At 53.1% G+C, this 70,532-nt stretch overlaps 2 protein-coding genes across 3 annotated transcripts in view; one reads left to right on the plus strand and one right to left on the minus strand.

Annotated features, from left to right (window-relative positions):
• The first annotated feature begins 4,822 nt into the window (after positions 1-4,822).
• Positions 4,823-47,059, plus strand: PPP2R2C (protein phosphatase 2 regulatory subunit Bgamma). Its single transcript, XM_064286236.1, has 7 exons — positions 4,823-5,282; positions 5,665-5,777; positions 8,734-8,911; positions 26,072-26,236; positions 37,495-37,664; positions 42,250-42,341; positions 43,657-47,059. Exons 1-7 carry the CDS (start codon positions 4,946-4,948, stop codon positions 43,946-43,948), a joined length of 1,347 nt encoding a protein of 448 aa, XP_064142306.1. The 5' UTR covers positions 4,823-4,945; the 3' UTR covers positions 43,949-47,059.
• Positions 47,060-64,812: 17,753 nt separating this feature from the next.
• WFS1 (wolframin ER transmembrane glycoprotein) overlaps positions 64,813-70,532 on the minus strand; it is a 25,754-nt gene continuing 20,034 nt past the window's right edge. For both annotated transcript variants that reach the window (XM_064286238.1, XM_064286237.1), the window contains 2 exons: positions 70,134-70,288; positions 64,813-67,486 (listed from right to left, as the gene is read on the minus strand). In XM_064286238.1, the coding sequence (XP_064142308.1) occupies positions 65,678-67,486; positions 70,134-70,288 (1,964 nt within the window). In that variant the 3' untranslated portion in view covers positions 64,813-65,677. The remainder of the gene's footprint in view (positions 67,487-70,133; positions 70,289-70,532) is intronic.

Raw genomic sequence — 70,532 nt, forward strand, 5'->3', positions numbered from 1 at the left:
AGGGTTGTTTTGTCTCAGTGGCTCTGGTCTAGCAGGGCTGGGTTGGGTTTGAGGAGCTCAGATTTGACTCTACCTTACCCAGGTCAGCAGGTGAGAGCACCCCATCTGCTTCCTGGAGGAAGGGAAGGAAGAGAGAACATAGTGGGGAGCCTCGGGGGTCTCTGTCCAGCAGCCTATGGGGAGGGAACAGGGGGGATCCGTCAGCTGGGCGCTGGGCAGGGAACGCTGCTGAACCCCCAGGGATGGGGTGCTCAGGGCAGGGTCACTCAGGGAGGGGGCCGCCCGGAGATGGGGTGCCCAGGGAGGGGGCACTCAGGGAGGGGGTCACCCAGGGATGGGGCACCCAGGGAGGGAGCCACCCAGGGATGGGGTGCCCAGGGATAGGATGCCCAGGGAGGGGGCCACCCAAGGATGGGGTGCCCAGGGAGGGGGTGCCCAGGGACAGGGCCCCTGGGGAGGGGGTGCCCAGGGAAGGAGCCACCCAGGGGTGGGGTGCCCAGAGATGAGGTGCCCTAGGAGGGGACGGGATGGGGTGCCCAGGGAGGGGGCCACACAGGGATGGGGTCCCCAGGGATGGGGTATGCAGGCGCAGTCTCTCTGATGTCCCTAAGTGCTGTCAGATGGGCAGCCCTGGGTCCTCACACCAACCCTCCTGTCTCTCACCCCCACAGCTGACATCATCTCCACCGTTGAGTTCAACCACACCGGGGAGCTGCTGGCCACGGGCGACAAGGGCGGCCGGGTTGTCATCTTTCAGCGAGAGCCAGAGGTGAGCCAGGGTTTGGGGGCGGGGGCTGTGGTCTGCTCGACCCACGAGAATCGTGCTCCTTGGGGGTGCTCCCTGGCTGCCTTTCCCACGATTGGAGCTGGCGGAGGATATACTGGGCCCTGGAGCCGGGAACGGGACCGGGTCAGCACTGGGTCCCTGCCCACAGCCCCCATACCCCACAGATGCTTGCTGCCTGCTGATGTGTGTCGCGCTCTTTCTGGACACCAGGGGCAGAGATGAGGCCGAGATGCTTCTGATAACAGGGCAGGAGCTGGGCCAGGAAGGGAGAGCTAGAGGCTTCAACTCTGTCCAGCTTTGAGTTGAGGTTTCTGCCTAGCCCTGGACCTGGCCCAGCGGGACTGGCTGTCTTCCAGGGTCTGGGTGAGGGGGTGCCATTCTTACAACACCGAGAGAGGGTTGGGATGAATGGCCCCATTTATTGAGCACCTACCACCAGACCCCGTGTGTGCTGCAGAGGCCCCTTTCTCTCTTCACTGCCCATCTTGGGGTTGGGGTTTACCTCATTTCACAGACACAGAGATGGGTGGGCAGCACACCAGGCACCAGGCAGTCACCCACCCTGCCTCAGAGGGGTCCTGGCGCCCATCAGTGTGGGCCTGAGATGAGACGCTGAAGAAGGAAGGGTGTGAACCCCAGAAGGGGTGAGGGAGAAGAGGGGAAGGAATTAGAGGGAAGGCACAAAGGAGGGAGAGGAGGAGGAGGGAAGGAGTAGGAGGGTGTCAAAGACAGGAGGATGAGGAGGGGGAGGAGGGAAGAGGGAAAGAAGGTGGAGGGAGGGGGAGGGGAGGAGGGGAGACTGCAGTAGCGTCCTCTTCTCCTCCAGATCCCCCTCCCCCCTGCAGCTGATGCTCTTGAGGGCTGGCTCTCCCCGTGTTGCTCACAGAACCCTGTGGCTTCAGTTGGGTGCTACAATTACTCCCCTTTTCCAGATGAGGAGCTGGGACAGAGACTGGCTAAAGAGCTCAGAGCCCGGAGTCAGCTGCCTCCAGCTGAGTAGGGGGCTGTGAGGGACCATGAGGAGAGTCAGCTGTCTCCAGCTGAGTAAGGGGCTGTGAGGATGCAGTGAGGGGAGTCAGCTGTCTCCAGCTGAGTGAGGGGCTGTGAGGGGCCATGAGGATGCAGTGAGGGGAGTCGGCTGTCTCCAGCTGAGTGAGGGGCCCTGAGGGGCTGTGAGGATGCAGTGAGGGGAGTCGGCTGTCTCCAGCTGAGTGAGGAGCTGTAAGGGGCTGTGAGGATGCAGTGAGGGGAGTCGGCTGTCTCCAGCTGAGTGAGGGGCCATGAGGATGCAGTGAGGGGAGTCGGCTGTCTCCAGCTGAGTGAGGGGCCCTGAGGGGCTGTGAGGATGCAGAGAGGGGAGTCGGCTGTCTCCAGCTGAGTGAGGGGCAGTGAGGGGCTGTTAGGATGCAGTGAGGGTAGTTGGCTGTCTCCAGCTGAGTGAGGGGCTATAAAGGGCTGTGAGGATGCAGTGAGGGGAGTCGGCTGTCTCCAGCTGAGTGAGGGGCTGTGAGGGGCCACGAGGATGCAGTGAGGGGAGTCAGCTATCTCCAGCTGAGTGAGGGGCCATGAGGATGCAGTGAGGGGAGTCAGCTGTCTCCAGCTGAGTGAGGGGCTGTGAGGGGCTCTGAAGATGCAGTGAGTGGAGTCGGCTCTATCCAGCTGAGTGCGGGGTCATGAGGATGCAGTGAGGGGAGCCAGCTGTCTCCAGCTGAGTGAGGGGCTGTGAGGGGCTCTGAAGATGCAGTGAGGGGTGTCAGCTGCCTCCAGGTGAGTGAGGGGCCACAAGGATGCAGTGAGCAGAGTCAGCTGTCTCCAGCTGAGTGAGGATCTGTGAGGGGCCGTGAGGATACAGTGAGGGGAGTTAGCTGTCTCACTGTCTCATTGTCCACAGGGATGCCAGTCAAAGCCCCCTTTTGCAACGTCCAGAAAAAGATTAAATGGGCAGATATAAGTTTCTTAATTTTTAATTTTTCTGCTTTAAGTTTTTCTTTATTCTGGTCCCTGACCCTTGTTTCAGAGCCAGGGCTCCTGGGAGATGAAGTGAACTGGAGGCAAAAATATTGAAGAGCTTTAAAGTTTCTCAGGCAGAAGGCAGCAGCATGTAAATAATTGTAAACACAGATAACATTTTTAAAAGTTGACAGAAAACATACAGCTGCACTTGGTCCCTTGTCCTTGTTTGGGTCCTGGGCAGATATGCTTCTGTTGGGATTTTATGTTGTCCATATAAACATGAGTCATCTCCAGGCAACATGATCCCTGGTCCATGGGGTGGACTCGGCACCCTCACCATTTGGGCTCTACCGACCCATTGCTGTCAAGTCGATTCCAACTCATGGCAACCCCATAGGACAGAGTAGAACTGCCCCATAGAGTTTCCAAGGAGCAGCTGATGAATGCCAACTGCTGACCTTTTGCTTAATAGCTGTAGCTCTTAACCACTATGCCACCAGGGTTTCCAGCAGGAGGGTCTTTATCATAGGGGCTCTGCTGCCTAAGCAGGACAGGAATGCCCAGGAAAGCCAGTAGAAGGTTCTATCCTAGGTCTGAGATCTCAGGGTATCCAGCCCCCATGTCCTGCTGGCTCCGACACACATCTGTTCTTCGAGAGAGCAACACCTCAGAAACACGGGATGCATGCAGGTCAGAGACACAAAGGAGGTCAGACCTCAGTGGAGGGAGTGACTGCTTAGTGGACACTCCACCTGAGGCGGGTCGCAGTCTCCCAAGCTTCCCTCCCATCTTTAAAACAGGGACAGTCTTGGCACTCAGTGCTGAGGGGCTGTGAGGATGCAGTGAGGACACAGTGAGGGGCTGTGAGGATACAGTGAGGGGCTGTGAGGACACAGTGAGGGGCTGTGAGGACACCATGAGGGGCTGAGGACACAGTGAGGACGCAGTGAGGGGCTGTGAGAATACAGTGAGTGGCTGTGAGGACACAGTGAGGATGCAGCAAGGGGCTGTGAGGGGCTGTGAGGACACATTGAGGGGCTGTGAGGACACAGGATGCAGTGAGGGGCTGTGAGGGGCTGTGAGGGGCTGTGGGGACTTAGGGGCTGAGGACACAGGGAAGATGCAGTGAGGACACAGTGAGGGGCTTTGAGGACACAGTGAGGACACAGTGAGGAGTTGAGGACACAGTGAGGATGCAGTGAGGGGCCATGAGGACACAGTGAGGGGCTGTGAGGATGCAGTGAGGGGCTGTGAGGACACAGTGAGGGGCTGTGAGGATGCAGTGAGGGGCCATGAGGACACAGTGAGGGGCTGTGAGGACACAGTGAGGGGCTGTGAGGATGCAGTGAGGGGCTGTGAGGACACAGTGAGGGGCTGTGAGGATGCAGTGAGGGGCTGTGAGGACACAGTGAGGGGCCGTGAGGATGCAGTGAGGGGCCATGAGGACACAGTGAGGGGCTGTGAGGACACAGTGAGGGGCCGTGAGGATGCAGTGAGGGGCCATGAGGACACAGTGAGGGGCTGTGAGGATGCAGTGAGGGGCTGTGAGGACACAGTGAGGGGCTGTGAGGATGCAGTGAGGGGCCATGAGGACACAGTGAGGGGCTGTGAGGACACAGTGAGGGGCTGTGAGGATGCAGTGAGGGGCTGTGAGGACACAGTGAGGGGCTGTGAGGATGCAGTGAGGGGCTGTGAGGACACAGTGAGGGGCTGTGAGGATGCAGTGAGGGGCCATGAGGACACAGTGAGGGGCTGTGAGGATGCAGTGAGGGGCTGTGAGGACACAGTGAGGGGCTGTGAGGATGCAGTGAGGATGCAGTGAGGTCACAGTGAGGGGCAGTGAGGATGCGGGGAGGACACAGTGAGGATGCAATGAGGGGCAGTAAGGATGCAGTGAGGACACAGTGAGGATGCAGTGAGTGGCTGGGACGACACGGTGAGGATCCAGTGAGGATCCAGTGAGGGGCAGTGAGGATGCAGGGAAGGGCTGTGAGAATGTAGTTAGGGCCTGTGAGGATGCAGTGAGTGGCTGTGAGGACACAGTGCAGACACGGCAGTCAGGATGCAGTGAGGGGCTGTGTGGGCAGCTCTGGACTCCATGCTGGCATGCGGTAGGTGCTTAATAAATGAGAGCTGGCTCGGTTCCCATTTTACTTCTTTGGCCAACGAGGGGCAGTGTTACCCAGCCAGCGGTTGGCCATTTGAATGTGCAGAGTCATCTCTGGCCCTTGGGATGGCCCCATTTGCCTGCTTGGCACCCATCACCCTGGCGGTCAGGCCCCTGTGGATGTACCCTGTCAAGCGTCTACCTCTGTGCCTGATCCTGCCCGCCCTGGCCAGGCCTGTGCTCAGCCCCTTCTCCGGGGTTTCCTGCAGAGTAAAAATGGGCCCCACAGCCAGGGCGAGTACGACGTCTACAGCACTTTCCAGAGCCACGAGCCCGAGTTCGACTATCTCAAGAGCCTGGAGATAGAGGAGAAAATCAACAAGATCAAATGGCTCCCCCAGCAGAACGCCGCCCACTCCCTCCTGTCCACCAACGGTGAGGGGCCTTTCCTGCCTGTGTGTGTGTGTGTGTGTGTGCACGTGTGTGTGCACGTGTGTGTGCACGTGTGTGTACATGTGCATTTCTGTGTTTGTGCATGTGTGTGCATGTGTGTCGTACCTTTTGACCCAGCACCTTTACCCCTTAGGAATCAGTTGTGAGGAAATAATAGAGAACGAAGACGGTGTCTCATATGCAGATATGCTGACCGGGGTGGGTACATAACGATGGAGACGGGAGGAAGCTGCGTGTCCGGGGACGGGAACGGTTCAGCGGTTTATGGACTAACGCCTCAGTGCCTGGATGACTAAAGCCGATATTACATTCTTTGTGCTGATGTAAGTTATGTGTCTTGTTTTACTTTGTTCTGTTTTTAAAGATAAAACTATCAAACTATGGAAGATTACCGAACGAGATAAGAGACCCGAAGGATATAACCTGAAGGATGAAGAAGGGAAACTCAAGGACCTTTCCACAGTGACATCTCTGCAGGTAAGACGGAAGCACGTGGGAAGTAGGTTTGCACTTCTCTTAATAAACCATGAGCATTTTGAGACCTGAAGGGCCTTTGAGGTTTGAACCAAGTTCAAGTCCTGGCGGGCTGCTTACTGGTCGGGTGGCCATGGGCATTTCCCTGCAGCCTGCCTCGGTTTCCTCACCACCAAAATGGAGATGATCGTCGTTCTTCTGGGGGTCTTGTGAGGAGACGCTTTCCAGAAGCCTGGATGGTGCAAGCAGTTTGCAGTCAGCTAGGAGTCTGAAGGTTGGCTGTTCAAAGCCACCCAATAGCTCCGCAGAAGAAACACCCGGTGATCGGCTTCGGTGAAGACTGCAGCCAAGAAGACCCTACGGGGCAGCTCTCCTTGTAACACATGAGGTCACCGTGAGTTGGGATCTGCTCAGCAGCGACAGGTTTTAAAGTGCGTTCCACCCCTGATGGAGGGTGGCGAGCAAGTCATATACGAAGGGGGACCGCGGCCCAGCGAGAGGCAGGAAATCGCCCAAAGATGCTCCGCCACGTTGGTGGCAGAGCCGGAGGAGACGGGCTGCGCCTTGTGAATTCCCAGCCCTTTGCAGGGGCAGGAGGAAGCCTAGAACTTTAGATTTCTGTAGTTTTTACAAAGGCACAGCTTAAGACGGCAGTTTAGGTACAAGAGGCTGGAACGTTAAGCTGCAGAGCTGGGCTAAAGCAAGCTCTCATCCCCAGGGCTAAAAGGACTCATCGTTCTCCCAGTGAAAAGGCTGGCTACACGGAAGTCACAAGTCCTGGGTTCAAATCCTGCCTCTGCTGCTCCCTGGCAGTGTGACCTGGGCAGGTTTGAGCCTCAGATTCCTTGTCTGGAGCAAGAACATAAGGCATGGAGCACGTGGGGCGTCGTCCAACCTAGCACAGCTCCTCCAGTCCTCACCAGAGCAATGTTACTTCTTTCCCATTCCACAGATGAGGAGACTGAGGGGCAAAATGAGCTGACCCAGGTTACACAGACTAAGTGTCGGAGTCGGATCTGGACCAGGGCAAGGTTGGCTCCAGAGCCCATGTTCCGGTTTATTCCATGAAATGGGACTTGGGTTGCCTGCCTCAAGGAGAGCCGTGCGGAAAGGGGTCTGTGAAAGCTGTTTCTCTCCTTCTTCACCAGAGCAGGCAGCACCCCGGAGGCTGCCCTGTGCTATCCCTGGCTTCCAGAACGGTGCCTGGCAGGGGCATTGCCCAAGTTGGTTGAGGACTGTCTGGTGGACAGCTAACTGGGGTTTACTCGTTTGAGTGCCTGCTGTGAGCCTGACCCTAGCCCCGGGAGCTGGCGGCTGCAGTGAGCAGAGCGGGCGGCCTGGAGGGCAGGGTGGGTCTGCGTCTTCCTGAGTCCACAGCCTGGGAGCAGGCCAGGCTCAGAGGAGGTGGCCTGGGTGCTGGTGGGGAAGCGAGGGAGACTCTGGGAGGTGGCTGCCATCCTCAGCCCAGTATTCACAGTCTAATGGCATCCAAGGAGCAGGTCACCTCACCCGAGGTCCCGTCTCCCTTGGGTTGGACCGAAGCTCTCAAAATCAGCAAACTGCTCCCTGCCTATTCCCCAGATGACTGCACAGGCCCACGTGGTGTCCTCCACGCTGAGTGTCCAGTGAGTGGTCGTCCACACAGTGGTCATCTGTGTTGTTCTGGGGAAGGAGGAATCGACCTTCAAGCAGGTTGACCGCCAAATGACTGCAGATTGCGAAATCAGTTCTCAGGGGCGGGGCTGGTGAGCCTTGGTGTTGAGTGATGGGGTGCTGGTGCCATCCCTCCCACCCCAGGAGGTGGGTGAGGCTTTGTCTAGAGGACGAGGTGCAGTCGTCACCTCTCAGCTGGCTTGGCATTTGGTGGGAGAGCCTGTGGCCTGTGGGAATCATGTTCGTTTCCCTCCCAGCACCTGGAATTTTCTCTGTATGGCCCCCCCGAAGTCTGCATGAACTGTAAACTGAGGCTGGAGGAGAGGAAAGGGAGAAGGAGGCTGGAGTCCAGGTGTCCCCTCGTTTGCCGCACACCACCTGGACCATCCTAGCCTGAGTGATTTCTCTGTAATCTATGCGCTTCATGTGGAGACACTCATCACTTACCAAGACCTGTCCTGCGCTCGGCCCTGGGCCCAGAGATGAGCGAGTAAGGCTCGGCCCCCGGCCCCAAGGTGCTCCCAGCCCCCTGGGGAAGTGCACCTGGAAACACCAGTGAAGGGTGGCCGTGCTGTGACAGAGGGACACAGGCCATGGAGCCAAGGAGGCCTTCCTCTACCTTGTCTGTTTAGTGAACTCCTATTCATCTGTTAAAACCCTACTCACCTTGAAACCCTGGTGGTGTGGTGGTTAAGTGCTATGGCTGCTAACCAAAATGTTAGCAGTTGGAACCTACCAGTTGCTCCTTGGAAACTCTATGGGGCAGCTCTGCTTTGTCCTATACGGTCGATAGAGTTGGAATCGACTCAACAGCAATGGTTTTTAACCTTGTAACAACAAAATAAATTTAGGGGGGAAAAAACCCTACTAACCTCACCTCTCTCACGCCTTTCTACACAAATAAAAATCGTCCTCTTCCTCTGCCCAGGTGTGCCTGCGTAGCTCTGCCCACCTTGCACTCATAAGAACAGGTGGCAGCTCCCTCACCTTGCAGTCACCAGGATATGGTCCTCGCCTAGGCAGCCACCCCAGGGACTCTGTACTGAGGGTTTGCTGGACCATTAGCCCCTTGTCCCGACTAGGAGACAGAACACTGGGCGCATACCACCCTTCCAGTCTTCGTGGGTGGGGGGCAGCCCTTCCCTCAGAGCTGGTGGGGCCTTCGTTTGATGTTTGTCCTTGCTTGTTCCCTACCCGCAGGACGGACCCCATCTGGGTGTTCCTTGCCTCTAGTTTACGCCTCACGCCCCCCGCCCCCTCTTCGCCCGGTACCACCCCTGCTCTAACCGCTCCTGTTCTGCTTCAGGTGCCGGTGCTGAAGCCCATGGATCTGATGGTGGAGGTGAGCCCGCGGAGGGTCTTCGCCAATGGCCACACCTACCACATCAACTCCATCTCCGTCAACAGTGACTGTGAGACCTACATGTCGGCCGATGACCTGCGCATCAACCTGTGGCACCTGGCCATCACAGACCGCAGCTTCAGTATCCTTCTGCCCGGCCAGGGGAGGGTTTACATCCTTAGTGAGGCCGCGCCAGCTGCCAGCATGTGAATGCCCGCGGAGGGAGTCACATGTTGAGATTATTAACAGGACTTTACCTCTTGGCTGCTGGCTGCCTGTGTGCCCACAGGGGACCCCTCCCGCCCCAGGCCAGGAGGGCTGTGCATCAGGCCAGGACTCCCCAGGGGTCAGTGCACTTGAGGAAGTACCCTTGCCCGCCAGAGACAGAGGGCACCTCGGACCCTCCTCCCTGAGGCCTAACAGGCTGCACTGGTGTTGGATACTCAGTACTGGGATTCTGTCCAGGGCCCAAGGTGACACCCAGGGCTCAGAGCCCAAACAGGGTCCTGCCCAGGGCTCAGGGTGACACCCAGGGCTCTGAGCCCACACAGGGTCCCGCCCAGGGCTCAGGGTGACACCTGGGGGTCAGAACCCACACAGGGTCTCAGTAGAATGACACCCAGGGATCAGAGCCCACACAGGGTCCTGCCCAGGTTTCAGGGTGACACTCGGGGGTCAGAGCAACACAGGGCCCCACCTAGGGCTCAGGGTGACACCCACAGGTCAGAGCCCACACGGGGTCCCTCCCAGGGCTTAGGGTGACACCCGGGGCTCAGAGCCCACACAGGGTCCCGCCCAGGGCTCAGGGTGACACTTGGGGGTCAGAACCCACAGAGGGTCCCGCCCAGGGCTCAGGGTGACACCCGGGGCTCAGAGCCCACACAGGGTCCCGCCCAGGGCTCAGGGTGACACTCGGGGGTCAGAGCAACAGGGGGCCCCGCCTAGGGCTCAGGGTGACACTCACAGGTAGAGCCCACACGGGGTCCCACCCAGGGCTCAGGGTGACACCCACGGGTCAGAGCCCACACGGGGTCCCACCCAGGGCTCAGGGTGACACCCACAGGTCAGAACCCACACGGGGTCCTGCCCAGGGCTCAGGGTGACACCCACAGGTCAGGGTCCTGCTGAATAGGGCTCTAGGGGTCCAGGGAGGGCCCCTGCCCAGCAGCTCCCTGTATCTGGGGCAGGCTTAGGGCAACAGGATTGATTCCCCCCACCTACTGCGAGGAAAGGAGTGCTGACGCTGGCTTGGGGTGAGCCTGGCCCCTCGGAGCTGGAGGGGCAGGGCAGGGGGCCTGTGGGGCTGTCAGGATAATAGTGATGCTGCTGCAGGAGGTCCGGGCGCCGGGACCGTGTGGGGCATTTCAGGTACACACATTCCATACCACAGCCCTAGGAGGTAGACGCTGTGGCCACCCCTTTTCAGATGAGAAAGCTAAGTCACTGCGACACCAAATCACTTGCCCGGGGCTCACCTAGCAAGTGTTAAAGTGGGGTTCAAATAAGACTGCTGACTCGGGGTCCCCATATGTAACCCCTACACCGAGCTGCCCCTTGTGATGTGCTGCGGGAGGGCGTGGGGTACGAGGGAGGGAGAGACGGCGATGTGGGAGGAGGTGGCAATGGGGAAGATGGGAACAGGGCCTCGCTGTGGTCGGAATGGATGGACGCCCCCGGGGACCCGAGCCCCCTGCGCTCGGTCTTCCACGAGAGCCCCTTCATAATTGTTCCTCCTTCTGAGGCTGTCTGTCCTTCCGCTTCCCCAGGTTTTCCTAATTTTTATTCATTTTCTTTAAACCAAGTTGCTTAATACATGTCATTTGAAAGGGGACTTCTATCTCACTACCACCAGTGAAAATAAGCCAGCATCCCGTGCCGTGAAAAGGAGGTAATCCAGAGATTAACGGGGAAAACGCCCTGTGTCGCTGTACCGCCTCGTGGCCCCCAGCCGGGTGTGGCTGCTGACCGGCTGGAATGTGGCTGGGTGACTGGCAGATGGGATTCCAAATTGTATTTTATTTTATGTCATCAGATTCAAATGTCAAGGGCCACACGTGGCTGGTGGCCGCTGAGCTGGCCAGTGCAGACACCGTACACGCTGAGGCCGGTTCCCTCCTCAGGCAGAGGCGAGTGCGTGTTTGGGTGTTAAAGACACCACAGCGCAAAGCAGAGGCGCTCTCCCGCATTCATCAGTCCAGCTGCTGGGGAGTCGAACCCTGACTCGTGGCGACCCCGTGTGTGTCGGAGTAGCCCTGTGCTCCTCAGGGTTTTCAGTGGCTGATTTTTAAGAAGTAATTTCCAGGCCTTTCTTCCTAGGCTCCTCTGAATGGGTCTGAACCACCAGCCTTCAGTTAGTAGTTGAGCATGTTGATCATTTCCACCACCCAGGGACCTGTGTTCACCAAAAGGGGGTGGAATAACTGAGACCCTTTCTCAGGTTTTGACGTGTGCTACCTCCTGCTCTGTCTCTCCCACCCAGCTGTGGCTGGGTGCTAAGGAGCTACGGGTGCTTTGTAAGCAGGGGCAGCGCAGCCGGCTTCAGAGGGCTCTGTGGGGCTGTGGGGCAGTGGGGAGGGTTGGACCAGACAGGCCAGGAAGCCAGGCGGCCAGGGAGGAGGTCCCAGGCAAGACAGTGACGGGCAGGGCTGTGTGTGGCCATGGGCAGGAGGTGGTGGAGTGCGAGAGAGGTGTAAGCTGCTGTTGAGTTGGCTCCGACTCACGACAACCGTATGTATAACAGAGTGAAGCGCTATGGTTATTGCGTCAATCCATCTCATTACAGTTTCCCTCGTTTTCGCTGGCCCTCCACTTTACCGAACATGGTGAAGGTAATTCGTGAATCTGGGGCTATATCATGGCTCTTGCACCAAGGTGGCCACAGGACAGTAGACCAGGTCAGTTGTAAGAAATAGGGGTGAAGTATCCCAGGGCTGCGGCACTGCCGTCCCAGGTCGTCACCGTCAGCCTGGTCTCTTCACCTGTCCTCAACACAGGTGTGCCCTGGCCACAGGGTGGCGAGCTCCCTGTTTACTGACAGACATTTATTGGGCGCTTGCTGTGTGCCAGGCCCTGTACTCAGCGCTCAAACTGAGCAGACTGGTCCCTGACCTCCCAGAGTGGACAGATGATAGACTGCTAATGTAACCAACAAGCAAATGCCTGGTGTGCAGGCAGGTGGCAGGTGTGTGGGCAGGTGGCAGGTGTGTGGGCAGGGAACAGGTGTGCGGGCAGGTATGCAGGCAGGTGGCAGGTGTGTGGGAAGGTGGCAGGTGTGCGGGCAGGTAACAGGTGTGCGGGCAGGTGGCAGGTACTATTGGGAGGGAGTGGGGCCGATAAGCATGGCCGTGTGCAGTTTTCTTGGGCTGATGGGGAATTGACCAGGGGGCTGTGTGGAGAGAGTGTGTGGAGGGAGTGGAAGCGGTGCCCAACCACAGCTGCAGGCCAGGTGAGGAGGTCCAGAGCATCACACAGGCGAGGGCAGTGAGAAGGGGCTTCCATGGAATGGGGCCCCCATCACTCAGTGCCCAGCCTGTGTGAGTCCTTGCACTTTGCAGAGACAAGGTGTTAGCTGTATACAGGTCTTGGCCCCTGAGGTACAAGGGCACAAAGCGTATTACAGAACACTGGAGCTTGCAGAGCTGGCTGCAGCACCCCAGCTGTGCAGGTGAGCCCTATAATTAGGCAGGTGGAGGAGGTGAGTGGAGTCCCTGGGGCTCGTGTGCTTGTGGAAACGTCCCTGATGAGGTCACCAGAGATGCCCTGCTGCTGCCTGGCCCCAAGGTTAGTGGGACATCTGCCTTGGAGGGAAGGTATGGGACTCCAGGCTGCAGGTGTGATGGCGGGTCTGGTGATAGCCGAGTAAAGGGAAGACCTTCCTTCTGTCCGTTTGTCATACTACAGTGGCCGTGTGTTGCTGTGATGCTGGAAGCTAAGCACCAGCAGGGTCGCCCGTGGTAGACAGGTTTCAGTGGAACTTGTAGGCTAAGACTAGGAAGAAAGGCCTGGTCATCTACTTCTAAAAGCCCGATGGATTACGACAGGATGTTGTCCGATACGGCGCCGTGAGATGAGCCCCTGGGCTTGGAAGGCCCTGAGCATACACAGTGGCCACGACAACAGACTCGAGCAGACCGAAGACCGTGAAGATGGCCCAGCGCCGGGCAGCGTTTCATTCTGTTGTATGTGAGGTCACCACGGGTCGGAGCTGAGGAACAACGAGAAAAGGCGCCTACTTCTGATGTGGGGAAGCCGGAGAGGAGAGGCGGCCTGCGTGCACACCGCTCTGGGCTTGCTCTGAGTTTGGGGGGCGCCCTTGGAGCGTGCACACCGCTCTGGGCTTGCTCTGAGTTTGGGGGGCGCCCTTGGAGCGTGCACACCGCTCTGGGCTTGCTCTGAGTTTGGGGGGCGCCCTTGGAGCGTGCACACCGCTCTGGGCTTGCTCTGAGTTTGGGGGCGCCCTTGGAGCGTGCACACCGCTCTGGGTTTGCTCTGAGTTTGGGGGGCGCCCTTGGAGCGTGCACACCGCTCTGGGCTTGCTCTGAGTTTGGGGGGCGCCCTTGGAGCGTGCACACCGCTCTGGGCTTGCTCTGAGTTTGGGGGCGCCCTTGGAGCGTGCACACCGCTCTGGGCTTGCTCTGAGTTTGGGGGGCGCCCTTGGAGCGTGCACACTGCTCTGGGCTTGCTCTGAGTTTGGGGGCGCCCTTGGAGCGTGCACACCGCTCTGGGCTTGCTCTGAGTTTGGGGGCACCCTTGGAGCAAGTGCGGCTGAGGATTTGCACCGTCAGAGGGTGGCAGTTCTGGTCAGGGGCAGATTACCTAGTAAGCAAGGTAAGCACAGGCTTACTTGTGCTTACTTGCTAATCTGTAGTGAACAATTTCACATTTTTTCACCACTTCAAAGATTCTGCTTGTAGATATGGCATCTGTCTCTCTTTCAGCCCCGCAGCACCTTCCTACAGAATCAAAGCCTCTTTTCAAATTTACAGTCTCTGGCAGGGCGGCCGACCCAGTAAGCAAGGTAAGCACGGGCTTACTTGTGCCTACTTAGTTCTCTGTAGTGGACAGTTTCACACGTTTCTCACCACGTTTGAAACTTCACTACAGATTAGTAAGTACGTACAGGTAACCCCATGCCTACCTTGCTTACTGGGTGATCTGCCCTGGTTCTGGTTCGTCCTGAGAAAAAGCCTGAAGTGGTGGGGGTGCCCAGTCCAGGAGAAGGGGGAGCACACCTCCTGGCCTGGGCTTTGAGGCCTCTCTCTTGCTCCGTGGGGTCTTGCCTTGTCCCGAGATGCTGTTCTGTCTCAGGACCAACTGGACAATTTCTGCTGTGGGACAGTCACCTCATGTCCAAATGGTGATGTTTGCATTTAAGCAAACTTTTTTAGTAAAGTTTTCAAGAGAAAGGAGAAATTTTTTCATACAGAAGGAAAGTTGGGCATTGCTTTGATGATTAGACAATAAGAAAGCAGCCTCAGGATATCTACTGTGACCCCATATCTACCTCTGTGACCCCACACCTGCCTCTGTCACCCCATACCTGCCTCAGTGACCCCACACCTGTCTCCGTGACCCCACACCTGTCTCCGTGACCCCACACCTGCCTCCATGACCCCGTTCCTGACCCTCTAATCTCATACCTGCTTCTATGACCCTATACCTGCCTCTGAGCCCACACCTGTTCTGACCCCATACCTGTCTCTGTGACCCCACACCTGCTTGCCCTAGGTGGAGTGCCTTCTGGCCATTGTGCCTCCCTCTCACCCTCCTCCCTGTCTCGCCCTTCTCCCCCTCCCCCTCCTGCCCCTCCCCCTCCTCCCTCTCCCCCTCTCCCCCTCCTCCCTGTCCTGCCCCTCCCCCCATCTCCCTCTCCCGCCCCTCCTTCCTCCCTCTCCTGCCCCTCTACCTCTCTCCCTCCTCCCTCTCCCGGGCCTCCTCCCTGTCCTGCCTCTCTGTCTCTCCTTCCCCTGCACAGCCAGCTCCTGGCCACCTTTCCATCGCCTGCCTTTCCGTCCTCTCTGCACCCGTCTCAGTCAGGGTCTCATGGGGCACAGCCTCTTTGCCACTCTCTGGGGACACTGGGCTCTCAGTGTCTGCTGATAGGACTGCCCTCCCATGTCCGGTGAAGCCCTTTGGATTGGGAGCTCACCCTGAGCCCCCCTCCTCTGTGTCCTAGCCCCTAGTGCAGGGCCCGGTTACAGTGGGAGAGGCTGGTGTTCAAGGGGAAGAGGCCACAGGTCCCACCTGTTACCAACCTGGGGCTTGATAGCCAGGGACCCCCAGCGTTCAGGAGTGAGAGAAGGGGTCAGGCAGACCTGGGTTTCTATTTGTTGCTCAACGTCCTGGGTATCAAATTTGGAAGAGTCCCTTATCCTAGGAACGTTTCGTAAGGAATGGCCCAGTCACTCATGCACGGGGCCTGGTACAGACAGGTACCTAGCTATTGGCCATGTTGTTTTTCTCTCTCAAACAACAGCCCTCAGTGTTTAAGGCTTGTTCCCTAGGACTCTGCATCTTGCTGGTTGTTGAAGCTCTGTTTTGCCCCCACCATCCCAGCATCCATTTAAACAACCTCCCACATCCTTTAATGCCAGCATGTGGAGACTGAGGCAGCTCTGGGTGATTTTTCTCGAGATTGGTGTGGCTTAAAGGTGACAAATTGCATAAAGGCATCAGCTGACTGACCCCTGCTTTATTTTTAGCACCAGAGAATTTTAAATATGGTTCCATTGATTTTTCTGTCTCTGAGCGATTGCTCATGGTGAAAGCTGGTGTTATGCCAAGCCTCGGCATGGGGCAGATTTCTGACTCCTGCTCACAGAGTGGGTCCCGTGGCTGGGCGGGTGGGTGGGGCGGCTACGAGCACTTGGCCTGCTCTCTGTGCAAGAATAATGTCTGGCCATAGTAGATGCTCAGTGAAGCGGAAAACCATGGCTGGGCGATGGTGTTGTGATAGGGAGGGAGGACCCCAGCAAGGCGTGAATCAGAGGAGACGCAGGCACCGAGAGTCCTGTCCTGGGTCCCTTCCTACCTCCCTAAGCCTCAGTTTCCCCTTCTCTGGAATGGGTGTGGCTGCTGCAGACAGTGGGGATGCCTCTCTGGGGGTCCTTTGGTCTCCCCAGTGTGACCAGTGGCCTGTTAGAGCTGGTTTGTACCAAATCGTAAGGTCAGTCCTGTGCCTCTCTTGCCAGTCTGTGTTCGTGACCTTGCTGTGTCACTGTGTGAGCTTGAAATGGTCACATTCAGACCACAGATACCTAAACCAAAACCCATTGCTGTCATTTCCGACTCACAGTGACCCTTATGGGACAGAGCAGAACTACCCCATCAGGTCTCCAAGGAGTGGCTGGTGGGTTTGAACTATGGACCTTTTTGCTTAGCAGCCAAATGGTTATCCACTGCAACACCAAACAACAACAACAAAAGCCAGAAAAACTACCATTGCTGTGGAGTGGATTCCGACTCATAGAGACCCTCCTGTGCCACCAGGGCCCCACAAACAGTACAAAATCAGGCCCCCCCCCCCCCCCCCGCCCCGCAGCCAGACACCATTGCTTTGGGGCCTCGACCAGAGCTGGAGCTTCCTGAGCTCGGGGCACTGTCCTTGGTGCTGAGCCACCTTGGGCCGCGCTGTAGCCACAGTCAGCACTTACGGAACGGCCCCTCTGGGCGGCGACAGTGCTTACTGCCAGTGCATTGCACATGTACCTTACCTAGTCCTTTGAGAACACTAGGAGAGAGGTGTTATTAACACCCCCTTGTTGTTGTTAGGTGCCGTCGAGTCGGTTCCGACTCATAGCGACCCTGTGCACAACAGAACAAAACACTGCCCAGTTGTTATGCTTGAGCTCACTGTTGCAGCCACTGTGTCAGTCCACCTCGTTGAGGGTCTTCCTCTTTTCTACTGACCCTGTACTCTGCCAAGCATGATGTCCTTCTCCAGGGACTGATCCCTCCTGACAACATGTCCAAAGTATCAAAGTATGTAAGACGCAGTTGCGCCATCCTTGCTTCTAAGGAGCATTCTGGCTGTATTTCTTCTAAGACAGATTTGTTTGTTCTTTTGGCAGTCCATGGTGTATTCAATATTCTTCGCCAACACCTCAGTTCAAAGGCGTCAATTCTTCTTTGGTCTTCCTTACTCATTGTCCAGCTTTCGCATGCATATGATGCAACTGAAAATACCATGGCTTGGGCCAGGTGCACCTTAGTCTTCAAGGTGACATCCCTGCTCTTCATTACTTTGAAGAGGTCCTCTGCAGCAGATTTACCCAATGCAATGCGTCTTTTGACTTCTTGACTGCTGTTTCCGTGGCTGTTGATTGTGGATCCAAGTAAAATGAAATCCTTGACAACTTCAGTTTCTTCTCTGTTTATCATGATGTTGCTCATTGGTCCAGTTGTGAGGATTTTTGTTTTCTTTATGTTGAGATGCAGTCCATACTGAAGGTTGTGGTCTTGGATCTTCATTAGTAAGTGCTTCAAGTCCTCTTCACTTTCAGCAAGCAAGGTTGTGTCATCTGCATATCACAGGTTGTTAATGAGCCTTCCTCCAATCCTGATGCCCCGTTCTTCTTCATATAGTCCAGCTTCTCGGATTATTTGTTCAGCATACAGATTGAATAGGTATGGTGAAAGGATACAACCCTGACCCAAACCTTTCCTGACTTTAAACCAATCAGTATCCCCTTGTTCTGTCTGAACAACTGCCTCTCGATCTATGTAAAGTTTCCTCATGAGCACAATTAAGTGTTCTGGAATTCCCACTCTTCGCAGTGTTATCCATAGTTTGTTATGATCCACACAGTCGAATGCCTTTGCATATTCAATAAAACACAGGTAAACATACTTCTGGTATTCTCTGCTCTCAGCCAGGATCCATTTGACCTCAGCAATGATATCCCCAGTTCCACATCCTCTTCTGAAATCGGCCTGAATCCAGATGAATGTGGAAATTATAGAACAATATCATTAATATCACATGCAAGCAAAATTTTGCTGAAGATCCTTCAAAAACGGCTGCGGCAATACATCGACAGGGAACTGCCAGAAATTCAGGCCAGTTTCAGAAGAGGACGTGGAATACCCTCTTATGGGTGGAAAACTAAGATGCAGAGAGGTGAAGTAGCCTACCTGAAGTTGCACAGCTGGGAGGTGGCAGGGCTGGAACTCAAATCCATGCACCCAACCAGCAGGCCACACAGCCTCTCCATAACGGCAGCAGCGGGGTGGCCCTCGTTTATCATGTGTCTCATCTGTGACATCATGCTTGGCAGAGTACAGGGTCAGCAGAAAAGAGGAAGACCCTCAACGAGGTGGATTGACACAGTGGCTGCAACAGTGAGCTCAAGCATAACAACGATTGTGAGGATGGCGTAGGACCGGGCAGTGTTTCGTTCTGTTGTGCGTGGGGTCACTATGAGTCAGAACCGACTCGACGGCACCTAACAACAACATTTGCCAGGCGGTGGGCTGATGCTCCGCGACAGGGTGCTGTCCCCCATTATGGATGGTGGACGGGCTCCATGTACAGGGTGCTGTCTCCCCCTTACGGTCGGGGTTCGGGCTCCATGCAGTCCCACAGAGGGTGCTGTCCGCTATTATGGACGGGGCACGGGCTCCATGCACGGGGTGCTGTCCTATCCTCCGTTACAGAGCAGGGACAGGCTCCGTGCAGAGGGTGCTGTCCCACCTTCACGGCCAGGGGACGCCCCGAGACCTGTATGCTCGTGCCCAGGCCCCTCCCGACCCGGGTCCCCGGCCGCTCGCCCACCGCCCTGTGCACAATAGCGCTTCGATCCTGAGGAACGGCGCCCACGCTGTAGCAGGGCTCACGGAACCCGGGGTGGTTCTGCCCCGGCTGTTGCTGAGTTCTGGGCGTTCGGCAGCTGCGTGGCGTTTCTGACGTTCCCTCCAGATGGTGGCGCTTGTGGCCCTGTCGCGGCCCCCACCCGTCCTGACGGGCCTCTGTGGTATTTTATAAACAGGCCCTGGGCCCTGTCACCTCCTCATGGCGCCCCCGTCTCCCCAACATCCGTCTCCCAGGCCCTACTCCCGCCGCGGCCTCACACCCGGCCCACCCCAGGGCCCCGCCTCCCGGCCCCACCCACGGCCCCGCCTCCCGGCCCCACCCCACGGCCCCCCCTCCCCAGCCCACCCCACGGCCCCCCCTCCCGGCCCCACCCCCACGGCCCCGCCTCCCGGCCCCACCCCACGGCCCCGCCTCCCGGCCCCGCCTCCCGGCCCCACCCCCACGGCCCCGCCTCCCGGCCCACCCCACGGCCCCCCCTCCCAGCCCACCCCACGGCCCCCCCGCCCACCCCAGGGCCCCGCCTCCCGGCCCCACCCCAGGGCCCCGCCTCCCGGCCCCACCCACGGCCCCGCCTCCCGGCCCCACCCCACGGCCCCGCCTCCCGGCCCACCCCACGGCCCCCCTCCCCGGCCCCACCCCACGGCCCCGCCTCCCGGCCCCACCCACGGCCCCGCCCTCCCAGCCCCACCCCATGGCCCCACCCCGCACCCCTAGCCTCATGGCCCTGCCTCCCCGGCCCCCACCCCATGGCCCCTCCTCCTCACCCATGGCCCCGCCCTCCCAGCTCCACCCCATGGCCCCGCCTCCCCTGCCCCACCCCATAGCCCCACCCTCCACGCCCCTAGCCTCATGGCCTCCTCTACCTCACCCTCATTGTCCCGCCTCCAGGCCCCACCCCTCATAGCTCCCGCCCCAGGCCCCGCCCCTTAGTCCTCTTCCGGCCCCGCCTCCCCACATCCCTGCCTCCTCCCAGCTCCTCCCTGGCTCTCCCTGCCCAGCCTGGGTGTGGGTCCCACTCTGGCTCTCCTGGCCGGGCAGCCTGTGTCCCCATTCTGCTCTCGGAATCTGAGGGTGTAGTTGAGCACAAACCCCGAGAGCTCGCTCAGAGGTGATGGCGCACCCTTTTTGTGCCCTGCCTAGTTTTCTGTTTTTTCTGAAGAGAAGTGGAGTATGTGGTTCTGACTTACGTTGTCGCTAACAGCACTGACCACACGCTACCTCCTTGGGCATAGGTCACTCCACTGAAGCCTTCTCACAGCCCGCAGGTGGATCTCAGCAGCCATTCTGCCAATGAGGAGAGAGGGGGGCAGGTTGCAGGGGAGGAGGAGGGAGGGGCCAGGCTTCCAGGAAGGGGACAGGCTGCAGGGGAGGGGGAGGGGCCGGGCTGCAGGGAAGGGGGAGGGAGGGGCCGGGCTGCAGGGAAGGGGGAGGGAGGGGCCGGGCTGCAGGGGAGGAGGGGGGAGGGGCTAAGAGGCAGGAAAAGAGGAGGGAGAGGCCGGGCTTTCAGACGTGCCCTGGGGGATCTTGCTGGGACTTTCTTAGGACCACCTAGCAGGACGCTCTGCCAGGAACGCCCCAGCTCCCGTTTGCAGCCAGGTCACCTCTTGGAGAAAATGTGCTCAAAAAAGCAGTTTTCTGGCCGCGCTTCAGTATCACTCTTCCACGCTCTGGCGGGCTCCCAGGGCCCTCCACCCCTTGCCCCGGCCTGCGTGGAGGCCTTCCTCCAAGGCTCCCCGGAGAGCCGTCTGCACCTTCCTTCCTAGGCTGCTTGGTTGCCACGACAACGGCTTTCTCCCCTCCAGACGGAGCACCCGGAGGAGCCAGCTCTGCTCTGCGGGGTCATAGCCTTCTCTTTCATCACACCCTATCAGCTCTCAGCGCCCAAGGGCCCTCGGGGTGCTGACCCCCGGGAGAAGTTAGCCACACTGGTTTACCCTAGAGTAGTAGGGGGGCGTGGAAGGAGTTAGGGGGCTGGGATCTGTCCGCACTCCCCACAGCCCCACAAGTGTTCTGGGCACGTCTTGTCTTGCCTGGGACCCACCCTCTCTCTGACCAGGTGAGGGAGGCATCCATCTGCCCAGGTGAGGTGGCACTTCTCTGCCCAGGTGGGGGCACTCGCTTCTCTAGAGAGGGGGTGTTCACCTGTAAAGCACAAAGGTACTTAAAGTGTCATAGACGTGCTTGATAGGAGAGCTGAGCACCCAGCCCCTGATGTGAACCCTCAGTGTGGAGTCTCTCAGGCACTGGGTCCCAGGACTGATGGCCGACACTCGGTGCAGGTACACCGTGGCCCTGGCTGGGCTCCAGAGACCAGGTGGTGCCCTTACCGAAAACCAAAGCCGTTGCTGTCAAGTTGATTCCAACTCACATCGACCCTCTATGGTTTCCCAGGAGTGCCTGGTGGATTTGAACTGCCAATCTTTTGGTTAGCAGCTGTAGCTCTTAACTACTAGGCCAGCAGGATTTGGTAATGTAGGTTCTGTGAAAGTCTCCTGGATCATGTTTTCTGGGTCCCGGCAGGTGGAGCAGCAGCCAACCCTGCTTCTGAGCTCAGCTGACTCGCAGGCCGGGTCCTGAGCCCACAGGGCTGGTAGGAGCAGCCAGGGACTCAATGCCCAGCCCCAGGGCAGGGGAGGGGTCCTCATGCTGGGGCAGGGCAGAACTCACTGGATCTGAAGCTTGAGAACTGGGTTCTGCGGGACTGCAGTGGGATGAAGGGGCACAGATGGGGCAGGCCAGGCCGTGGGGTGTTTATGAACCCTCTCCAAGTGAAGCCTTGGGCGATGAAGGGGGCTGCTGTCTCAAAAGCAAGATGGTGGTCCCTGTTCTGGGCCTGGGTCAGCAAAGCATGGCTGGGGACCAGGGTCACCTGTCCACAAGCTTCCTCAGCACAGCTACTCATCACAGCTTGTCTGTGCTGCTTGGTGATGCGGTGGCAGAGCTGACCGCTCTCGGCCAAGACCATGTGGCCTGAGTGTCGACTCTGGGCCCTCGTGGGAAACAGTGGCCACCGCTGGCCTCGATGGTTAGCCCTGTGCACGTGACCTGGGCCACTTGAAGGAAAAGGGATTCGCTGTGAGATCTGGGGAGCTGGGGCCTGATGCATGAGGGCACAGGAATGTCCTCCAGGCCCAGTGCTTCAGGGCATGCGCTGTCCCAGCCCCCACTGCTGTCCCCAGCCCTGGAAACCACAGCTTCCCCTTCGTTTCTGCCCTGCTCCCCCGTCACATGGACTGAGGCTGGAGTCAGCTTCCGGGGGGCAGCTAGCCTCATGTGCCTTGGCCACTGGCCATTTTAGTGGCTCCTGACAAAACCCTCACTCTGCACAGGCTCTGCTCTGGGCTCACCACGTCCTCACTGCCTCGGAGGTAGGCGATGTGAGTGCCACCTTGAAGCAGGGGAAACTGAGGCACAGCCGGGTCACACAGCTCCTAATGGCAGAGCCAGGACTCTTTACCACTCGCTGCCCCAAGCCTCAGCTATGTGCCTTGGACTCTGGACCCAACATGGCTCCATCCCAGTCCTGGCTGGCCCGGAGCAGGACCTGTCCTCGCGGAGACCCTGAGGCTTCATCTGCATGGGGACAGAATGGAAAGGCACAGTGGAGCACTTTAGGAGTGAGCTTGGCCTGTGGATGTATCAGGCACATGGTGCCAGGGCACTGGCTGGAGTGCAGAGGTGTGCGGGGGACACAGGTGGCAGGGGTTGTGGCAGGGTGCAGGTGACCCCAGAAAGTGATGGCAGGACTGGCCCTTCACATAGGATCAGATTTTCTGTGTGCCTGCAGCAGCACTCAGCCCACATCAGGGGTGGCCACCCTTCATTGGTCTGCAGTGACCCCCCACTCCCATGGGACTTCCTCATGGCCTGGGGCTCCCTGAACCTTGCCTTTAGTCCCCTCCTTCAGGGTGGCTTCCCCTTAGGTAGGGGTGACGCTTCCTGTGTGTCCCCCTGCCAGTTCATCCAATCATTGTCTACTTACTGAGCACCTACTACGTACCAACACTCTGCTGGGCCCAGGATACAGTGGGCACCTACTGCATGCCAACCCTTGAGCAGCCCCGGGGATACAGCAGGCATCTACTGTGTGCTTACCCCTTTTCAGCCCTGGGGATACAGCAGGCATCTACTGTGTGCTGACTCTTCATCAGCCGTGGGGATACAGCAGGCATCTACTGAGTGCTGACCCTTCATCAGGCCCCAGGGATACAGCAGGCACCTACTGCATGCAGACCCTTCAGCAGTCTCGGGGATACAGCAGATATCTACTGTGTGCTGACCCTTCATCAGCCCTGGGGATACAGCAGGTATCTACTGCGTACTGACCCTTCAGCAGTCCCGGGGATACAGCAGATATCTACTGTGTGCTGACCCTTCATCAGCCCTGGTGATACAGCAAACACCTACTGCATGCAGACCCTTCGTCAGCCCTGGGGATACGGCAGGGATCTACTGCGTGCTGACCCCTTCATCAGCCGTGGGGATACAGCAGGTATCTACTGCGTACTGACCCTTCAGCAGTCCTGGGGATACAGCAGACATCTACTGTGTGCTGACCCTTCATCAGCCCTGGGGATACAGCAGGCATCTACTGCGTGCTGACCCTTCAGCAGTCTTGGGGATACAGCAGGCATCTACTGTGTGCTGACCCTTCATCAGCCCTGGGGATACAGCAGGCATCTACTGCGTGCTGACCCTTCAGCAGTCTTGGGGATACAGCAGGCATCTACTGTGTGCTGACCCTTCATCAGCCCTGGGGATACAGCAGGCATCTACTGTGTGCTGACCCTTCATCAGCCGTGGGGATACAGCAGGCATCTACTGTGTGCTGACCCTTCATCAGCCCTGGGGATACAGCAGGTATCTACTGCGTACTGACCCTTCAGCAGTCCTGGGGATACAGCAGACATCTACTGTGTGCTGACCCTTCATCAGCCCTGGGGATACAGCAGGCATCTACTGCGTGCTGACCCTTCAGCAGTCTTGGGGATACAGCAGACATCTACCTTGTGCTGACCCTTCATCAGCCCTGGGGGTAGAACAGGCACCCACCACGTGCCGACCCTTCATTGGGCCCTGGGGGTACAGCAGCAGTCGAGACAGGCACACCCTGCCCTCACTGGGGAGACAGACAATTAAGCCAATAATGCAGTAAACACAATAGATGCTTGTAGAAAACATAAAGCAAGGTAGGGAGGTAGTTAATGGAGAAGGAGCCCTAGTGGTGCAGGGGTTAAGTGCTCAGCTGCTAACTCAGAGCTCAGTGGTTTGAACCCACTCAGTAGCTATGAGGGCGAAAGACTTGGCAATCTGGCCCCATAAAGATGACAGCCCAGACAACACCGTGGGGCAGTTCTGTATCACATGGGGTCGTCATAAATCAGAATCGACTTGGTGGCAGACAACACCAACAACAGTCACAGGAGAAGGACTCTCTGTTAAGGGTGCATTTGGACGCAGATCTGATGGACAGAAGATGTGTGGGAGGGTCTGTCCAGCAGAGGGAACAGGATGTGCAAAGGCCCTGCAGTCAGAGCAAGCCAGGCACGCCTTGGATTGGACTCTGCCCTAGGGAGCTTAACCTATGATGTTGGGGACCCTGTCCCCCAACTGAACGCCAGGCCCTTGGACCCATGGCTTCGGGGACAAGGGGCCTGACTGGGTCTGCATCCCCAGAGCCCCCTCTGGCTTCTGCTTGTCTCTAGTTCCATGAGATTTAGTTCCATCGCCCGACCCTTTGATGGGGGCATCCCACAACAGCTGCACCCACGTTCCCGATGCCTCATAGATGGCTGCAAGTCTCCCAACACCACGCTGAGTTCAGGAGGAAACGTAGACCATCTCCAAGCAGCTGAGATTCACAGAGGGCTGTCTGGGCTGGCGTTAGCCGGGAAGTGTGGGGCTGCAGGTTTGCATTGGTGATACTGAGTCTCAGGCCTCCAGTTCTTTTTCTCTCTTAACCTTTATACCTGTTTCCATTGCTCAGTCTCGTTCCTCATCAACTGGAAACCACCGTTTCCTGAGACCCCACTGGGCTGGGGTGATATGGCTCACTTTTTCTCTCGTTATGTTTTTGTCCTTAATTCCTGGTCACTGAGGTGCTTCCAGGAAGCAGGGCAGAGCATGAACACAAGACCTCTCCTCTGAGGCCTTGTGGACGTATGTTTGCAGATGTCAGAAAAGGCTTTGTTCTGTTGGAGAAGGAAGTGGCTTGTGGGGTAGGAGGAGAGGGGCACTGGATGGGCCGCGTGGGTGTCTCCCAAATCACAGAGTTCAACGGTGGCAGCAACACCCTCAGTGTATCAGGCCATGCGTGAAGGGAAACCATTCAGTTGGAACAGTTAATCCATTTTACAGATGAGGACACCAAGGCACGGAGAGGTTGGGGGAGCTTGTGTGGGGCCACATGGCCAAGAAGGGGCAGGGCTGGGATTCAAACCCCAGGCCCTCTGACCCCACAGCTCCCATGCAAAGGGGGTGCTCCAGTAGAACAGCACATGCAAAGGGCCAGGGGCCTGTGAGTTCAGGGCTGGGAGACAAACCACGGGTGTCGCTTTCCAAGGGGACAGTGCCTTTTGGGCAGGGTGGCTGGTAGGAGCTGAAGCTGGAGTGGTTGGGCAAATCCAGGACCTTGAATGCCACAGAGAGGGTTCGGGTTTGTCACTGTGGATGACAGGGGTGAGTGGGGAGGAGCTGGCTGGACCATGGCAATCACTGCTGAGTGACCGGGACACACTGTCACCCTGTCCGTACCCCAGTGCATCGGGCAGGAGTGCTTCCTTTGTAAGCAGCAAGAGCCTTGACCCTAAACCAAAGTAAGAAATGTGCTGGCTCCCATATCCAAACGGTCCAGAGACAATGGCTTCAGGCACAGCTTGATCCAGGATCTCTCTGGCCACATTGTTCTCCATGCTCTCCACCCCCTTGTTGAGTTGCAGGGCTCCCCCCTCTACACACCCAGCCCAGCACTCCTGCACCCCAAGTCCTGGGGCCCCTCTACCTGGCACATCCGATGTCCTGTGCTCACTGCCCTGTGGTCACTGCCTGGAGCAGGAAGGTGTATCTGAGGGTGGGGAGAATCCCATTGCCAGGGTCAGAAGAGGGGAATGGGTGCTGGGGGGCAGCAGACCCCCCCCCCCCACTCAGCTCTAAACACTGTCCACAGGGTGGTGGGGAGATTTGGAATTGTTCACCTGAGTGTGGACAGCCCAGCCTGACACAGGTACCAGATAGCCTTGCCTTCTGCTTAGCAATGGAGAAGGGCAGAGAAAGACCCTCAGGTCGCCCCACTGATGGGGGGGTGGCTGCGGGCAGTGGTGGGGGCACAGGTCAGGGCGAGCAGGAGTGGAGGGCACTGAGGGGTGGACAGGTGTGTGGTTCTGGGGTTCTTGCCAAGTGGGGGTGGACAGATCTGTGGGGTGGGCGGGTCTGTAGAGGGCGGCATTGCCTGGGCAGTGAGCACCTGCACCCCAACTCCTTGACGGCGCCCAGACATCGTGGACATCAAGCCGGCCAACATGGAGGACCTCACGGAGGTGATCACGGCGTCCGAGTTCCACCCGCACCACTGCAACCTCTTTGTCTACAGCAGCAGCAAGGGCTCCCTGCGGCTCTGCGACATGCGGGCTGCTGCCCTGTGTGACCAGCATGCCAAGCGTGAGTGGGGGGCCGTGCCGGGCTGGGGGGTGCTGCTGCCCTGTGCGACCAGCATGCCAAGTGCGAGTAGGGGGCCGTGCTGGGCTGGGGGGTGCCGCTGCCCTGTGCAACCAGCACGCCAAACATGAGTTGAGGGGCCATGCTGGGCTGGGGGACAGCTGTACAGGGTTGGGGAGTGTTGCCTTGTGCAACTAGCACAGCAAGCTTGATTGGGGGCTGTGCTGGGCTGGGGGACAGCTGTCCAGGGTTGGGGGTGTTGCCCTGTGAGACTAGCACACCAAACTTGAGTGGGGGCTGTGCTGGACTGGGGGACAGTTGTCCGGGGCTGAGGGGTGCCACCCGGTGTGACCAGCACACCAAGTGTGAGTGGGCGAGTGGAGGGCTCCATCCTGGGCTGGGAGACTGGGGGGCACAGTTGTCCTGGGCTGGGGCATAGGGGGTTGGGGACTGGCTGGCAGGGGAACCTGGCCTTGCCAGCACCCTGTGCAGCCAGGAACTATCCTGGCCCCAGGGATGGGGCCCTAAGGGTGGGGTTGGGGGCACTAGATCCAGAGGCAAAGGTATTACCTCCTCCAGGAAGCCCTCCTGGATGGGCCCTCAGGCTCTTCTGCCCCCCCACAGCCCCCATATAAGCACTCAGTCGTTTAAATACTGCTCAGTCATTTCAAATATTGTTTTAGGAGATCTTTACTGATATGGGGGAAATATTCAGTGAAAAAAAGCAGGTTGATGACAACTGTACCAAAAAGTGAAAACACTGGAAAGACAGGCCAAGAAATTATCTCCAAGTGGAGGGCTGCGAGACAGGGATTGGTCTTTACGAGTTTGCGTGTGTGCATTCCAGTGAAATTGCTGGGTCTGTCGTAATCCCATTTAACTCTCTGAGGAACTGCCAGACTGGTTGTGTGTTTATATTTTAATCCATGGGTTTAAACTCTGAATCAGAAACGTGTGTTGGCGGAAGGCTGTACACAGAGACAGAGGCACTCCGTGAATGTGCTGGGGGGCAGCCCACGCTGGCTGGGATGATGTACTCTGCAGGCTGGAGGTCGACCACAGGGCCCCCCACCCCTAGCTTTGTAACCCAGTCTTCTGTTCCCCAGGCGTCTGAGAGCAGCCACCTCGCAGGGTGGCCTATGTTCCCTGAGCCCAGGGCTGCTCCCATAGGATGGAGAAGCAGTGGTGTTAGTTCTCATGGCTTCTGTGAAGATAAGTGAGAAAGAGCTGCAGTCAGGAAACTCACCAGCTCTGTGCTCTTGGGGAAACGTCTTAATCTCTCTATGACTCCGACGAGGCAGAGTCGCGGCCCCCAGAGATGTCCAGGGCTCATCCCCAAAACCTCTGTGCGTGTGACCTCATAGGGCTGATGTGGTCAAGCTAAGGACGTTGAGATTGGAGATGACCCTGGGTTATCCTGCCCAGTGTAACCAGCCACAAGGGTGCTTACAACCCCACATGAGCTGATGCAGCTGGTGTAGCTGAGAGCCGAGCTGTGTGTGAGCCCCGTGAGCCCCCACACACGTAAGCATGAGAAGTAACTTAGTTTTCTATGACTTCACTTTGTCTTTCACTCTCAAAGGGCTGCAGAGGGCATTAACATGGGGCTTTGGGGGTCTGCCTCTCCCAGAGTTGTGTCCAGGTTCCGGAAGGCTGTTTCAGGCCAGGGTGTGGAGGGAGGGACAGCTGGCCTCCGACCACCAGGCTCTGGACTGTGCTGGGTGATGCAGGTGTCAGGACCTGGCTGCCATCCACGGCCCAGGGACCCATCCAGGGGCTTTGTGATGTCGCGTGGCCACGTCTACCTGCCAGTGACCAGGGAACAGAGCCGGAGTGGGTTTCATCTCAGATCTCACATCGGCACTTTGCCTCTGTGTTCATAGGTGAGGTTGTTCTTGTCTCCTCTTGCATGCTCTTTGTCCAGTGCTAATATGATTGTCCTCACCTGCTAAAATGAGCCGGGCAGCATTCTCTGTCTTGTCTTTCTCTGCAACAGTGTGTATCATGTATTGGTCCCTGCAAGTGTTAGTAAGACTCATGTATAAATCTATCGGGTGTCTTTTTGAGGGAGGCAATTGTATTTACAACTGATTCAGTTACTCTTGTGATATTTGGTTTCTATGGGTTTTCTATTTCTCTTTGAGTTGATTTTGTATTTTAAATTTTTATAGAGTTTTTTTTCAATCATCAAACTCAGCAAATATGGCCTTGGTGACAGAAATGATGCTGGAGATAGCATGATAGAATTTTGCAAGACGAACAACTTCATTGCAAATACCTTTTTTCAACTACATGAATTGATGACTATACACGTGGACCTCACCAGATGTAATACACAGGAATCAAATCAAATACATCTGTGAAAAGAGACAATGAAAAAGCTCAATATCATCGGTCAGAACAAGGCCAAGGGCCAGCTGCGGACAGACCATCAATTGCTCGTATGCAAGTTCAAGTTGAAACTGAAGAAAATCAGGGCAAGTCCACGAGAGCCAAAATATGACCTTGAGTATATCCCACCTGAATTTAGACACCATCTCAAGAATAGATTTGACACATTGAACACTAGTGACCGAAGACCAGATGAGTTGTGGAATGACATCAAGGACATCATCCATGAAGAAAGCAAGAGGTCACTGAAAATACAGGACAGAAAAAAAAGACCAAGATGGATGTCAGAGGAGACTCTGAAACTTGCTCTTGAGCGTCGAGCAGCTAAAGCAAAAGGAAGAATCAATGAAGTAAAAGAGCTAAACAGAAGATTTCAAAGGGCAGCTTGAGAAGACAAAGTCAAGTATTATAATGAAATGTACAAAGACCTGGAGATGGAAAATCAAAAGGGAAGAAAATGCTCAGCCTTTCCCAAACTGAAAGAACTGAAGAGAAAATTCAAGCCTCGAGTTGCAATAGTGAAGGATTCTATGGGGAAAATATTAAGCAATGCAGGAACCATCAAAAGAAGATGGAAGGAATACACAGAGTCATTATACCAAAAAGAATTAGTCGATGTTCAACCATTTCAAGAGGTAGCATATGATCAGGAACCGATGGTATTGAAGGAAGAAGTCCAAGCTGCTCTGAAGGCATTGGCGAAAAACAAGGCTCCAGGAATTGATGGAATATCAATTGAGATCTTTCAACAAACAGATGCAGCGCTGGAGGTGCTCACTCGTCTATGCCAAGAAATATAGAAGACAGCTTCCTGGCCAACTGACTAGAAAAGACCCATATTTATGCCTATTCCCAAGAAAGGTGATCCAACCAAATGTGGAAATTATAGAACAATATCATTAATATCACATGCAACCAAAATTTTGCTGAAGATCATTCAAAAACGGCTGCAGCAGTATATCAACAGGGAACTGCCAGAAATTCAGGCCGGTTTCAGAAGAGGACATGGAACCCGGGATATCATTGCTGATGTCAGATGGATCCTGGCTGAAAGCAGAGAATACCAGAAGGATGTTTACCTGTGTTTTATTGACTATGCAAAGGCATTCGACTGTGTGGATCATAACAAACTATGGATAACATTACAAAGAAGAATGGGAATTCCAGAACACTTAATTATACTCATGAGGAACCTTTACATAGATCAAGAGGCAGTTGTTCGGACAGATCAAGGGGACACTGATTGGTTTAAACACAGGAAAGGTGTGCATCAGGGTTGTATTCTTTCACCATACCTATTCAATCTGTGTGCTGAGCAAATAAGCCCAGAAGCTGGCCTATATGAAGAAGAACAGGGCATCAGGATTGGCAGAAGACTCATTAACAACCTGCATTATGCAGATGACACAACCTTGCTTGCTGTAAGTCAAGAGGTCTTGAAGCACTTACTAACAAAGATCAGAGACCACAGTATGGATTACACCTCAACATAAAGAAAATAAAAATCCTCACAACTGGACCAATGAGCAACATCATAATAAACAGAAAGAAGATTGAAGTTGTCAAGGATTTCATTTGACTTGGATCCACAATCAACAGCCATGGAAGCAGCAGTCAAGAAATCAAAAGATGCATTGCATTGGGCAAATCTGCTGCAAAGGACCTCTTCAAAGTGTTGAAGAGCAAAGATGTCACCCTGAAGACTAAGGTGTGCCTGACCCAAGCCATGGTATTTTCAATCGCATCATATGCATGTGAAAGCTGGACAATGAATAAGGAAGACCGAAGAACTGATGCCTTTGAATTGTGGTGTTGGCGAAGAATATTGAATATACCATGAACTTCCAGAAGAATGAACAAATCTGTCTTGGAAGAAATAAAGCCAGAGTGATTGTTGTAAGCAAGGGTGGCAAGACTACGTCTCACGTACCTTGGACATGTTATCAGCAGAGGCCAGTCCCTGGAGAGGACATCATGCTTGGTAAAGCAGAGAGTCAGCAAAAAAGAGGAAGACCCTCAATGAGATGGATTGACACAGTAGCTGCAACAATAAACATAAGCATAAAGACAATTGTGAGGATGGCGCAGGACTGGGCAATGTTTCCTTCTGTTGTGCACAGGGTTGGTATGCGTCGGAACCGACTCGACGGCACCTAACAAGAAACTCAGCATCCTACCTGGAAATGTTCTCTGTAATGCCAGTGAAGGAATTCTAGATCACCTGTGAGGTTGTGCCTTTATGGGTATTTTCCTGCTTTCTCGGCTAACTCGCAGTAAGTAGGTGGTGAGAGTTGAAATGACTGTCCTTCTGTGAGCTCTATCCAAGTTGTGTTTGTTCCTGGCTCTTGTGAGAAAGTAAGCCATGGCTGACTCCTGGTTAGCAGGTTGCTCTTGTTTTTCATCGAAACATACATGCCTGTTGTTAGAACTGAAGCGAGCGTTTGTTACCGGGACTTGGAGGTCAGAGCCAGCTCCTTCCCCTCTCAATTCTGCCCCTTTATCTGGGTTGCTCAGAAGGCAGGAGCAGCTGACAGTGATCCCCCTCCCACAGTGGGTGAAGCTGAGGTTTCTGTCCCCAAGTGAGGGGAAGTCTGAATGGCAAGTGGGTGTTTCTTTCTCATGGACAGATGAGGAAGCCTGGGCTCAGGGACAGAGTTGGGGGATGCACCACCCCACCCCAGTCTGTGGCCTCCTGTGTTTCTCTGAAGCAGGAGAAATCCCATCTTTTGTCTGCCATTCACTGTGACAGGGTAACCATGGAAACACAACTGTCAGGCATCCTCAAAAAAAGTAGATGGTTATTTCTGCTCTTGACAGCACAATCTTCCAGAGGAGGGCGGGCATGGGGCAGGGGGTTTCTTGGACTCCATAGTGACAACTGGGTAGTGCAAACAGTGGTCACGTTCAACAGCTAATGGAAAGGTTGGAGATTTGAGCCCACCCAGAGGCACCTCAGAAGAAAGTCCTGGCAATCTATTTCCAAAAAATCAACCATTGAAAACCCTATGGAGCACTGTTCTGCTCCAACAAACATGGGGTCACCATGAGTCTGAGTTGACTTGACAGCAACTGGCCAGAGGCTGCCCACATTCCTTGGCTTGCGGCCCCTCCTCTGTCCTCAAAGTGTACCTCTACGCTTCCGTTGTCCCATCTTCTTCTGCCTTTGACCTTCCTGTCTCCCTCTCAGTAGCACCTTGTGGTTTTACTGGCCCACCCTGGTAATCCAGCATCATCTCCCATCTCCAGCTCCTGTACCTGACCACATCTGCCAGGCCCCCTTTCCATACGAGGTGACACGTGCACAGGTCCAGGGATGAGCCCAGGACACCTCTGAGGTCGTCATTCTGTCTTCACACGGAGGCACAGAGAGATTAAGGTGTTTGCCCAAGGACACACAGCTGGTGAGAGCCTCCTGCCTGCAGCTGTTTGTCACTTAAGGCCTGCTACCTCATACTATGAGAACTGCGGGTGGGCCACATTCATTGCAGGGGCTGTGTGGGGTGGACACCCAGGTCTAGGCCCTGGTAGTGAGTCAGGGCAGCAGGACCAGAGCCAGTGTCCCCCGCTGGGGAGGCTGCACATATGGGGCTCCCAAGCAGAGGGATGACTAGTGCAAAGGCCCCATGGCTGTGGCCATAAATGACGGTCAGCTTAAATGAGTGCCTCCTGTGATGCCATACCCTGGATGCCTCGCTCACCTCACCCTATCTGGCCCCCGAGTCCTGGTGGAAAGGGGGCTGGAGCACGGCTGCTGGACAGGAATTTCTGAGGCGGAGCAACAGTCAGGATGGGGCCAATCACAAGGGAGCTTGTCAGCTGCATGTGGGGAGACCCTCGTTCCCGGGGCATTGGGGAGCCACAGAGGGCTTTAGGCAGAGAATGTTGCTATTGGAGTTGTGTGTGAGCTGGAGAGGAGGTCGGGCCCTGATCTCGGACTCCAGCTCAGCACCCTTTGATATAGAGGGCCTTCAGAGCCTGGGCCCCCAGACGCCTGGGGTCCCTGTCCCCTCCACTCCCACCTGGGCAGAGGACAGGGAGTGGGGGCTTCCCACCCTCCCAAGTGTGTGACAGGGAGCCCGTGAGACAACAGAGAGGAGGAGGACCCCGTGTCAGAGAGCTCACACAAGATCATGAAGAGGAAATAGGGTCAAGATTTCTGCTGTCTCAGAGCCTCACTTTTAGACCATCAGGACAGGAGCTGGGGGCCGACGTGGGATTGCACCCGTTGCCATGACAGGCTCTGGGGTGCATGTCTTCAGACTCTTGGCAGCAGTAACTACTGTGGGATGTCCTTGGTGATTTGACAATTAGCGGGAGACCACCTCACCGCTCATTAACCCAAGGGGGGGGTGCAGGTGTGTGTTGGGGAGGGGTTGGTAAGGAACAGCGGATTCTTCTGTCTTTTGAAAAAAATTATTGCATTGATTATCTTAGAAATGTTTGAAAACAAAAATAAGAACTTTTGGTTATAATTCTTCTCAAGCTTATTCCTATCTCTCCCCATGGATATTTTTCGTTTGGGGGACAGGGTTCTGATCCTTGAGTCCTTACAAAACCATCAGAATTGCCTGGTGCAGCCAGAAGGGGACTGCTGGGCCAGCACGTGGTGTCCAACCCTGGATTCCAATGTCCCTGTGACCTCTGCCCTTTCTTCCTCCTCAGAGCTAACAGTCACCCTGTGACATGAACTGACCCCCTTGAAGCGTAAGCTCACAGTCAAGGCCCCTGGAAAGGGAGGGGGGGACGTACCATCAGTGAACCGACTGTGCACTTGGGGTCTCCTGGGCCCCATTTGCACAGCTGAGACCCTTGAGGTGCCAAGAGGCACAGGGCACACACGGTGCAGACTTTTAGTCACCCCCCAGCAGGCCCCTCTTCCCCTAGCCTCACAGAAGGTCTAGTGGTATGAGACTACCTTCTGGTCCTCTGTCTCCTGCCCTCCTTGAAGGAGAGTCAGGCCTCTGGGAGGTGCCCTGTGAATGATGAGGGAGGCGGGGTTCAGGGGGTCCTCTCCTTTAAAGAGGGGCGTGACTTGAGTGCCTGGCATGCTCACATTGCTGCTGGTACCACGTGTGCTGTGAGGGAGGGGGAATGCTAGTCCCTTGCCGCTGAGTGTGGGAAGGCTGGTGGGGGAGAGTGGCCACCCTGCTCATCAGAGGTGGTGGGGCCCTTCCAAGTGCCAAGACGGGGGCCCCCAGATGGCTCTCCTTCCTCCCTGCTGTGATTTTGGGGTCACAGAGGCAGGAAGGTCAGTACAGGAGCCTTTTAGTGCCCTGAGACACTTCTCCATGGTTGGTCGGCAGACGTTGGGTGGACACGTGTTTTTGTTCAAACCAGCCAGCACTCATTGGCTTCTGCCTGGCTGATGGTGGGTTGCAGCTGTTCTGGGATCTTCTTCCCTACATGGGAGGGGCCCTCCGGCCTCCCCCTGCCCTCTGCCCCTTGACTAGACCTCATCCTCACTGCTTGTGGCCCCCACTCCCTGAGAGGGACCCCCTGCCATGGCCTGCATCCCTCTGCCCCATGCTCAGTCCTCTCTCCGTCTGCCTGGCCTCATTTTGTCCCCACCTCAGGATCTTTGCATGGCGTGCTTCTTCTGACTGGGCTGCCCCTCCCAGGCATCTGGATTGCTGTCTCCCCACCTCCTCAGTTTCTGCTCCAATGTCACCGCCCCCCCCAGTGGCCTCTCTGCCAGGATGGCATGCCCCCACCACTGCCCCCCCCCCGCCCAGGCACTCATCCCTCCCCAACAGCACAGTGTGTCTCATCCTTTATGTCTGTTTCTGAGGAAGAACACCAGCTCCACAGAACAAGGGGCTTTCCTTTAGCCATGGTGTCATCCCCAGGGCCTCCAGCATGTGAGCACACAGTAGTTGCTCAGTAGGAGTAGGTGAATGAGTGGATAGGTGAATGAAAGATGAGTGAATGAGCAAATGAGTGGATGAATGAATGAGCAAATGAGTGAATAAGTGAATGAATGAGTGGGTGAATGTGTGAATGAACAAATGAGTGAACAGGCAAATGGGTGAGAAAATGAATGAATGATCAAAGGGGCAAAGGAGTGGATAAATGAATGAATGAGCAATTGAGCAAATGAATGAATGAACAAATGAGTGGATGAATTAATGAGCAAAAGGGTGAATGAGCAAATGAACCAGTGGGCAAATGAGCAAATGGATGGTTGAGCAAACGAGTGAGTGGGTAGAAGAGTGAATGGATGAATGAGCAAGTGAATGAGTGAATGATCTAATGGAGGAATGAGTGGATGAATGAATAAGGGACTAAGCGAGTGTATGAGCCCATGTCCCCCACACGTCTGTCAGTTTGTCAGCAGAGTGCAGTATCACTTGCAGACCAGGGCAGACAGCCCGATGCGCTTCTGTTTTACCACCTTCTACCTCTGAGACCGCAAACATGGGCTTATAGTCATCTGTGCTTCAGTTTTCTTGGTTATAAAATGGGAATAATAATAGTGCCGACCTAATATTTTAATGGGGGATTAAATGGGAAAGTGTACAGAAGGGCTTAGCGCAGCGTTGGGTTCGGAGTAAATGCTCAATGTATGTTGTCCTAAGAAGCTGACCCCTCCTGATAACATGTCCAAAGTATGTGAGACATAGTCTCACTGTCCTTGCTTCTAAGGAGCATTCTGGTTGTGCTTCTTCCAAGACAGATTTGTTCGTTCTTTAGGCAGTCTGTGGTATATTCAATGTTCTTCTCCAGCACCACAATTCAAAGGCATCAATTCTTCTTCCGTTTTCCTTATTCATTGTCCAACTTTCACATGCATAGAGGCGATTGAAAACACCATGGCTTGGGTCAGGAGCACCTTAGTCCTCAAGGTGACATCTTTGCTTCTTAACACTTTAAAGAGACCTCTTGCAGCCGATTTGCATGATGAAGTGAGTCTTTTGATTTCCTGACTGCTGTGTCCATGGGTGTTGACTGTGGATCCAAGTAAAATGAAATCCTGACAACCTCAGTCATTTCTCCATTTATCATGATGCTGCTTATTGGTCCAGTTGTGAGGATTTTTGTTTTCTTTATGTTGAGGTGTAATCCATACTGAAGGCTGTGGTCTTTGATCTTCATCAGTAAGTGCTTCAAGTCCTCTTCACTTTCAGCAAGGAAGGTTGTGTCTTCTGCATAATGGATGGCTGAATGGATGGATAAATGCATGGAAGGATGAGTGGATAAATGATGAGGGAAGGATGGTAGGATGGATGGATGAAAGGTGGATGGGTGGATGGAGGGGTGGGTGGTTAGGCAAATGGATGGATGATGGATGGATGGATGGTTGGATGATGGATGGATGGATGGATGGATGATGGATGATGGATGGATGATGAATGGATGATGGATGGATGATGGATGGATGGTTGGATGGATGATGGATGGATGGATGGATGGTTGGATGATGGATGGATGGTTGGATGGATGGATGATGGATGGATGGATGGATGGTTGGATGATGGATGGATGGTTGGATGATGGATGGATGGTTGGATGATGGATGGATGGATGAATGGATGAGGGAGGGATGGATGGATGGATGATGGAGGGATGGATGGTTGGATGATGGAGGGATGGAAGGATGATGGATGGATGGATGGATGGTTGGATGATGGATGGATGGATGGTTGGATGATGGATGGATGGATGGTTGGATGGTGGATGGATGTTTGGATGATGGATGATGGATGGATGGATGAATGGATGAGGGAGGGATGGATGGATGGTTGGATGATGGATGCATGGATGGATGAATGGATGATGGATGGATGGATGGGTGGATGGTTGGATGATGGATGGATGGATGGATGGATGAATGGATGAGGGAGGGATGGATGGATGGATGATGGATGGATGGATGGAAGGTTGGATGATGGATGGATGGGTGGATGGATGGATGGATGATGGATGGATGGATGATGGATGGCTGGATGATGTATGTATGGATGGATGGTTGGATGATGGAGGGATGGATGGATGGATGGATGGATGATGGATGGATGGTTGTATGATGGATGATGGATGGATAGATGAGGGAGGGATGGATGGATGGATGGTTGGATGATGGATGGATGGTTGAATGATGGAGGGATGGATGGATGGATGGATGATGGATGGATGGATGGATGATGAATGGATGGATGATGGAAGGATGGTTGGATGATGGATGATGGAGGGATGGATGGTTGGATGATGGATGGATGGATGGATGAATGGATGAGGGAGGGATGGATGGATGATGGATGGATGGATGAATGGTTGGATGATGGAGGGATGGATGGATGATGGATGGATGATGGATGGTTGGATGATGGATGGATGGTTGGATGATGGATGATGGATGGATGGATGGATGGTTGGATGATGGATGGATGGATGGTTGGATGATCGATGGATGGTTGGATGATGGATGATGGAGGGATGGATGAATGGATGAGGGAGGGATGGATGGAGGGATGGATGATGGATGGATGGTTGGATGATGGATGGATGGATGGCTGGATGATGGATGATGGATGGATGAATGGATGAGGGAGGGATGGATGGATGGATGGATGATGGATGGGTGATGGATGGATGATGGATGGATGAATGGATGGATGGATGGATGGATGGATGATGGATGGATGGATGGATGGTTGGATGATGGATGGATGGAAGGATGGATGGATGGATGATGGATGGAAGGATGAATGGATGGGTGGATGATGGATGGATGGATGGATGGATATTTGGATGATGGATGGATGGAAGGATGGATGGTAAATGGATTATGGAAGGATGGATGGTTCGTTGCTCATTGTGGCCCTTTGGATGGGATTACCCCCATGATGGCGGTCGCCTCTCTATCCCTGCAGTCTTTGAGGAGCCCGAGGACCCCAGTAACCGTTCCTTCTTCTCGGAGATCATCTCCTCAGTGTCAGACGTGAAGTTCAGCCACAGCGGCCGGTACATGCTCACACGGGACTACCTCACCGTCAAGGTCTGGGACCTGAACATGGAGGCAAGGCCCATTGAGACCTACCAGGTGAGCATGACAGCTGGGAAATCTCAGGAGAGGGGCCTCTGCCATTGGGAGATACCCCATGCTGCCCTTTCTGTGCTGAGAATTCCTGGGGAAGGTGTTCATTTGGTTATGTGCCCGTATTATAGGTGATGGCACTGAGGTTCAGGAGAGCAGCTGCCCACCCCAGCCATGTGGCTCAGCTGCTCCCAGGAGCCCTGAGTGGCCCACTCTCTGGCTCCCACCTCAAGGCAGGTGACTAGGCCTGCAGTCCACAGCCCAGGGCCCTCAGTCGAGAGGGAGGGGAAGGTGTGGGGGCAGAGATGACCCTCAGGCTGGGACCAATTTAGGGTGCCTACTGTCTTACCATCACGGAGGGTTAAGCATTGCCCTTCCCCAGGCAGCATCCTAGACAGGCAGATCATGGTGAAGTGAGGGGCACGCTGCATTTCTGAATCCTCCACCTGGCCTCCTGAGGCTGGTCTGTGAGCTCTGGAGGGCAGGCACCATGGCAGATTAGGGTACCCCACCCCCAGAGTGACTTACTGGAAAATCTTAACTCAAAGGCTTGAGCAGGAAAAGGGGTGTTATTGTTCTATTGTGACCCATCCAGATATGTTCAAATGAGGTTAAAATAAAACGGGGGTGTTGGGAGGAAGGTAGGGGCTGCTTTAAAGCTGTCTTCAGCTCTGCCTCTGGTGGGGACATCCGGGACACTTCCTGGAGGAGGTGACATTTATGTTGGACATAGTAGGATGAATAGGAGTTGGTTGTGCAGAGGTGGTGACAACGCTCCAGGAACCCCACCTAAACCAAGGATGAGGCACACATGACTGACATCTATCACCTCTCTTCCCCGCTGCCCTGCAAAAGGGGCGCCACTGCCCCATCTGGCAGAAAGGAAACCCCCCCAAGAGGTTAGGAGTGCAGGGCAGGGTCAGAGTTAGGAACCTGAGCTCAGAGCTCCATGCCTCCCTGAGCTCCCTGCCATGGTCTGGGATGGGGCATGTCCTGGGAGGCAGAAGGGCCCCATGGGGAAGGGGCACAGAGCTTGGAGGGCAGAGTGCCCTGATCTGACCAAGGACACATGTTCATGTGGAATCCTGGAGGTCAAGTGCCTGCACGACGCTGGCGGGGTCTCCTTGCCCTGCGGCTTCCCCCGCTCCTCACCCCAGACCTGAGTGGACCATGGAGAAGTACTCCTGGCACTAAACTGTGAGCACCAGATTATTTTGGCCTCCTCTGGCCCCTGGAAATGGCAGAGGCCCGAGACAGAAGCAAGGATGCAGCAATCTCTGCTCAGGCCTCTAGGAAGTGACCATCGCCAACTCATTTAGGCCCCTCAGCCTTCCACGGGCCTGTGGTCAGCGAGGGCCATGGACCCTTGATACATCGGGCCGTGCTCTGTAGGGAGAGGGGCTGTAGCTCTGGGGGATGAGGCCCAAAGTCAGGGTGCTTGGCTTCTGGGCTGGCTGACCTATTGATTCTAAAATAATAACAATTACATAAAATCAGACAGCAGCTAACATTTTTTTGGTTACTTATTATGTGCCAGGACATACGTGTAGCAGGATTGTGCTCGGTTGACTCGAGGTACTTAACAAATAGGGGCTGTTCTTCTCCCCTGACAAGAGGCCTGGAGGAGGGTGGTTCAGGAGTGGCAAGTAGCTCCATGACCTCCTCAATGTCCCAGGCTCCTTCTGGGATCCAGCCCCCCATCATCTAGGTGTTGGTTTTCCACCTCCACATGTGATGCCTTAGGGTCTCAAAATGGCTGCCATACCTCCGGACACTGCACCTACATTCCAGGCAGGAAGTAGGAGGAAACAAGAAAAGCTACACCAGCTGAGTCTATTGCACATTTTATCAGGATAGCAAGGGCAATTCCTAGGATCCTCCTTAGAAGACTTCTTACAACTCGTTGGCTAGAGTGGGTCCATGACCTGCCACCATGGGAAAACTAGTAATTTGCTTTCTGTCCTCTGCAGTTGAGGAGGACAAAAGAGAAGGGGGTGGGGACAGGTTTGAATGAGCCGGCCCTCAGCTTGCACCAGACTGAGCCATGTCTAAGCCTCCCATCTGTCCTGGGAGTTGGGCTGGTGCTCTCCCGCCCCATTTTATTTGAAGGAGAGTGAATTAAAGGACACGGTGACCTTGGCTGGAACCCAAGATCCTCATTACCCTGCCACCAGATGGCGGAGAGAGAACAGCATGTCTGGACCGGTGCATGAGTAAGGCCGCAATGACTGAGGACACAGCAATGCAGACAGGAGTTACCCATGAGCTCCTGGAAACCTGCTCCATGGCCAGAGATGAGGCTCACGCCCTGGACCCTGCCCCTGTAGTCGCACACTGCCCGGCACAGGGCTGGACCCTGGGCTCAGAGGGGAGGACATGTGGCCTCACCCTTAAGGGCCCCAGGAGATACAAACACAGTGACTCTCAATATCATTTGACTGGGGGCCAGGAAACCTGGGGGGTGGGGGCCAGGGGACCCAGGAGTGGGGCCCAGGGACCCAGGGCTAGGGGCCAGGAGATCTAGGGCTGGGAGGCCAGGAAACCTGAGGGTTGGGGGCCAGGGAACTGGGGGGGTGGGGGCCAGGGGGACCCAGGGGCGGGGGCCAGAGATCCAGGGGTGGGAGGCCAGGAAACCTGGGAGGTGCGGGGCTAGGGGACCCAGGGGTGGAGGTCAGGGAACCTAGGGGAGGGGGGCCAGGAGATCCGGGGGTGAGGGGTCAGGAAACCTGGGGAGTGGGGGCAAAAGCCCAGGGGTGGGGGTCAGGAGATGCAGGGGTAGGGGACCAGGAAACCTGGGGGGTGGGAACCAGGGCCCCAGGGGTGAGGGCCAGGAGACCCAGGGGTAGGGGGCCAGGAAACCTGGGGGGTGGGGGCCAGGAGACCCAGAGGTGAGGGGCCAGAAAACCTGGGGGGTGGGGGCCAGGGGACCCGGGCGTGGGGGCTAGGAAACCTGGAGGGTGGGGGGCCAGGAGATCCAGGGGTGAGGGGTTAGGAAACCTAGGGGATGGGGGTCAGGGGGCCCAGGGGTAGGGGCCAGGAGACCCAGGGGTGGGGGGCCAGGAAACCTGGGGGGGTGAGGGCTAGGGGGCCAGGAGTGGGAAGCCAGGAAACCTGGGAGGTGGGGGGCTAGGGGAGCCAGGGGTGGAGCTCAGGGGACCCAGGGGTGGGGGTCAGGTGATCCAGGGGTGAGGGGTCAGGAAACCTGGGACGTGGGGGCCAGAAGACCCACAGGTGAGGGGACAAGGGAATCTGGGAATTGGAGACCCAGGAGACCCAGGTAGGGGGTGGGGGGCCAGGGAAACCATGGGTGAGGGTCAGGGACCCAGGGGTGGGGGATCCAGGAGACACGCAGGGGTCCCTGAAGGAGTGAGTGTAGGGGGAGGAGAAGGGAGCTGAGGCCACCAACAGGCAGTCACTGAGGCTGGCTACAAATCTAAGGAGGGTTGAAGACAACCAGGGACCACACAGCGACTGCAGAGGGGCCTGGGGCCAGGAGATTTCTGGGCGGGCAGTCACGGGGGTCCCCGACATGGAGGAGGCATCCAGCCATGACCTGAAGAGGGGAAGGGGTCGGGGGAAGCCTGGGATGGAAATACCAGGTAGAGGTGACTGAGAGAGGGCGGAGAAGGCTCCCCCAGGCAGTCCCGGGGGGCTGCCTGAGGGAGGGGCCTCCTGGTGAAGAGGAGGTTTCCAGGCAGAAAAAGGTAGAAGCTTCGGAAACAAATGAACTAGAACATGCCTTTCCTTCACTTGGAGGTGTGACCAGCTCGGCCTCCCTGAGGCTGCTGACCTCCTCTCCCCCACCCCAGGCCCCGCCCACACATGCCCCTGGTCTGGGCCCTGTCATTGCCCACGAGGAGTGGAAGGACAGTGGGGACAAATCCATGCAGTGCTACGGTTTTTCCTGTAATCCCAACACACCCTCCATGGGGTGTCCTCTTCCAGATGGACCCCAGTGCACACCAGTCAGGGAACCCCCCGGGTCTCACAGCAAGCCAGTGGCAGAGCAGGTGGTGGGGGGCTGAGACCAGGCTCTGTGTACCCCGATCGCTGCCCCATCCCCTGCCTGAGAGGCTAAGTCCCTGCCCCCTGGACTGTGCGGTCCTGGCCAGGCCCCCCAGGATGGAGCTTGTGTACAGGCTGTAATATGTGGATGTAGCCAGGGTGTGTGGTCTCTCCTGTGGGGTCAGGTGACCCTGGCGGCAGTCCCTGCTCTGCCACTGGTGGGCTGTAACCTTGGGCCAGTTGCTGCCCTCTCTGAGCCCGCTGCCTCCCCCATAGAGAGGCCCCCTTACCGTTACTGTCATGTTGATGGTCACCCTCAAAGGGCAGGGCTGCTCAGCAGTCACTGTGTTTAGTCCCTGAGCCCCCGCTGGGCCCTCATTCCCCCCTCCCCCAGGGGGCAGAGCCCAGAGGTGCTGGCGGTTCGAGGTCACGTGGCTGGGGACGGAGCCAGGACTGGACTAGGCTGTTCCCTGCTGCTGATCCTCTCAGACCATAGCTCTGGACAGTCTCATGCCGGGGTGGGGGGCTTCAGGAGCGGGCCAGGCAGGGTGCTGTGGACACCCCGTCACTCAGCGCCCTCCGCCAGGTCCACGACTACCTTCGCAGCAAGCTCTGCTCCCTGTACGAGAACGACTGCATCTTCGACAAGTTCGAGTGCGCCTGGAATGGGAGCGACAGGTAAGCTCACCCGCGGACCCTGCCACCTTGTGCAGGGGACTTCTGCCCCCACAGCCTCACTGGGGTGGAGCTCATGCAGGGGTACTCGAACAAGCCCCCTCTCTTGCAGCAGGCACCAGCCTTAAGGCCTCAAGTTCAAGGTGCAGGAAGCAAAAGTTTGTCCCGATTCTGTAACTGAACCTGACGTCCCTGGAGTCCCTTCCCCTGGGGGGCTGTGGAAACACATTTAGTCAGTCCAGAGCCTCTGAACACATGCCTCTCCCCAGGTTGTCGGGTAAGGGGTCTCCTGGGCCTCCCTGGGGTGGTCGCCATCACCTGCCCACCCATTTGTGCCCTGAAACAGGCCCTCCTCCAGGGTCAAAGTCCACTTCAGGCTCCCTGGGGGGCACGTCACAGCTTTGGGGTCAGTCTGGGATCCCTGGGCCCAGGCGCCCTCACATGCCCCACTGGGACTCCCTGGGCCCCCAGCCTGATGCGGTTCCTGCCCTGCAGCCAGGGGCCCAGGAGGGACGGGAGGACAGGACGCCCATCTGGGCTGTAGTGCAGAGCCCACAGCTGTGACTCTCGTCCCCCCACGACCGGGATGTCTTCCTCAGCCTGGAGGCCTCAAACGCTGTCCGTCTGTGCACTCCTCCCAAACACAAACCTCTGGGCTCCCGTCTGCAGGGACTGAGCTTCTGAAATGTAGAAGCCTCATTACTGAAACTTGGAGCTTTGGCTTCTGAGCTCCAAAGCTGAGCAGAATGGTGCCCCTCAACTTTCCAGCATGGCGCCCCTGCTGTCCGATGCCCTGGGCTCATCTGGCCGTGGAGAGAGGACAGAGGCTGGCTGGAGCACAGGGCAGACACACCGGGCCAGGGAAGCCTCTCCAGGCCTGCACTCCCAGGCTCCCCAGATACTTGTGACACGTGAGGGCCTCCCAGGGCCTCAGGGGGACCATTAGACCCAGGAGAGGAAGGGGTGATTCCAAGAGCCCACAGTATGTGTGCCAGGGAGTCCCCACAGTGTGTGTGCTGGGGGGGTCCCCAAGGTGTGTGTGTGCTGGGTGTTCCTACGGTGTGTCTATGTCCCGGGTTCCTCACAGTGTGTGCTGGTTTGGGGTGTCCCCCCCACTGCGACTCTGCCCGCCTTTGCCCCATGCGGCCACGAGGGGTGACAGTGACCATCCCCCTGGTGGGCTGATGGGGGGTCGGGGGCCCCACCTGAGCCGGCGCTCGGCCCCCACCTGCCCCCTCCAGCAGCCCAGCCCGCCCTGTGGCCCCGGCAGCCCCCCGGGGGGCTCCTCCAGGCCGGCTAACCGTGCCTCTCCCGCCAGCGTCATCATGACGGGCGCCTACAACAACTTCTTCCGCATGTTCGACCGCAACACCAAGCGCGACGTGACGCTGGAGGCCTCCCGGGAGAGCAGCAAGCCGCGCGCGGTGCTCAAGCCGCGGAGGGTGTGCGCGGGCGGCAAGCGGCGGCGCGACGACATCAGCGTGGACAGCCTGGACTTCACCAAGAAGATCCTGCACACCGCGTGGCACCCGGCCGAGAACATCATCGCCATCGCCGCCACCAACAACCTGTACATCTTCCAGGACAAGGTCAACTCCGAGATGCAGTAGGTGGCCTCTCCCTCCCGGCTCCCTGGCCGGAGCCGCCGTCCTGTCTGCCCGAAGAAGGAAAGTGAACGGCCACGGCCTCGGGGGCCAGGTGGCTCTTGGCCGGGTTGTGGAGTTCAGGTCCTCGCACCTGCTGCCTGGGTCGGCACCCATTCCTAGCTTTCCCCTCCAGGGCTGAGGGAGCTGCTCCTCCCTGCACCGCTGGCCCCAGGGCGGGGAGCCGGGATGCAGAAGGTCCCCGGAACCAGCCGCAAGAGTCTGTGGGTGTCCGGAGGATCGCGCCCAGTGAAACGTGAACTCAGGCCGTTTGCAGACGCAAGCCTCTTTGTTAGGTTCTTCTCGTGTCTTCACATGCACCACGTCCATCCCAGTTTCCAAGAGGTGGGGACGCGGGTCTGCCGGTTTGCGTGCCTGTTGTGTCTGTAATTCAGCCGGCGTCTGTCCTGCACCAGCCCTGTGGGCGGCCCTCCAGGCTCGTGGGTTTCATCGCTAGGACCTGCTCTGTAATTCCTCCCCATTCATTGGGCACCCGGCTCCCCAGAATGGCCCTGGGGGGGGGTCTCTCTCATGTCCTTCGTAAACACCTGTGCTCACTGAGTGCCCGGCCCTGTGCTGTGTGCCAGGGATCAAAGGTGAGTGATTTATACCTGAGGCTCCAAAAGGCTGAAAACCTACCAAGACTGGAGCCAGGAATCCGCCCAGGTCTTCACCCAGGGCTCTCCCCAATATACCATGTTGGTGGTGCCCATGAAAGCAGCTTTTAGCCTGGAAGGTTCTGGAAGGGCCTGGAAGGGAACAACTGGACTGAGGAGGTGTGATGATGATGAGGGTCCCAGAAGAACCCTGACAGGGACTGGAAGATGGCAGAGACCCCCGGTGGCTCCCTGCTCTGTTTGGGAACTTCAGGAGCCAGCCCTCGATAACGGCTCACCTCACCCTGCATCCACATCCATAGCTCCTTTTTCAGATGAACCGAACTGCCTCCAGAAGAAAATTGCATGTTAGGACCATTTTAGAATACATTTTTCCTAAGGACCCAGAGTCTCAGGGGCAGCTTCGTTTGGAAGCGCTGCCTCGTGACAGCAGCGTTTCCACTCTGGCTCCCCAGGGGCGGATTATCCAACAGGCAAGGTAAGCACGGTGCTTACTTTACTTACCAGATCATCTGTAGTGAACAATTTCACATTTTTTCACCAAATCAAAGATTCCACTTCTAGGTATGGCTGGCATCTGCCTCTCTCCGAACCCCACAGCACCTTCTTACAGAATCAAAGTCTCTTTTCAAATTTACAATCCCTGATAGAGGCAGAGGACCCAGTAAGCAAGGTAAGCACGGGCTTATTTGTGCTTATTTACTAATCTGTAGCGAACAATTTTACATGGGTTTCACCACACTGTTCACTACAGGTTAGTAAGCACAAATAAACCCGTGCTTACCTTGCCTATTGGATAATCCGCCCCTGTGGCGCCCCCTGTTCCCTTCAAACCCACCAGCTCCCGCTCACCACTGTCCTCAGCCACGGACTCACGGCACAACTGCGTGGCTTCACGTTGGATGCAGAAAGCAGGTGCAGACAGAGGTCTGCACAATCCAACCTTTTCTACAAGATGCAACACAACCCAGGAAAGAGACCCAGCAGAGATTCTCTCAGTGGACAACTGTATACTTCTGTGTGTAAAAGCACAAAAGCGCGTGCTCTCACTTCTGGCCATATAACCACACAATGAAATGGGTCCACTGGTTTTTCTTAACATGAATGAAAAGTGTTTGTTTACACATCACTCAAAACCCAGGTGACCTGGACAGTATTGTATGTACATATTGACTGTAATGAAATCTAACAATCAAAGAGTGGGGTACTTCTTTTCTCTTGTAAAGAGGTTCAAGAATGTGCTAAATTGTACAGAAACTTGTTGAAGCCAAAATCCAGCTTTGAGGGCCTTACACAACTACTTGGGTATTTGGCATGATCCACCCCTGTGTGGCTCACATGCAGCCGAGGAGACTGGCGTCTCCAGCTGGAGGCTACTGTCAGATCGTGTATTTAGCATTTACCATCTTCAAAGTCCAGATTTATAGTGTGTTAAAAAAAAAAAAAAAAAGGTCTTAATACAATTCCTGGTTCCTTACTTCTGTTTTAAGTTTTGGTTAACAAAGAAAAACAAAAAGAAGGAAGGAAAGGAAAGAAAGAGAAAGAAAGAGGGAGGGAAGAAAAGAAGGAAAGAGGGAAAGAAGGAAAGAAAAGACCTTCTTAGAAAAAAAAAAAGTCTTTGGATCCCTGGAAAGTAATGATGTCCAAAGCCAAATGTGTGTCAAGAAAAGATGCTGGGGGCAGGGGGGAGGGCTGACCAGAAGGGCCAGCACGATAGTCACAAACTTTGCATCCTTTCTGTGTTTAAACTTTCTAGTCTTCTTGCCTGTCCAGGCGTTTGCATAGTCATTGTGAAGTTGTTGGGCTTTTTGTTGTAGTATTCTCTGATGACTGAGCTCTCAGTGGTGTAGGATTCATGCTGGTCTAATAGACAGATCTGAGCATTTTGGCCTCTGTAACTCATGGTTGCATTCTATTTTTATTTTTTTGGTGTCTCACAAATTATCCAACTGTTGAATAAAATTATAAATATGTTAATACCAGCTTTTTCCAATAAAATAACAAATGTTACATCTAAAATTAGGCTTGGAAGGCTGTTTGTTTTTAATGAGGTCTCCCCAGGGGGGTGAGTCCCATGAGGAGCAACGTGGCAGGTGAGTAAGCACAGGGTATCAAAGGGGGAGCCAGGTTCACATTGAAGCGTTGCTGCTCCTGAGGCAAAAACATCCAACCTTTCTAAGCTCTGGTTTCATCACTGAGGAAATGGAGTTAATAATAGGGCCTACCTCATAAATGGGAGTCCTGGTGGTGCAATGGTTAAGCTCTTGGCTGCTAACTGAAAGGTCAGTGGTTTGAACCCACCAGTGGCCTTGGGAGAAAAGACCTGGCAATCTTCTCCTCTAAAGATCGTAGCCTAAGAAAGCCTACGGGGCAGTTCTGCCGTATCACATGGGGCTGCCATGAGTTGAAATCAACTTGACAGCACACAACAACCTCATAAATTCTGTTGCGGGGGGAGGATTAAAACTTATTCTTGTGTGATTGGGATATACGGTTGCCCACCAACATTTTCTGCCTCTCAGTTTCTTTGGGAAGCTGCCTTTCAGCTGACTGTGCATGCTGCCACAAGGTGGGGGTCTTTGTGACTGTTTGAAACTGAAGAAACAGGCTTGTGCTGCAAATTACTATTTCTACAGTGTATTGTATGAGGTGTGTGCATTTTTGGTAGGAAAAACAGAAATTTTGAAAAAATTTTTAGAGACATTTACATCCCAGGGGACTCCAGGGGTAGAATTAGTGGGATATTGTATGTCCCATTGAACTCTAAGGATAGGCTTGTGGGAGGGGGCAGGGGGCAAGAAAAAATTACCCAGACTACCTGCCCAAAACTCAACAACACTCAATGGTTCAGCATGCTTCCATTAATGAAAACACATGGTATCAATAAAAAACTCAAGGCAGAATATAATTGGGACTTGAAAGGGTTAGATTAGATAATGACATAAAGCATAGTGCCTGGCACATAAACACCCAGCAAACGATAGTTTTTGTTTGTTTTTTTAAAGCAGGTGTGTGGCAGCCCATGATTCCAAGCACACCCACACACCAACTCTCGTCGACCCTCAGACCCACCTTAAGAACATGGTGCAGATGAGGAAACTGAGGCTCAAAGATTAGAAGATCACACAGTCAACAGGTGTTGGGACTGGGTTTTGGGCTAGGGCTGGCTGACTCCTAATACTGTGCTTCCCCTACACACATGTGGCCTTGGTATCCCCAACAATGAGGGCCTGGGAGGACAGAGACCACAGGTGTCTGGGCTAGCTCAGACCCAAAGAGGCCCACCTTGCTTGCCGTGGTGGCTGAGATGACACCCGCCCCCACCACGTGTCCCCCTGTGCTGTTTGGTGGGTCTGGCAGGGCCTTCCTTGGCAAAGTCCACAACCACCTCAGAGCCCCCAGGACCATGCAGAAAGGAAGGGGAAGCTGTCCTGACTGTGTGGCTTTGGACAAGTGGCTGACCTCTCTGAACCACATGTGCAGAGGGCAGGACAGTGCTCAGCATTGTTGAGATGACCAAAGAGAGAACAGAAATGTGTTCTTGAACACATGGACAACGTGCGAAGGGTTTTACATGTATCACCTCACTGAGGCTGCATGTTATTCCTACTACAGGGGTGGGGAGTGCCAGTGTTACACCCATCTCACAGATGAGGAGATTAAGTGACCCACCCAAGTTCATAAAGGTAGTGAGTGATGGAGCTGGGGTTCAAGTGGTTGGAGCACCAGGCTCAGAGGATTCTCAGAGCACACAGACAGCATCCTGGCCTCATCCCTCCATGCCCAGCTCCACTACCCCACTGTGCACCAGCTCTAAGCAGTGTGGCTGGCAGAGTGACAGCCCCAGAGATGTCCCGTCCTCCCCCTGGGGCCTGTGTGCATGGCCCCTCACATGCAGAAGGGACTTTGTAGGTGCAATTAAGGGCGCTGGTCCTGGATTATCCAGGTGGGCCAACTGTGATCACAAGGGTCCTTAAGAGCAGAGAACCTCTTAACTGTGGTCGGAGAGAGAGAAGTGACAGAAAAGGATCAGAGAGATGAGACGTGAGACTCAACCTGCCATTGCTGGCTCTGAAGAGAGGAGGGGCAATGAGCCAAGGAATGTGGGCAACCTGTAGAAGCTGGGAAAGGCAAAGACATCGGCTCTCCCTTGGAGCCTCCAGAAGGAACCAGCCCAGCAGACACCTTGACTTTAGCTCATTGAGACCCATGTTGGAAGCCTGACCCACAGAGCAGGGACAGCATAAATGTGTGTTGTTTAAGCTGCAAAGTTTGTCATGGCAGCTGCAAGAAACTCGTACACCAGAAACTAATAAGACAAGTGGCCAAGTCCAGAATCAGCATGGGGGACTTCCCAAAATCTGGATTCAGGGAGGGAAACTTAAAAAATTTCTCCCATCCCTTTGTCCTTTCTGAGAAAGCTACTTGAGGATGTGCACCATGAAAAAAAAAAGGAAGGAGTAAACCAGGAAAGAAAGAAAAATGCTCTGAGGCAAGGGCTCTCAGTTGTCCCCTGATCGCTGATGGCCCTGTTCACATAGCATCGAGGTGTTGTTATCCAGGCACTTGGGCGTCCACGGGAGTCAGCATGTCCCGCCTCCCCTGCAGCCAGGTGTGGCCAACTAGTTTCTGGCTGTCGAAAATAAACAACTCAGAACACCATTAACAGACTGCTATGCAGTTTTATAATACAACTTTAAAGCTGGGCAGCGCATCATTAACAAGTAAATGAGTGCTTCAATTAATTCAATTATTTCAGTATTAATTGAATTATTAATTAATTCAATTATTTCGGTATACTTACACATAATTTCATCAGGAACTTTGAACAAAAATTTTTGATTGATGATCATGGCAGAATATATAAATCTTATAAGACAGCAGTACGTGCTCAAACATTATCAAAGCTTAAATGGAACCTTACTAAACACAATTACAAGATCAGCGAGCCATGGTTACCAGACCTCTGGAGTCTTGGAAACAGGACATGTTCATTAATCTTTGATTGTTTTCAGAAAGAATAAGTTTCAAGTGTTTCAGTTAGCCTGATCACCTAAATACGATTATGTGAAACAAGACAAAAAAAAAAAAAAAAAACCAAACCCGTTGTCATCAAGTTGATTGCAACTCATAGCAACCCTACGAGACAGAGTAGAACTGCCTCATAGTGTTTCCAAGGCTGTAATCTTTACGGAAACAGACTACCACATCTTTCTCCTGCAAAGCAGCTGGTGTGTTTGAACCACAGACCTTTCAGCTCACAGCTGAGTGCTTAACCACTGTGCCACCAGGGCTCCTCGAAATGAGACAAGGTGCTTCTAAAAGTTAGTTATATTTCAAGGTATAGCCATAGGCATTAAAAATTATGAATATATATATTTATGATTATATAGCAGGTAGGTTTCTAACATTTAATAAGATGACCTTTAGTGTCATGGGTAAATACCTGCTTTCGTAAAACAAAACGTGTAGTTTTATTTCCCATGGCCCGTGGGAAGCGGTGGAAGTGAAGCGCTCAGCTTACAAGTTCTGCTCTGGGAAGGAAGAACCACGCTTCCTCTCTCAGCACTGGCTACACTGAGTTCGCAGTGGTGGATGCTGGAGTAGCCGCCATCGATTTCAAGATAGAAGAGGTGAGTTCGGAGATATGGAGCAACAAGACAGGAGAGACCTGGGCTGAGCCAGCATACTGGCCCCAGAGCACCTGCTCTGTTGTTTACTTGAGAGAGAAAGAAACTTGCGTTCTGTATAAACCACTGGACCTGGACAGTAACCCAACCTGTTCCCAGCAAGTACACGTGGAACCCAGGGAACAGGACACCTGACACAGGAGAGAGGCAATGGGCATGCCGGGAGCCCCAGGATGGCAGCTGTGGGGGGCCCGCGAGTGTCCAGATGGAAGCTGGAAGATGGAAAGTTCCAGAATGATATCTCTATGAGGGAAAAAAATTGAGAGCTTACCTGATTGTTTTAAGGTATCGAGAAGAGTTTTGTACTTTTAGAAAATGAATTAGTGATCAATATAGAAAATTTTTTTTAATACTAGGCAAACAAAAAACTAGATAATTACTAATCCCAGGGTAAACAAGAAGTTTTACTAGAGAAAGAAAATATAATCACAGTGTCCTACCAGCTCAGCTGTGACTACTTTTTACGTAACATAAAAGTCTAAACTATGAATATTGATTTAGCAGAGACGTAGGGACGCTCATCCTGGATAGGAGGGGGCAGTGGGGGAGGGCAGCCTGAGAGCTAACGTTTGTCTTCCGCGGTGCCGGTGGAGAGATTTAAAACTGGAAAGTCAGGAACAGCCCGTGAACGTGTCGTTCAGAACACGGAGTGATGAGCAGAAAAAGCTAACAGGATGAAGGATGAGTTGGGAGTGAGAGCACTGGGCAGGGAACGCTGCTGTTGTTTAGTCTTTAAAAGACACCAACGCTGCAATTAAAAAGAAAGAACATAGATTCACCAATGGCCCTTGGTGGGTGGGCGGGCTGTGTGAGAGGGACTCGGGGACATGGGGATGGCCTGCAGGTGGCTCCGTGGAGGGGGAGACACTGGCCTTTGCCTCAATTCTCAGATGTGGTTTGCTGACGACTGATGGTCCTTGGCACTTGCTGAGGCCTCTACTTACCTACTTTCATCGGACAGGTCAGCAAAAGAGAGAAAGACCCTCAATGGGATGGACTGACACGCTGGCTGCAACAATGGGCTCAAGCATAACAACAATTGTGAGGATGACACAGGACTGGGCTGTGTTTCATTCAGTTGTACATAGGATCACTATGAGTCAAAACCGTCTCAACGGCACCTAACAACAACACAACATAGAACAGGGAGGAGGGCCTGCAGTGCCCAGCACCGGGGACTTCAAAACCATTGAGTGAGTGAACGATTGAATAGATGAGTGAATGAATGAATCATGAATGAATGAATGAAGGTATGATGGGTACTTTACTTCTCACCAACTCTCATAACAACCTGAGAAACAGCTTCACAGAGGAGCTGACTAAAGCACAGGACGGTTAGGGGACATGCCCAGGCCCACCGCCCATGAGGACTTCAACAGTAGTGACCGGTGGAGACCTGCTGACCCAAAAGACCCCACAAATGTGCGTTATTCTGCTGTTCTAGAGATGAAGACCTTGAGGTTCAGAGAGGTCAGGGGTCCCTCTCGGGGCCACACAGCAGAGGTGAGGCGACTGGACCTGGGTCTCTGAAATGTGAGCCACATGCGGCCAAGGTCCTGGAGCTGTCTGACCCAGCGCCCCTGTCCTTCCTGCCTGACTGGGGTTTGTGGTTTCTGTTCGTGCCTGTTGGATTGTTTACTAGACATTACGGAAAGTGGTGGGTGGTAAGTTCTGCCACGTTTGACTGGAAGGGGCAGCTGCCTGGCCTTATACTAGACATTCCTCCAGGTTTGATGACGCACCCCCAAGGCTCTCCCTGTGGGAGTTGGAGCATGGGGGTGGTTCCTGCATTTCCTTAATTGATCCTCACTGTATACAGTCCACAGATGTTCAGTGCACTGTATACACAGGAAATGAGGTTGGGCCTGATCCGCCAGTCCAGAGCCTCACGTCAATGGTGGTGGTAGGAAGTGTGGGTAGTCCTCAGGCCCCTCGCCTGACCCCCACCAAGCAGGGAATCAGAAAGAGGGGTATCTCCTGGGAGAAGTGAGAGGACTTCTCCCAGGAGGCACAGAAAGGCACACTTGCCTATATAAATAGATGGGCCAGGAGTGTGAGAAGGGGCCTCAGGTCCTCTGTCACCAGATGGCTTCTCCGTGTGGCGGCTTACAACCAGCCCCAGCCCTGAGGGACTAATCTCTGAGAGAGATGGAGAGAGCGGTTGGAGCCCAGAGCTGGTTTTCCATGAACTCCCTTCCAAAGTGACAGACACGTCCTCAGGCTGCCACGTCTCCTGGTCACATTGACCACCCCGGCACAGTGGGGAAGGGGCTACCCAGGGAAGCTCTTGGGGGCTGGCTGCCCCAGGGCTCTTCAGCCCCTGCACGCCTCTAAGCCCCAATTTCCTGTTTATAAACCTGGGACAATAGTGTAGCCCTCACGAGGTTTTTCTGAGAATAAGCGTGGGATCGTGCACAAAGCCCTACCACAGCGTCTGCTCTGTCAGAGACTCCACGGGAAACTGCTCAGTCCTCTGCTCTGGGCCCCAGGGCTCCCCCCTGGACTCGCCCACCTCCACCTGCAGGGTCACAGCAGAGACAGCTCTGCTCCTGGCCCCTTTCCTGGAGGGTGGTTCCAGCCTCAGGTGCATGTTGGACTCTCCCGGGGAGCCGCTGAAGCTCCCAGTGCCCAGGCCGAGGGAATCTCAGGGGCAAAGCTCAGGCATGGGGGTCTGAAGCTCCCCAGGATCCTGCTATCCTGTGAAGACAGTTCATTCCGTCAAAGTAAACAGGAAAGAAGAGATTTTCTGGCTGTTTGCAGAAAAAGCCACGAATCTGGCTAGTTGGAGGAACGCTAAGACCAATGTTTGGTCAATTGATTTTATACTTCTGGAAAGGAAGACCAGGGAACCTGAGTCTTCTTTTGTCTCCTTTCACCGAGACCACTTTCCAAAGTTACCCTGTAGAAGTCCAACCTCTTGATGAACAACTTTAACAAAAGCGCCCCAGCCTTTCAGGGGAGGTTTCCTAGCAACCAAGAAGCTTTTAGAGCTAGAGATAATTGAAGGAGTGGTGAATGATTCATTTCAGACAGAGACGTCCTTTTTTTTTAAAAAAAAAAACAAAGCACCATTGTCTTTACCTGGATGCTGTCAGAATTACTCAGGGCCCACAGTGTCAAACGACATGAGGGATTTCAGAGAGAAGTGGAAAGTCAAAAAAAGGCAGCAATATTAGGAGGAAAAAATTAAATGTGAACATTGTAAGGATCCTATTATCAGAACTTTGCAAAAAAAAGAAAAAAATCCAACATGAAGAATATCTATGGGTGCTTGGAGAAATGAATAATGGATGTAATATTAAAAAACTACGAAATTCATTTAAATCCTTTGGAAAGCCCACGAAAGATGCAAAGGACTGTACCATTCATGAATGTGCCAAATAAGAACAAACTTCACCTCAGAAAGGTTATTTGTCTTTGAAAATCTAGTTAAATCAGCAGCCCTCAGGCATTAAGAGAGCAGTTGCTAACCAAAAGGTCGAGTCCACCAGCCAATCCTTGGAAATCCTATGGGGCAGTTCTACTCTGTCCTATACGGTCGGTATGAGTCAGAATCAACTCAACAGCAACGGGTGTGGTTTTTTTGGTTTGTATTCATCCAGCAAGAGCCCTGGTGGCACAGTGGTTATGCACCAGGCTGCTAACTGAAAAGTTGGTGGTTTGAACCCACCAACCACTCTGTAGGAGAAAGATGTGGCATTCTGCTGCCGTAAAGATTACAGCCTTGGAAACCTTCTGGGGGCAGTTCTACTCTGTCCTGTAGGGTGGTTATGTGTCAGGATCGGCTTAACAGCAACGGGTTTGGTTTTGGTTATTCATCCAACAAAGTTTTCTGAGCACGGAGGGTGTGAGTGGCAATGAGGAGTGTGCAGCAGTTTGTTTATCCACTTACCTGTTAAAGAACATTCTGGTTGTTTCCAGTTTTGGGCAATTATGAATACAGCTACTATAAATATTTGTGTGAAGGCTTTTGTGTGGACATACATATTTATCTCATTTGTGTAAATACCTAGGAGCACAATTGTTGAATTGAATGATGAGCTTGTATTTAGCTTTGTAAGAAAGTACTACGCTGTCTTGCAAAGTGGCTGCACAACTTTTCATTCCCACCAGCCATGAATGAGAGTTCCTGTTTCTCCACAGCCTCATCAGCACTTGGTGTTGTCAGTTTTGGATTTTAGCCATTGTAATATATGTAAAGTGGTATATTATTATTGTTTTAATTTGCAATTCCCTAATGATTTATACTACCACTTGTCCATCAGTTTGCCATACTGTGGGGGCTTGCATGTTGCTGTGATGATGGGAGGTATACCACCGGTATTTCAAATACCAGCAGGGTCACCTATGATGGATAGGTTTCAGCAGAACTTCCAGGCTAAGACAGACGAAGAAGAAGGAATGGCGATCTACTTCTGAAAAAAAAAAAAGAAAGAAAGACAAGTGAAAACCTTATAAATAGCAGTGGAACATTTTCTGATATAGTGACAGAAGATGAGCTCCTCAGGCTGGAAGGCACTCAAAATACAACCGGAAAAGAGCTGCCTCTTCAAAGTAGTCAACCTTAATGCTGTGGATGGAGTCAAGCTTTTAGGACCTTCATTTGGTGATGTGGCAGGACTCAAAATTAGAAGAAACAGCTGCAAGCATCCATTAATAATCAGAAACTGGAATGTATGAAGTATGAATCTAGGGAAATTGGGAATCATGAAAAATGGAATGGAACACATAAACATCAATATCCAAGAAATTAACGAGCTGAAATGGACTGGTATTGGCCATTCTGAATGTGACAATCATATGATCTACTATGCTGGGAATGACAAATTGAAGAGGAATGGCATTGCATTCATTGTCCAAAAGAACATTTCAAGATCTATCCTGCTGAAGTACAGTGCAGTCAGTGATACAATAATATCCATACACCTACAAGGGAGCGAGTTAATACAACTGTTATTCAAATTTATGCACCAACCATTAATGCCAAAGATGAAGAAATTGAAGATTTTTACCAACTTCTGCAGTCAGAAATTCATTGGACACGCAATCAGGATGCATTGATAATTGCTGGTAATTGAAATGTAAAAGTTGGAAACAAAGAACGATTGGTGGTTGGAAAATATGGCCTTGGTGAAGGGAATTATGCCAGAGATTGCATGACAGAATTTTGCAAGACCAACTTCTTCATTGTAAATATCTTTTTTCAACAACATATATGGTGATTATACACATGGGCCTCGCTGGATGGAACTACACAGGAATAAAATGAACTATATCCGTGGAAAGAGACAATGGAAAAGCTCCATATCATCAGTCAGAACAAGGCCAGGGGCCGACTATGGAACAGATCATCAATTGCTCGTATGCAAGTTCAAGTTGAAGCTGAAGAAAATTAAAATGTCCATGAGAGCCAAAGCACAAACATGAGTATATCTCACCTGAATTTGGAGACCATCTCAAGAATGGATTTGATGCATTGAACACTAATGATTGAAGACCAAACAAGTTGTGGAATGACATCAAGGACATCATACATGAAGAAGTCAAGAGGTCATTAAAAAGACAGGAAAGAAAGAAAATACAAAAACAGATGTCAGAAGAGACATTGAAACTTGCTCTTGAGCCTTGAGTAGCTAAAGTGAAAGGAAGAAATGATGAAGTAAAAGAACTGAACAGAAGATTTCAAAGGGCAGCTGGAGAAGACAAAGTAAAGTATTATAATGACATGTGCAAAGAGCTGGAGATAGGAAACCAAAAGGGAAGAACACACTGAGCATTTCTCACACTGAAAGGACTGAAGAAAAAAATTCAAGACTTGAGTTGCAATATTGAAGTTTTCCGCAGGGAAAACACTAAATGACACAGGAAGCATCAAAAGAAGATGGAAGGAATACACAGAGTCACTATACCAAAAAGAATTGGATGACATTTAAACATTTCACAAAGTAACATGTGATCAGTAACCAATGGTACTGAAGGAAGAGGTCCAAGCAGCACTGAAGGCATTGGTGAAAAATAGGCTCCAGGAATTGACAGAATACCAAATGAGATGTTTCAACAAATGCGTGCAGTGCTGGAAGTGCTCACTCATCTATGCTAAGAAATTTAGAAGATGGCTGGGTCAACCAACAGGAAGAGATCCATATTTATGCCCATTCCAAAGAAAGGTAATCCAACAGAATGCAGAAATTATCGAACAGTATCATTAATATCAAATAGAAGTAAAATTTTGCTGAAGACCATTCACAAGTGTCTACAGCAGTACATCGACAGGGAACTGCCAGAAATTCAAGCCGCCTTCAGAGAGGACATGGAACCAGGGATATCATTGCTGACGTCAGATACATCCCAGTTGAAAGCAGAGAAAACTAAAAAGATGTTTACTATGTTTGATTGACTATGCAAAGACATTCAACTGTGTGGAGGATAACAAATTATGGATAACATTGTGAAGAATGGGAATTCCAGACAGCCTATTTGTGCTCATGAGGAACCTGTACGTAGATCAAGAGACAGTAGTTCAAACAGAGCAAGGGGATGTGTTCTTTAAAATCAAGAAAGGTGTGTGTCGCGGGTGTATACTTTCACCATACTTATTCCATTTGTATACTGAGCAAATAATCCCAGAAGCTGGAGTATATGAAGAAGAAGGGGGCATCAAGATTGTAGGAAGACTCATTAACAACCTTTCTTGCTGAAAATGAAGAGGACTTGAAGCAGTTACTGATGAAGATCAAAGACTACAGCCTTCAGTATGGATTACGCCTCAACATAAAGAAAACAAAAATCCTCACAACTGGACAAAGGAGCAACATTATGATAAATGGAGAAAAGACTGAGGTTGTCAGTCAATCCCCATGGATTGATTGATCAAGAATCAATACCCATGGAAGCAGCAGTCAAGAAATCAAAAGATGCATTGCATTGGGTAAATCAGCTGCAAATGACTTCTTTAAAGTGTTGAAAAGTGAAGATGTCACCTTGAAGATTAAGGTGCACCTGACCCAAGTCATGGTGTTTTCAATCACCTCATATGCATGCGAAAGCTGGATGATGAATAAGGAAGACTGAAGAATTGATGCCTTTAAATTGTGGTGTTGGCGAATAATATTAAATATACCATGGACTGCCAGAAGAACAAACAAATCTGTCTTGGAGGAAGTACAACCAGAATGCTGCTTAGAAGCAAGGATGGTGAATCTATGTCTCACATACTTTGGCCATGTTATCAGGAGGAATCAGTCCCTGGAGAAGGACATTATTCCTGGTAAAGTAGAGGGTCAGTGAAATAGAGGAAGAACCTCAACTGGCTGCAGTAATGGGCCCAAGCATAACAACAATTGTGAGGATAGCACAGGACCGGGTCGTGTTTTGTTCTGATGTACATAGGGTCACTATGAATTGGAACCAAATTGACGGTCCCTAACAACAACACTTTTTTTTTTTAACAACAACAACAACACATACAGGTAGATATAATCCCATCTTGGAATAGGATTTTCTTTGTTATGTTAATAAGGCCATATCAGTGTAGAGTGTGTGTTAGGTCAATTGCTTTTGAGATTTAAAAAGAGCAGCTTAGGTACAGAAGTAAACAAACATAGATGGGGGAACACAGGGTCGCTATGAATCAGAACCTACTTGACGGCACCTGACAACAACAATATTTTATAAACACAGCATAAACCAGGAAGAGTAAGAGCCACAGCCCCCACCACAGGTGGAGAGTCCAGGCTGGTGCCCTCACCTTGCTCCACTTCTCCCAGTGGGTGACTGCAGGCTGCCCCCTCTAAGCTTTGAAAATTCTCATAGGGGAGGTGTGAGGGCTCAATTGTGAGGACGGAGTGCCCTGACACAGCACCAGACCCCTGTGGACATGTGGGAAGTGGAAGCCCCCTCGACAAAGAGGAGATTTTGCCCCCAACATTTCTGACCCCACAATCTGCTCAGGGCCTGAGGCCTGGTCCCACAGACAGGGCCGTGGGAGCTGGGATGACTGGCAAAGGGCATTTTCAACTGTTCACAGCTCCATGAAGTCCTGTCCAGATGCAGCCTCCAGACCAGATGGCCGAGCTGGCCTTCTCCCCTCCCTTCTAAACAGGGCTTCTAGGTGCTCCCAGGCTCATGTTCCAGCTCAGTCCTATCTTATCTGGCCCTAGTGGTCCCCAGATTCCCACAGGACAAAGGTCAAATTCTGCAGGTCTCTCTCACCTGGTCTCCACCCTCCTTACCTGGGCTACCTGGGGTGTGGTGTCTTCAATATCCAATGTTCCTCCCTGTGCCCTCTGCAGGCTTCCAATAAGACAGAGGTCCCCAGGGTGTGGAAAATTCCACTGTCTCAAGCAGTTTGTTTGGCACGCCGTGTACCCATACATTAAAATCCTGGCTCCTTTGATAAGTATGCCCTGTAGCTTTACATTAAAATTCTGTTTCCCTCTCCATAACTGCTGCCCCAAACTAGAGGAAATTGGCAGAAACTGGTTTAAGCACCATGTTGACATTCAAGATAACTTTTTAGACCTCATGCACAGTAAATTCCCCGCCTCTGGGTAGAGTTTTCTGGATACAAGTAACCCATCGTGCCTGTGTAGTATGATTAAGAAAGGTTGCTGCTATAACTTGTATGAACTTCCTACCTGTAAACCCCTTAAAAGTAACCTTCCTTCTCACCCTTGCTGAGCAGTCTTGAAGGCAGCAGCCCTGACTGTTTCTTTTCCTTGTACAACAAAATAAATATGCCTTTCCATCTTCCCTCCTCGGTCTCTCATTTATTGGCTGAGACGAGTCATGTTGGGCAGAACCTAGGGTTTCCACCTGGCAACATTTCTGGTGAGCCAGCCAGGAGTCATCTGCTCAGTTTCAGTGGTGAATTGGACAATAGATCAGCCCTGACTGGCGCCACCAGGAGATTTCTCCCAGAGACCTTGGAGCAGCCCTGGAAGCCCATCTGCCTTGGACCAAACGGTGATTCTGTGGGAGACACAAAATGCACCTGAGTTATTTGGTAAGTACCTAGGTAGTGCCTTAGAAGATCCCCACAAGCAGAAGAAATTGACTGTTGAGGGCATTAAAGGCTCTAGATATCTGGGGTTATTTGCTAAATAACAGGGTAATTCCTAGATAAGGCCTTAGAAGAGTCCCAAGAAGCAGGAGGAATTGACTGTTGAGGGCATAAAAGGCTCTAGGTATCTGTTATTAGGTTGGTGCACTGAGTTAGGTTGTGTGAGTGTGTAAGTGTGTGTGTTTGGAGAATGGGGAACGTTTAAGAGATCCCAGGATGCAGCCTGCTAGGCTGTATCCTTAAGAACTAGGAATATTTTTGGTCAGATCCTATGAAAAAGATGATTTTATTTTGTAACACCACACAGCCTCAATATGAATTGGCAGATGGGGAAAAGTGGCTAGCAAATGGGTCTCTAAATTATAATACTATCCTCCACCTCGACATTTTCTGTACTCACGAGGGTAAATGATGTGAAAAGTATTATGTGGAAGCTGTTATGACTCTGTATCAGGACAAGGGATTGCAGAAGAAATGTGAAATTTTAGTCCAGGGAGGGGGCAGCAGATTGCGACCACCGGTCCTCCCCTCTGACCCCAAGAATCCTTGTTGCCCTTGCCTGCCACTTTGCTGCCCCCTTATGCTTCCATTCTGGGAGAAGTGAATGCACCAGCTAGGAGTCCCACCTCTAAACCCTCTCGGTCCCTATATCCACCCCCACCCAAGCCCTTCCACCCTGGTGTTGGGCTCGCCACCCCATATGTAGGGCAGAACAGCCTTTGGGCATCCCAATTCTGTGACTAGGGAGAAAAAAGTAAGACAAAAGTGACCAGTTCTCGGGACAGCCATATCACAGCCAAGCCCAGGGGCATGCACCCCCTCTGACAAGTTCCAGCAGGAGACACCGGCATGGTCTGGGTCCACCAACCTTTCTCAACAAGTGATCTTTATAACTGGAAGAATCATTGCTGCAGGTATCAGGAAGACCCTAAGAGAATACAGGATCTTTTTGTCTCCATCTTCTGGAGTCATAACCCTAATTGGGCAGATTGTCAGGCACTGCTAGATGTGCTCCTGACCCCAGAAAAAAGGCATATGGTCCTAGAAAAGGCTAGGGCTGAAGCTGACAGGCACCACGAAGTGCAGGCAGTAAATCAACCGGGAGCAGGGAATTTCCCCGTGGGGGACCCTGGCTGGGATCAGAATACAGCCAAGGGACAGACCCTCCTTTCTTATCATAGGGAGTGCCTTTTAGAAGGATCGAAGAAAGGAGTGCCTAAAACAAAACAAAAAAAACCTTAGCAAAATATATGAGATCAAACAAGGACCAATTGAAGATCGCTTTAAGTTTCTGGGAAGAATTTATGAGGCTTTTAGACAGTTTGCAGGTATGGGCCCTGAGAGTCTCGAAAATGCTTGCGTGGTGTCTTAGCCATCTAAGGCTGCTATAACAGAATACCATGAATGGATGGCTTTAACAAAGAGAGTTTATTCTCTCACAGTCCAGTAGGCTAGAAGTCTGAATTCAGGGCATCAGCCCCAGAGGAAACCTTTCTCTCTCTGTCAGCTCTGGAGGAAGGTCCTTGTCATCAGTCTTCCCTTGGTCTGGGAGCTTCTCAGCACAGGAACCTCAGGTCCAAAGGATGCACTCTGTTCCAGGCACTGCTTTCTTGGTGGTGTGAGTTTCCCATGTCTCTATGCTCGTTTCTCTTTTATATCTCAAAAGAGATTGGCTTAAGACACTACCTAACCCTGTAGACCTCATCAATATAAGTGCCACTAATCCATCTTATTACATAATAGTGATAGGATTTACAACACATAGGGAAATCACAGCAGAAGGTAAAATGGTAGACAGTCATACAAGGGAATCGTGACTTAGCCAAGGTGACACATATTTTGGGGGGACACAATTCAATCCATGACACATGATGAATATGATTTTTATCTGGGAGAGTGCCCTGGATATATGGAAAAAACTGCAGAAACTCGAGGGAGGTGTGGATTTGGGGATCTCATGTTTTGCTGAACTTACCTAGCAGGTATATTACAGTCAGGACTGGGAACAGGAAAAGAGAAAAATCACCAATCAGAAGAGACAGGCCAGATTCCTAGCCACCGCCTTGTGGGGAAGTCCCATCTCCCGGTAGCCCAAGAAAGGAGGGCCCCTGAGTAGAGAGGGAGGTGATAGGCCCTGACCTCCATTAAGCTGAGACCAGCGTGCCTGGTGCAAAGAGAGAGGACATTGGAAGAGTGCCCTAAATTCCTACCCAGGTAAGAAAGAGCCTAGGCTGCCAAGTGCCCCATGATGGCGATAAAGAAAGACTCAGACTGAGGAGGGCCGGAGGCGAGTCCCCCACCTGAACCTCTGATTATAATGATGGTGGGGAGGGAACATGTACAATTTCTAGTGGATACCAGAGCAACCCACTCCGTCCTGCCCCAGAAACAGACAGCCCCAATGAAACAAACCGTGTAGGTCATGGGAGTCTTGGGTCAAAGGGAGAACTCTCCCTTCCTCCAGCCTCTAACCTGCTCCATACAAAGGAAGTCATTAACACATTCTTTTCTTCACATGCTTGAATGTCCAATTCCCTTGCTTGTAAGAGACTTGTGTAAACTGCAAGCACAAATTTTCTTTGATAAAGAGATCATGCAGATGCAGGTACCACCAGAGAATGGATAGCAACTGCAGATGCCTTTATTGCTGAGCCATCCACGAATTACAGCATGGAAGGACACTACTAGCGATTGGGTAGGGCCAGACATCGAGGATGCAGTGGTCCCATGGGTATGGGCCAACAAGGTGCCAGGATACACCAGCAACATTCCCCAGTGGTGGTCAAGGTCCTACCTGGCAGTTTCTCCACCTGCCCCCTCCCCAACTTAAGCAATACTCCATCTGGGCAGAGGGCTGACAGGCACTGGGAAAATCATCACCGGGACCTGAAACATGGACTTCTCAGACCATGTCAGTCACAGTTCAACACCTCCATCCTGCTGGTGAAGAAGAAAAATGGAGAATACTGGTTTGTTCAGGATCTGCAAGCTGTCAACCAGGCAACTGTCATGGTCCACCCTATAGTTCCCGACCCGTATACCCTGCTATCAACCTTGTCGCCCAGTTCTTTTCCAGATTCAAGGTACTGGATCTGAACGATGCATTCGTCTGCATCCGAGTGGGAAAAGGAAAGCGTGGAAATCTTCACCTTTGAGGGGGAAGACCTGGACAATGGACAAAAGCAACAACTCTGCTGGCAGACCCTTCTCCAGGTGTTTAAAAACAGCCCTACTCTTTTTGGATTTGCCGTAGCTAAGGAATTGAGACAACTGACCCTGACCAGTGGTATACTCCTCCAGTGTGTGAACGATTTACTCATCACCAGCTGCAGTGAGTACAGTTGCCTCCAGAATACCACAGAGGTTTTGAACTTTCTGGGAAATGCATGGTATCGGGGCTTGGAAGAAAAAGCTCAGATCAGCCAAAAGGAGGTGATTTATGTGGGTTTTAAAATCAGACAGGGAGAGCTAGAACTCCCTACCTGAAAAGACGCTATCTGCAGATTGGCAGCCCCTACCAATCAGAGACAGCTCTGAGGTTTTTCGAGAATGGCTGGTTTTTGCTGCCATCTGGATCCCAAATTTCAAACTTATTGCCAAGCGTTTACACCGAGCCTTAGAGGGAAAAGACACAGGCCCCTTAGAACGGGCCAGACAGAGCAATAGGCTTTTGATACCACTATATGATTGGGTTGAGAGATTTAATTGGACCAAAGATCTACACCACTATTTTGGCAGTGGTAAAGAGCTGCCCCATCTCAATGAAAAGTAATCCCAGGGACGCTGCTGAAGTGCCCCCAGGGATCTAGGGAACTACGGCAATGCCTGGGGATGACTGGCAGGTGGATTTCACTGAGATGCCACAAGCTCCTGGGAATTACAAATATTGCTAGTCTTTATCGACTCCTTCACCAACGGGGATGAAGCTTTTCCTTACAGGACTGAAAAGGCCATGGACATTATTAAGCACCTCCTGAACAAAACCTTCCCTTGATTTGGGTTTCCTGTCTCTATTGGCAGTGACAATGGGCCCCATTTTGTGGCCTTGGTGATGCAATCAATGGCAGCCCCCTGGGACATTAACTGGAACCTACACAAAGCCTGGAGACCCCAGTCCAGCATTAAGGTAGAATGTGCTAACCAGACCCTGAAGAGACACCTAGCAAAGCTGTGCCAAGAGACCAAGTGGGTCTGGACAAAGCCACTGCCTATGGCCCTCTTCAGAGTTAGTTTGCCCTAGAGGCAAACTAAAACTTTGTTCATTTGAGCTATTATACGGGCACCCTTTATTGGACAGCCCCAGTATAACCAATGTAGCTTGCCTTAATAATGACCAACCTCCCTCCCTCCCTCCATGGAGTTGGTGACGTTCAAGTTACTAAATACTTGCAGTCTCTTTGGATGACTCTTTTCTCTCCAGATACCATCACCTGAGGAACCCACCTGAGCCAGAGGTGCCCCTCCATCCATTCCAGCCTGGTAATTGGGTCCTTCTCAAGGTGTGAAAGCCAACTCCCTTCAGCAGTAGGCCAGCCCCCTTGAATTCCTCTTGGCTACCCCTATGGCTGTCAGACTCAACAGGCTCAAAGCCTGGATCCACTATACTCGAGTAAAGAAAATCACCCCAGCAGATGCCGAGGAACAAACTTGACAGAACTGTGCGAACTGGATTTGTGAGCCAGTCAAGGACCTTAAGTACTTGTTTTCCCCGACACCCTCCTGCATGGGTGAGATTCCCCCAAACACTCTTAACACTGCTAATAACCTTGGTGTTAGTCTTCTGTCTCCTATACCCGTACAGGAAGCCCTTGTGGCATAGCAATTAGGAGCTATGGCTGCTAACCAAAAAATGAGCAGTTTGAATCCAGCAAGCCCTCGCTGGAAACTCTATGGGGCAGTTCTACTTTGTTCTATAAGGTCGCTGAGTTGGAATTGACTTGACGACAATGGGTTATACCTGTATACTCTATTTAAACAGGTTAGACTGCTGTAGACCTTTGAGTGAGCAGAATCAACCACGAAAAGCGTGGCCACCCCACTCTGCTCCCCGATACCTGGGTTCAGAGTAACCATGAGTGTGCACTGTGAGGGCAGTCACCCGCCCTTGTCTCCCGGTACCTGGGTTCAGAGTAACTGTGATGGTGTACTGTGTAGTCTTCCCTAGCGTGGCTTCCTCAGTGCCTGGCTGACACTGGTAAACTCGGCTGTACCGGTGGTGAAGACATGGAACTGTTTGTGTACCGCTGGCCCCGCACCCCTCAGCAAGTCCAGGTGGAGGGCTGGCACCGGAGGTCTCTGCACTATGTGGGAACCGGGGGTGCAGTCCCTGTGACAGGAGGGCTCTCAGGTCATTGGAACACCAGCTCTGCTCCTGCCATCGCGCTGCCCTGGTGTTGAACCTGCTGCACGTACAGGAGCAGGCAGCACGAGAGGCTCCGGTTAATAAAGACAAATGGGAAAGGACACGTTTTCACCATGAGTTTTATTTCAGGAGGACTTTGCTTTGTGCTGTAGGGTGGGATGCGGCCAAGCCTTTCGCAGCACTGGTGGCACCTGGGTTACTGCGTGTTTCCTAAACCCAGGTGTGCTCAAGCCGCCATCGCTGTGCCTCACACACCTTCTGGACCCAAGCCCCCAGGGCTGGCCCGGACCGCCTGCCTCAGATGACAGCATTGCCAAGGCCTCACCGCCAAGGAGCCTGGGGGTCCTGCCTGTCCCCAGGGTTCGCCGACCGCTGTCAGGCTCAGCAGGGAGCAAATAAATAACACACGTGGCTCAGTCTGTGTGGCACAGCACACCTGGCTCTTGAAGACGAGTCAATGCAGAGCACACATGGTGGGGGTATCTGGGGGAGAATTCCATCTCTAAAGTGCTTCTCAGGACAGGGGTCCTGCGTTCTCGTCAACTCTGGCCCTGCTGGGGAAGGTCTGGGTGGTGTGAGGAGCAGCACATGGTTCCCAACGACGTGGTGTGCACAGTGGGTGAGCAAGAAGGGGTGGCACGGCCCGGAGCAGTCTGGATTCACACGTGAGTGCAGATACGCATGCGCCTGCAAACACCTTGCATGCATTCACACGAGGACACACACGCCCATTCATGCATCCATATGCACACACACACCCGTGAGCACATTCACACAAGCACACACACCCATGAGCACACACATGGATGCACCTATATGCACACACACACACACACACCCTGTGAGCACATACACATGCATGCATCCATATGCACACATGCATATAGCACACACACACACACCCATGAGCACATCTCTCGCACATTCAGTATCTGCGTTGGGGCTGGGGCACCCTGGGGAGCATCCTCATGCGGCCGACAGGAATGGGAAGAAAAAGAAGTCGAAGGCAAACTTGAGGGCGCCATGTACGGTGCCACGCCAGTCCTGCTCAAGCTTGACGTGCCGTGGGGCTGGCGAGGGCTGTGCCACGCAGTTGAGGCAGCTGATGGCCTTGAGCTCGAAGACGGGCCACTTGCTGCCCAGGCGGCCCTCTAGCACGGTGCTGAACTCGACGAGGCTGCCCTGGCGCAGGCTGAGCAGCACAGTGCGGAACTCACTGCTGGCACGCAGCACAATGTCCTTGGTGATGTCATCCTCCTCGGTGCCACGAGTGCCGTTGGGGCTGCCAGGCAGCATGCCCACAGTGAGCTCGAACTTGTACCGGTCGAACCGCTTGATGTGGCAGGGGTGCTTGGCCAGCAGCTTGAGGCGGCAGAGCTCCTGCTCAGCGGTGGGGATGCCGCCAGTGCTGCAGGGTGGGTAAGCCTCGCCATACAGGCAGCGTAGCCAATCGCCCACAGCGAAGGGCAGCATGTTGATGGCTGCCTCCGCGCTGTTGTCAATCTCCGTCACTCGCACATACTTGAAGCGGCCTGTCCAGGTGACACGGTGGCCCTCCAAGTGGCTGCAGAGGATCTGTGTACGTGCCATGTTGGTCTCCCGCCACGCACGTGGCCCGCACAGGGTGCTGTACTGTGGCCAGGTCAGCGTGGAGTTGTACACCTTCATGCCCTCCGACCGGTACACATAGAACCAGCAGAAGAGCACCACGGCTGAGACCCAGACCAGGATGAGCTTGACCACAGAGCTACGTGTCAGCGACCGCAGCGCACCTGCCACTGAGGCGCGGGCACCAGGCCCCCAGCGCAGCAGCAGTGGGATGCCACATGCCACCACTGCGACTGCCACCTTGGTCAGCTCCAGGGACACGAGCCACCGTGCCAGCTGCACCAGGCCCATCAGGACCAGCCCCACCACCAGCACCGGGAGTGCAAAGAGGAAGAGGAAGTAGCCAATGGAGGCGCGCACAAGCCCCAGGCTGGTGGACTGCAGCAGCAGCACCACCGAGAGCTCACACCACATGAAACAGACCAGGTAGGGTACCAGGTAGCAGTAGGTGCCCTTGAAGTGCTTGAGCTGTGCCATGCGGAAGAAGCGGTAGAAGAGGTGCAGGTAGAGCAGGCAGGGAATGCTGACGTTGAGCACGAACAGGTGGCCCAGTGGCACGCGGAGCAGGGTCTGGCCAAGCAGCTTCAGCGGCTGGCAGTCAAAGGGCAGGGCGGGCAGGAGGGACAGCAGGCCAGCCGCCACCTCAGTGGCCAGTGCCCGGCGGGTGTGGGGCTCGGCTGAGGAGCCCAGGCTGGTGTAACTGGTCACGGTGAAGAAGATGGACACGAGGGCCAGCTCAGAGCAGGGCACCCAGTCCCTGCTGGCGACAGGGAAGGAGAAGATGACAAAGAAGACAGACAGCAGGAAGTGGATGTAGGGCTCCAGGTGATTCCAGCCGAAGTTGCCCTCGGCCTGCTCCACGTCCAGGCCGGGCTCGAAGCGCAGCAGCAGGTCGGTGAGTGTGCGGAAGCTCTCCCAGGCCCTGCTGTCCTGAAACACCTTGAGGGTGCAGATGACCATGGAGACGAAGGACAGGTAGAAGACCACCAGGGGGATGCAGAAGGCAAAGAAGTCGATGGTCAGGTTGCTGATGATGAAGAAGAAGAGCAGGGCGTTGAGGTGGTGGGTGGGTACGATGGTGGACAGCCAGTGCATGCCTGCCTTGGAAGCCACGTCAATGAGGTACTCCTTGATCTCCATGATGGCGTGCAGGGGGTACCTGACCACCTAGGGGGGTGAGAGGGGTGCCAGAGCTCAGACAAGGGCTCCACAAACTGCCCAGCACGCTGCCCTCTCTAAGCACCAGTTCCTGGTGAAGCAGGCAGCTCGCCCAGCCGTGTTCCCACCACAAGCCTCTCTGTTCACGAGGTGGGCGGCAGGGAGAGCAGGTCGGCTGTGACCTATATTAACAATCACATTAAATATGAACGGTCTAACTACACCAAATAAAAGACAGAGACTGTCAGAGTGGATAAAATATAAGACCCGGCCATGTGTTGTCTATACGAAACCCACTTTAAGCACAGTGCACAGCCACGTTCAAAGGAGGGAGATGAAGAAAGCTATGCCACACTAATACCAACCAAAAGAGAGTATCTGCACCAATTTCAGAGAAAGCAGGCTTCAGAGCATGGAAAACTATCAGGGAAAAAGAGGGGCTTTATATAATGATGAGGGGGTCAACTATCCAAGACATATAGTCCTGAATGTGTATGTGCCTAATGACAGAGCGTCAAAATACCTGAGGCAAAAACTGACAGAACTGCAGCAAATAGACAAATCCACTGTTACAGCTGGGGATTTCAGCACACTTCTATCAGTAATCAACAGATGCAGCAGCAGAAAATCAGTAAGGACAGAGTTGAACGGCACCAACAATCAACCTGATGATCTAATTGCCATTTATACATTACTTCATCCAACAACAACAAAATACACATTCTTCTCAAGCTCGCATGGAACACTCACCAAGACTGGCCACATTCCTGACCATAAAACATACCTTAACAAATTTAAAAGAAGAGAAATCATGCTGAGTATGTTCTCAGACAACAATGAAATTAAACTAGAAAAGATAGGTAGAAGATACAAAAAAAACTAGAGATTAAACAACACACTTATAAATAATACACAGATGAAATAAAGAGTCTTCAGAGAAATTAAAAGATATTTTGAACAAAACAAAAATAAAATTGGTCAGAATTTGTGGGATGCAGCGAAAGCAGTGCTTGGAGGGAAACTGATAGCACTGAGTGCATACATTAGAAAAGAAGAGAGATCTAAAATCAATAATCTAAGCTGCCACCTTAGGAAGCTCGAAAAAGAAGAACAAATTAATTCCAACATAAGCAAAAGAAAAGAAATAATAAAAATTAGAGCAGAAATCAATGAAACTGGAAACAGGAAATTAATAGAGAAAATCAATGAAACCAAAAGCTGGTTCTTTAAATTGGTAAGCCACTGGCTAAACTAACCAAGAAAAAAAGACGATCCAAATTGCTAATATGAGAAACATTAAGAGGGGCCATCACAGCTGACTCCATGGATATTGGAAGGACACCAAAGAAATACTGTGAATAGCTCTTTGTTCACAAATTTAGTAACTTAGATGAAATTGACCAATTCCTTGAGAGACTCAAACTACCTAAACTCACAAAGGGAAATCGATTATCTGAATAGGCCTCTATCTATTAAAGAAATTAAATCAATGAATAGTAACCTTTCAAAACAGAAAGCTCCAGGCCCAGATAGTTTCACGGGTAAATTCTATCAAACATTTAAAGAAGGATTAGCACCAAACCTTCTCAAAGTTTTCCAACACAGAGAAGAGAACACTGCTCATTCTATGAGATAAGCATTACCTTAATTCTGAAACCAGGCAAAGGTGTGGCTAGGAAGAAAAATTACCGTCCAATATCTCTCATGAACATAGGTGCAAAAATCCTCAGCAAATTATTAGCAGATCGAATCCAACAATGCGTTAAAAGAACTGTACATGTGGCCAGGTGGGATTTGTTCCAGGTATGCAAGGCTGGTTTAACATTCACAACTCAACTGACATAATCCATCATACCAACAGACTAAAGAAAAAAATCGTATGATTGTTATCAATAGATCCAGAAAAGCATCTGACAAAATCCAACACCCATTCATAAAAAAAAACAAAAAACTTTCAGCAAACCAGGGATAGAGGAGAACCCCCTCAACTTGAAAAAGAACATATACAAAAACCCTACAGCCAACATCACACTTAATGGTGGGAGATGACATCCCTCCTCCCTAAGGCTGGAACAAGACAAGGATGTCCCTCTCACACTCCTATTCAACATTGTACTGGAAATCAAAATTAGACAAGAAAACAAAATAAAAGATTGGGAAGGAAAAAATAAAACTGTTTTTATTCACAAACGGTATGACTGTCTATGTAGAAAATCCCAAAGAACTGACTAAAAAACTCCTGAAATGAATAAGCAATTATAGCAAAGTTGCAGGATGTAAGTTTAATATACAAAATGAGTTGAAATTTGAAATTAAAAAAATACAATACCATTTACATTACCACCAAAAATAATGAAATACTTAGGTATTCACCTAACAAAATATTTGCAATCTCTACGTGAGAAAAAGAGTCCCTTGGTGGAACAAAGGATTAAGCACTCTATTACTAACCCGCGGTGTTGAACTTTAGACTAGGTGCTGCTCCGTTCTGTACTGTCGTCATTCTGTCCACGGAAAGGGGAGTTCCACACAGAACAGAACCCCTGCAGGGTGATCCGAGGGACACCCTACGCAGCTCCAGGACCCATGTGCTAAGGTGGGGCTCCCCCATGGCGTCCTGGAGCACTGGGGCACACGCAGGGCTGAGTCGCCTCACCTTCAGGCGCAGCGGCAGGTCCTCAGGGCTTCTTCCAGCCAGCTCCTCATCCTCGTCCCCGTCCTCACCCTGCAGGCACAGACCACTGGGGATGACACCCTTGGCGTACCTCTTGGTGATCTCCACAAAGTCGTCGGGCGCGATGTAGTTTTTGGCTGCAGCACACAAGAAAGGACAAGGGTCCCCTGGGGCAGAGAGCTCAGGCTGTTGGCAGGGACAGATGGGTGGGGGCAGTGCATTGGGCCAGCATGGTGCATGGAGGGGCAGGGGCCAGGTGGGTGGACAGGACCAGGCTGGATGCGGAGGGAGGGATGGCAGAGAGTTCTTCAGATGACATCTCCCTCCCTGCCCCCACAACCCTGCAGCCTGTCCCCTGCTGATCCCTCACTGTGCTGTGAT

Source organism: Loxodonta africana, chromosome 5, assembly GCF_030014295.1.
Source record: "Loxodonta africana isolate mLoxAfr1 chromosome 5, mLoxAfr1.hap2, whole genome shotgun sequence".
NCBI lineage: Eukaryota > Metazoa > Chordata > Mammalia > Proboscidea > Elephantidae > Loxodonta > Loxodonta africana.

What these genes read in the sequence shown, in the direction of transcription:
- PPP2R2C (XM_064286236.1), top strand. Translation starts at nt 4,946, where the DNA reads ATGTGCAGAGTCATCTCTGGCCCTTGGGATGGCCCCATTTGCCTGCTT. An exon ending in CATCACAGACCGCAGCTTCA is followed by an intron (nt 8,912 to 26,071) that starts GTATCCTTCTGC and finishes GACGGCGCCCAG; the next exon opens with ACATCGTGGACATCAAGCCG. An exon ending in GGCCCATTGAGACCTACCAG is followed by an intron (nt 37,665 to 42,249) that starts GTGAGCATGACA and finishes GCCCTCCGCCAG; the next exon opens with GTCCACGACTACCTTCGCAG.